Below are 60,948 nucleotides of genomic sequence, written 5' to 3'. Positions count from 1 at the left end.
GCAACTGCTAGTTATATAGTTAGATAATACTAATTAGCTGAATTTTGAGTTTTAGAATTATTTGTTTTTCTCACAAAAAAAAATATATTATTGGTATGATTGAGGACTTGGCTACTGAGGTATTGGCCGACATTCCCATTTCATCCCATCTAATGGCCTGCCCATTGGTCTACATCCAATGTATAGACCCTGTACTCCCTGATTCTGGCACACTGACAATCAAATCAAAATTCTTCTTACTGTCTACAATGTTGAGTATTAAAACCTTGTTAAATGAAGACTATTTAAATCAACACATTTATAGAAAAAAGTGAGTATAAGCTTTGTAGTTAACTATAAAAAAACACTTCAAATGTAGAGAGAATGCCATTAAGTGAAAAACTGGAGCAGTCCTTTGTCAACTTTTAATGTGAATGCAGGTTATTCCATGAATTATTACTATCAATACTGTCTGATTCCCAATGCTATATAATGCATTATAAAATTCCTTTAAATCCATTCCGTAAATGCAAAACTCATGAACAAACCAAAAATGTAACAACAATTTCAGAAACCCAAAAACATTAAGTCAAAATGGCAAGATCATTATTGATCAAGTTTTGATCATGATTGATCATCACAAGCTTGTTAGGTATTGGATAGTTACTGAAGAATGACTATCATGAACAAAAATGTTTTTAGTCAGCCTAGCAAGTGCTATTTAATGCAAAGTTATTTAATTTACTATAGTGATGAGTAATTCTTGCTTCTAAAAAAACCCTTTTCCTTTAAAGTTGTATTGATTGTTAGACTATTTGTAGTGTTATCGGATTTATTTTAATGCAAAGTTGACAACATATGTTGTAAATCGTCTTGTATTTCGTCTTGCTGTAAAAATCAGTTAAAAAATTTTTTTTTTCTCTTTTAGAATGATGTGCACTGTAGCCGACAAGCCAAACACTTGTGATGTTTAATAAGGAACATCCCTTTAAGTGCTGAGGATATTACAGTTACCTTATTTACTGTATTGTTTGCTGATTTGCTGCTTCGTTTTTGGTTTGTTCATGTGTTTCATACTTCCAGTCCACTGTCATTTAGAGATCCTGAATACTAAAATAGGGTAATATCAGATCCTAAACATCCCCTGTTGGCATGTATTTCACATTCAGATAAAACCTGACCCTGATCCGTCAGCTTAAGTGCCATTTTTACATCACTTGCCTTCAGGTGTTTCGGCTTGTATGCGCAATTGCAACCCATTGCAAGAGCACATCTCTGCACATCACATGCATCTATATAAATATAATAAGCATGTCATAATTTAGAAGCTTACTCTATCCAGATGATCCAATAAATAAAGAAACCTCTAGTCCTCTACTAAGTGAATAACTAAGATTAGTGTAAGCACTCGACATTGAAATGAACTTTCCAAACACGTCGAGCTGCCCTACATACTGCTAAACTTATTACAAATGTACCTAATAATCTGCTACAAGCTGGAAGACAACCTTGTTATCAATGCTAGAAGTTGAACAGAAGAAATCTGTGTGAAAATAAAACTGAAAAACAGCCCTTCTGAAAAGGGAATCTGAAAATTACAAATCTACACAAATGTAAAGAAAAACCCTGCACTACTATCTAAAACTTGTAATATTTGGCATGACCGACAGATGATGAGCATGGTGCAATGTACATTTCCACTCGCTGGTGGAAATATGGAACAACAATAACAACATAAAAACGCACATTGTTTCAAAGTCGCAATTGGTCAAAATCATTCTGGAGTTTCTGCAGGAGTTGGTTGTTAATAATTTCGATAAAAAAAAAGCAACAATATAGGTCAGGAATAGGTAGATTGAAACACAAAAGGAAGTTAAATTAGGATAAAAAACTAAAGGGATAAAATTAAATTAAAAAAGCAGCTTTTACAAAAAGACGTAAGAATGCATAAAGTGACCCTTTTTTTTTTTTCTTCTGTTCCGGCAGACGCGGCTGCTGATCACAGAGAGCCCGTGTAACACTTGAGGATTTTGCATACGACGTTTAACTCCAGATCTGTTTAGGACAAAGAAATATTCACATGAATTTCATATTATTTCATCCTTTTTTGTTTTATGGTCTTCATGCACTCTAACTATCCTGGACTTGTGAAAACTGATAATCCAGCTCAGATCAATTATCCTTCCCTGCCCAGAAAAAAAAGCCATTTCAAAAGGGTTGACTTATGTTAGTTTTATGATCTGAGGGTTGCTTCAGTTGGTCAGGTCTAGACTAGACCAATGTTATGTGGCAATAAAATGAAGTCAGCTGGTGACCTGAATGACATGGTCATTACATCAATGAGATTTTTCTTCCCTAAAGGCACAGACATATTCCAAGAATCAAATTGTGTAAGAGTGGTGCTGAGAACATGCAGAATCATTTTCACACATTAACGGGGCACCACATTGTGTGCTGTAAGCAATGCTGTAAGCTCAAAGTGAAAAAACTCTTGTGCAACTTTTTTAGCCAGGCAGTATACACTGGTATGATGTCTGAGCATATCAATATCACAAATTTACTTACACTTAAATAGCCACCTATTAAATGGTATATAGTCTTTAGTATTAAATATTCAAGATACTAAACATTATTTTCTTCGCATTTCATTTTCAATTCTAAACCCAGATATTCCCCCAATAATAATAATAATAATAATAATAATAATATATTAGACATTCTAAGTGGTGTCAGACCACTGTAGTCTACATTTACAGGCACTCAGTAGGTTTACAATAAATACATGCTGTCCCTCTGTTGCTTTGTTTCATTTCTCATTTGTTGTGGTGTTTGCTGATTTTCAGGGTTACTAAAAAGAAGAGATCAATAATTCTCAGCACATCAGTGCCACCAAAATGACTGCGTATGAAACTCTCCTTTGATAAATGGAGTAAAAGAGAGATTGCACATTGTGCAGAACAACAACTGTGCAAAACTACAATGTAACCAATCATATGTTCCCATTTTAAAACCACGCAGAGTTGGTCCCTCTTGGCCAACTAGTCACAACAGGCTCCAGTCTTCTGGGGAGGCTTTCCGTTCGATTTTGAAATGTGGCTGTGGAGACTTGTTCAGTCAGTCACAAAAATGTTAGTGACCTCATTTTACTGTTACAGTTCAGTTGATTTAAAGGGTATTTATTAGGATTGAGAGACAGGCTTGAAGTTATTCCATGTACTTAAACTTTAATAAATGTCTTCTTAGACATTACTTTTAGTAGAGACGTTCTCAAACTGTAACGGGTTTAGGCCCCTTAGTTTCAGAGATGGGATAGTGTTATGCTAAAATACATTTCAACTTTGTGGAACACCGACATATGATAAAGATTTCCATATTATTTTGGCGATATAATCAATGTCGTCAGCACTTAAACTCCAATCACACTGTGTGCATATAAAGCGCAAGTAACATTGGCATGTTTTTATTTAATTAAATTCCTTCACTAACTCAAACTGCAATGCTAGCCTGAAAATACTGGTAACAAGACCATCACAGAACTGCATGCACATTGTAAAACATTCTGATAAAAGTGGATAAAAGGGCTTACATGATTGACAGGTGGGCTCTACCAATGAGGTGGCACGTAGCTGTAGCCAGGTGTTCCTTGCGGACGATACGTTGGCACCGTGACGGGGTGTGCACCAATGGGAGTGTGCTGGGGTGTGGTCAGCAGTGTTCCTGATTGGAGAATCGGCATTATTGTTAGTGTCTTTATATCTTGGTAGCGCTATCTATCAAAGCATTAGCACACTACGGTTCAGAGAAAGAGGCACTGGACTCACTACAGATACAATTAAAGACAGAATTAAAGCTGAGAATTTCCTACTATGCTAAAATGTAGGCAATCGCTTTCATTTGTCATTAGTAAGAAATGACCTGAAATAACAGCCTTCAGACAACAAACAGGTTTTGGGTGATGGCATATAGTCAGAAAGGAATTATATAGAGTTTATTCATAAATGGTTTATTATGTCATTTGATTTGTTCTTTTAAAAAAATACAAACCTGTATCTGTCTAAAGTTAATATGAACACTTATTGATATAAACAGTAGATGTCTCTTTAATTCACTATCATCATTCATTATATTCAATATATTCATTTGTGCATTAGTACAAAAGTAGCAATTTTCACATCATATGACTGCAAGTATTTCGGTACTCATCAGCACGGACACTGACACCAAAATGAGTAACCTATTTACAGTAGCACTTAAGCAATCAGTGGTATCTTGAAATATTTTTTAAGCTCTTTTTATGTTGGCTGCTGCTGTGTGCAGCTAGACATGAGCTTAATTCTCTTCCTGTCCTGTTATGGCATCTTTACTGCTATATTTAAAAGGACCTTACAGACATCTTAAAGCATCATCATCCATACTAATACTGTTCTACAAGCTCAGAAAGGCCTTACTTGTGCTCATTACTACAGATCCTGTTTAAACACTATAAAGATGTTTTATTGTGTTTGCATTGCAGGGTGATGATGTACTAGTATTCTCGATATTTTCATCACTTTTATTTTATGTTGTTTGTTCGTTAACCTTGCAATGTACACTAGGCATTTTGGATATTTGTATCAAAGCAGTTATATTTTATATCATTTAATGCATCCTTTATTATTGTACAATTTTGTGGATAGGATATTTTTTTAAACATGCCTTCAGATTAAAGCAAAGCAGTGGCCAATATGCACCCAGTTTATCAATCTGTTATTATCACTGCATTTAAAGTAGTGTGTGCATGCTTGTGTGTATGTGCTTAGTTTATTGTTTCACCTGCAGACATGGCCATTGTGGTTCCTGCCACCATGCCCATGGTGAGTGCGCTGGGACGGGGGGTCACAGGGGGCACTGGGGCAGGGTACAGGGCAGAGGGAATGCTGTTAGGCTGCACCACTGTGGTGTGATGGATAACATGGGGCTGTGCAGCATACACAGGTTGGGTGTAGTAGGCTCCCTAAAGAAACAGCAGCAACAGAATTAAATGAATAGACAATCTTTCAATCACATTTCCACAAAAGTGTTAATATTAAAATTCAAGCCCTGATTTACTAAAATTCTAAATAGGAAGGATTACTTACCATGGGCAAGCTAAGCCTTTTGTTTTACATGTACTTTATATTAGAAAGCTCAGAGAGAGACTCCTGATAAACCAAAAATAAGGCATTTGCGCAATTGTGAGTCAAGTCAGTCTCAAACTATTTAAGATATTAAATTAATATTAAATTAAAAAAGAGATACAGTATGAATACATTGTAATCCCATGGTATGTATAAATCATGCTTTTAATGCAGTAGGCATCCGAGATGCAAATGTGCTGTGAATATCTTATAAACCAACAATACTGCACTTACATACCGTAACTCGTGACTTGAAAGGACATTCTCTTTATTTTTACACGCATAAATGCATGAAAAAAAGTTTTCATATTATCTGCAAATGGTGGAAACAAGATCCCGCAGGTTTAATACCAGCTCTTTGTATTCATTTATGCATGCAATTGTCGTTCCTGAAGTAAATACCAGATTTAATAAATCTGATACCTTAATGCATTTGCATATACACCGTCTTGTATTTTGCACTTTAAAGCAAAAATGCTTAAAAACTGCAATAATGAAAGAAAATGCCCCAAGACAATTTTTGTCTATTTCAAAATGCAATCCTCTGTAAACCCTTCTACTAAACCAATGTGAACATATTTTTCTGTTATAATTTTGTATGTGCTTTTGTAAAGGTTCCCAAAACTTTTTTTTTTCGTAAAGCACAATATTAATGAATCCAAAAAAAAAAAAAAAAAGAGACTGTCTTCAACAGCAAGTACATCAATGACATCACTGCATCACGATTGAATCAGAAGCAATGGATGTCTATGGAGCTGGGCGCACTGCTGATGAACTGAAACTCCGTGTATGACCCCACTCGCACCTCACGCAAGCTTTTCACCTTCCCACTGTTCGCAAATAGGCCCCTTTGATTTCGGGCATTCTCAGTCAGTCTGTGTAACAGTTTCTTCCTATCAGACGCCTCAATACCCAGTGACATGTACACACACACACAAACACACACATACATACAGCGTCAGATACTGAGGATTATAATAAATTGAGGAAAAAGATCTACATTTAGCTATGACAGTTTGGCACACTCATGGTATTCCCTCATCAGATTCACAAGGTAGTCACCTGAAACAGTTTTCACTTCACATGAGTGACTTTTCAAGAGATACTCTGTGACACTTCTTGCCCTTATGTGCTTTAGACCACCAGTTGTCTTGTGCAGAGGAAGGGAGGGTACAGAATCAATAGCCCTATTCTACTACAACTACTGTACGAATCCATATTATGGCAAGAAACGGTTAAATAAATAAAAAAAAGACAGTCCATCATTACTTTCAGAACGAAGGTCAGACAACCAGAAAAATCTCAAGAACTTTTTGCGCTATGATGAAACTGCCTCTCATGAGGACCGTCACAGGAAAGAAGGACCAAGTGCTGCAGAGGTAATTTTTTTTGGACAAACAGCCTCAGAAATTGCAGAGATTTCAAGCAGCAGACATATTTTAACATCCACTATTCAGAGGAGACTGTGTGAGTCAGGCCCTCATGGTTAAATTGAGGGAAAGAAACGATTACGTAGGAAGAAGAACAAGCAGAAGAGACTTGGTTGGGCCAAAAAAACACAAGGATTTGACATTAGATCAATGGACAAATGCCCTTAGGTCTGATAACTCCAAATTTTAGATGTTTGGGTCTAAGCGCAATGTCCTTTTTAGATGAAGAATGAAGAGGGTGAACAGACAGCGGGAATAACACTTTCAGGAACTGTGAAGCATGGAGGAGGTGTGATGGTGTGGGGATGCTTTGCTGGTGACACTGTTGGTGACTTAGTCAAAATCGAAGGCACATTTAACCAGCATGGCTACCATAAGCATTTTGCAGCAACATGCCATACCATCTGGTTTGCACTTAGTTGGAACGCCATTTCCAACAGGACAATGCCCCCGAACACATCTCTCTTATGTAAAAGCTTTTTGTCTGAAAATGACAGTGATGGAGTGCTGCATCAGATGACCTTGCTTTACAATCTCTCAATCTAAATCTATTTGAGATGGTTTGGTCTGAATTGCACCTGGGAGTGAAGAAAAAGCAGCCAATCAACACCTCTGTGAACTGCTTTAAGATTTTTTTTGGATAATTATTTCAGTTAACTAGCCCAGGCGGCTGACTGAGAGAATGCAGATTTTTGTTGATTACATAATTTCATACTTGTTCTATCATAATTTTACTGTCTATAGTATTAATATACCATGTTCAAAACATGGTAATTTTTTTAAATTATTTTTTTATAAAAGCCATTGAATAAGTAGGTATGTCCAAACCTTAAACTGGTAAAGAAGGTCTATGTTGGTCCTGTAGTAGCTGTCCTGTACCGGCTGTATATGCTTAAAAAGACAATAAAAGCCACTTAACCTGACACAGAAAATAAAGCAATCCACATCTTTCCCTCAACCATCAGTCAACAGTGCATAATAAACTTGACAGTACTTTCTTAAATGTTGCTGCGAGTCATCCATATTATTTCACCACTTCCTCCCACACCCTCAATTGTGTTTCTACCTCAAGGCTGAAAGTTTCCACCCACTGCCTTACAGTAATCTTGTTTGAACATGGTGAAATGTTGCTCAGTTGAACAGCCCCCCTTACCTGAGTGTAGAGGTTCTGTTGGGGGTAGGCACTGCGGATCGGGTACATGGCTGAGGGGTACGTGCTTGGAGAGGGTGAATAAGGAGGAGGAGCTCCATTTGACTGAGATGGGGGGACTTTATACGGGGTGCCTGTGGAGTATCCTGATATAGAAAAAAATAGATATTTTATTAATTCATGTGTAATGAATGGCAAAAAGATTGAACAATATCGCACTTATACAATACAGAAACAAGACATGTATAATGGTTTTGGCAATTTAGAGTAAATGATGGAGAACAAATATCATAGGATTTTATAAAAATAACAATTTAGTTGCATTTGTTTACAAATATTTTAGGTGCCTCATGGTTTCTTGGCTTGCATTCGATTAAAGAAATGGTATAAACCTGATTTATCAATATAACATAAATGTGACTAATTTTTTCCAACTGCTGAACTGCTTGGCTTTAATAACGGTCATTATTCTTGCTTACTAGTGGATCTAATGTCGGTTTAAGGCAAACATGTGTATGCCACATGGTCATTTGCCTATAAAGAAAAGAGATTTCAACATTTTAAAGCAGTCCAAACAAAAGGATTCATCAAATTAAAAGATGTTTAAACTGTCTAAAGCGAAGTTATTTCTTTTTAGTGATGGAACCGAAAAAACTATCCATAGAAAATGATGAAGATGTATGGTTTACATACAGAAAATAATATTTGAGTATTATTAAATCACAGCAAGCCATCCTCTAGTTTGTCTTCACAGAGGAATATCCGTAAACTAAAGGCGAACACATTAAATGTCATTTAAAACTATATATAAAATGTGTATGAAACATTTCTTCATCTTCTGCTTTTTTGCACTGGACTGATTTAACCCCAAGAGGTTGTATAATAAATAATACAACGCATCATAAAAATCATGCTAATAAATCATTCCAAATGAAAAATTAGTGATAAAGAGAGAAGACAGAGAGAAAACAAAGGAAAAAAAGAAAACATAAATCAGATGGTGGCCTACACTATTTATATGTCCAGTGCAAAAGTTTCCAAACTGTTAAGTGTCAGTGCAAACATATTCCCTCACAGACCAAGGATTTAATCTATACTAAGCCTCTTGGTATTAACTATATACCTGGCTCTCTCCTTCCCAGTATCAAAGTGATTTGTATCAGTCCTGCTTTGCTTCACTAACGCACTAAGTTTAGACAAGCGGTGACTTAGTTGCCTAAATTAGCGACAAAGCAAATCTTACTAAACATTTCAAACTGGATGCTAGAGTCAAATATCAGCTAAGACTTTAATAATGCTAGAGTCAAATATCAGCTAAGACAACACCGGAGTAGACACAAAATGACATTTTTCGCTATCATTGACGCCAGTAAAAGGGTGCTAAAATCCCATACACGTTATGCTTGCTTTGAATAGATGCATTGAGCAATCTTTACTATACAATATGAATCTTTGACAGGCAGAAGCGCCATGCCTTTTTATTGCAATCAACAGGCACAGAGAGCATGCCTCTTTTACTGGAACTGACTGGCAGAAAGGTCACACCTCTTTAACAGGCAAAAAGACAATGTAATCTAAAATACTGCATTAGGAAAATCATAACTGCAGGATTTGAGCGGCACATATTTAAGCTTTTCTCAGGACTAGCAGGTATAAAGTTATGCAATATAATCCTATAACACACCAGACGTTACACACACACACACTGTACCTTTCAAATATTCTTAAGGCAGAGACATGATTGATGTCTAATAAGGTTAAGGTTGAATAAATTTTAAACAAATTGAGAAACATGACTGGAGGGAATATTACTGCATCTCTAATGAATTTATGCCTTTGTGCACACTATGCTGTTTCTCTTGCATCTGTGTATATCGTTGCATATTTTGTAATGCATTTATGGCATTTTTTCATCCTTCAGGGATGTAACTTCATGTTCAGGGTTTGATGAGGCAATTTGTGAGCTAAAAAAACAAACAAACAAACAAACAAACAAACAAAAAAACAGCTCACTTTTGGTTTGGGCAACTCTCACTTCGGGTTTAAATCAGAATCCAAAAACAAATACAGATAACGTCATATATCTACACTATATCATTAGAAGTTTATGGACACCTTTCCATACCATTGTCACAAATTTAGGGGAACAATGCACAACTGTACAAAAGCTCTTTACACGCTGTAACATTATAATTTACCTTAGACCTAAGGGGCCTAAACCTTTTGTAGGATGACAATGCTCCTGAGCACAATGTAATGGCAAAGTTGTAAAAGAAGAACTGGAGTGTCTTGCACAGAGCCCTGACCTCAACCCAACTGCACCTGGAATGCTAACTGTGCCTCAGGCCTCGCCACCTGACTCATCATATTGTGCATGTGGAAGAGAAACAGTTCTTTTAATGTTAAACTATAGTTATAAACATGAAGGCCTTCATAAGAAAAATACATTCTCTGGATAAGCACAAGGGGGCAGTGTTGGGTCACGATACCCAACAACAAACGTTTAAATTTTCCATTCTGAGGGCAGTATGATGAATGTATTAAGCTAGTGCTAGTCCTATCTATGATATGATGCATGGTACATAATTTCAGACAAAGTCTTACACCTTTCACTACTATGGACAGTGCTGACGGTGAATATATTGTAACTTTTGTTCATAGAAATGAGCAATTATTTTAAAAAATCCCTAGTTGCACTTTATCCTTTTTGTAGGCCAAACATTAGGAAAAAATTATCTTTGTTAAAATAAAAAGCAAAAATGAGCCAGGCACATGATGGCACAGCAGCTCCAGAGTCCCTGATTCGATTTTGAACTTGAATTAGTGTCTTTCTAGTGTTTTGTGGGGTTTCCTCAGGTTCGCCCAAATTGTTCATACCTCCTAGATATAGTATATATTATATACACAGTAACACAAAAAAACAGTATGTACATACATATATCTATAAAATGTAACAAAGCAAGATTATTACCTGCTAGCTAAGCCTTAAGAAACTTTTTTCCCAACCACTTATTGAGCTGCTTCATACGTTTAAGTAAATTCCTGGTTATGGTTGCTAACAACATCTGGGATGTAATGTATTTGACATTGTGCTCATATTCACACAATGCCTAAGAAGTAAAAAAAAAAAAAAAAAAAACTTACCACAGATTACAACAAAAGTAACCCTAAGAGATGGATATGTGTGAAAATAGATAGACGTTGTACAGTACAGTGCCAGCTCTACTCTCCAAAGGTGTTAATATGCACCCAGCAGTTCAGATGGGGCAAAATGCCCAGAGTGTGTGTTTCTTCCCTGAACTCTGCCTATACTTTTTCGTACCAATCTGTTAACATAGCGAGAACAGGGCATCTTATCCACTGGAGGCTGTTGGAGACTAAAGTTAAATCATTTACGTCCAACAGCTCATTACAAACACACCTCTGTGTATCTGAGATTACCAGCATCACTAAGCACTGTTAATCCAAATCCCAGTGCAAGGCTTTTTTGTGCAGTTTTTCTTAGTTCATTTGATAAGTGAATACCTTTCATGTATTTTTTTTGTTTTGTTATCCAAGTCTTTTTGCAGTATAGTGTAAGCAGTAGGAAAAATAACAATAGAAATGGCAATGTATTTATATAATGCATTAGGCATTCTGTCATCTGGCTCTTGACCTCAGTCATGGTCTTACTGAATTTGTGAAATATGTATAGTGTCAAATAAACACTACACATGGGACAAGGTGAGAAGACGTCACAGCTGACTTATGCATTTATTAGTTGGCAAAAAAAAAAAGCAGACCAATCAATTAATTATTTTCCTTAACATTGTAAATAAGAGTTTTACAAGGCTGTAAGATTGTCAAGAGCAGAGTTTTTTTCTATAGTTGGAAATAAATGAAATGTGTATCGATAAGAAGCTCTTGTTAATGCAACAACCCACATACGTTAAAGTTCATCAGTTTAGTTTTCACCCTGTTTAACTGGATGTCTAATACACCATAGAGTATACAAAGGCTCTTTACAAACTAAAGTTATAAACATTTAATTATGCAATACCCTTATTGACTGGAACACAGTACTCATCAACATATTTTAACCCTAACCATACTTAAATCCCTGTCCATCACTCCATCAATACTTGTGTGTCTATGGAAAAATCTAAATAATTAAAATAATGTGTTTATTTGACTAAATGAGAGCTCAGATTTTCTAATGACGGGGAAGGTCTGTAAAAGCAAGGAGGGGAACGTCTGGTCTTGAGCTGTATTGTGAAACTGTTACACCCTAAATACAAAAACAAACGAACCATTGAATTACAAAAAAACATAGATTTTTTTTTAATCCTTGCTACCACCAGAACTGATTACGTTCTGTCATTGTTCCAAACACGCTCATGCTATATCTGAAGGGGATTTGAGGCATACAAATTACTAACACAGACTACAGTTATTGGCTGGGGAGGCATCTACATTGGCATCAAATTCTTCTCGTTGTGCAAGTAAGCCTGCGGCAAACCGTTTGAGCTTGTGTGTGTGTGTTTTCTCACCTGGAGGGTACCCTGGACTGCCTGTCTGATAGAGGCTTGGTGTGTAGGCAGGAGCTGCAGTGGGATAGCCTGCTGGGTAACCTAATAAACATACACAAGGGAATAAAGATATAAGCAACAAAATCTGGTCAAAGGAACGCAAAGCTTCAAAAAAAAAAGTCAGTTCATGTATCAGAATAATGAATATGATAAGAATAATTTAGTCATCAGCTGTGATATACTAATGTAAATCTTTCATGGCAGCATCAGAATGTTTGGAGAATTAGGGAGCTGGAGGGGAGAGAGAGAGAGAGAGAGAGAGAAAGGAAGATGGAGGGGGGCATGGTGACTGAACAGGATGGGCCCAGATGGTGTTCATTACCACTCGTCTGTCTTAATAAGATACAGTCGAGTGAGTGCGAAACACATAGCACCCACTGCCATACTGAACAGCAGAACTGTCAGACGCATACAACACACAAGGGGCAGAACTCTCCTGGAACAGTAAATTGAAACTGCCACGTCTGGTGAAGAGACTGCGCTGGTCCTGCTGCATCTGATGTAATAAGAGATGATTCCACTGGCAGAAACCACCTACACTGCTTAGACGGGGTAGCGTATTTCTACTAAACTTACTTACCTAACCTATATATAAATAAGCACTAAACACTGACCATGAAGGCTGTCCATAAATCTTGATCCAGGAGAAAAACCATGTTCATATATTACTGTAACTACAGACAGTGACTCAACCACAGCGGGCCAGATGGCTTTTTTTTTTACAACCTCTGATTCTCTCTACCTTCCTCTGTCTCAATCATTTTTTTCTCTTTCTTACACTTTCTATCACTCATTGCATCCCACTTTCTCTGGTATTCCTAAGTTGTTACTGACAGATTTTCCTTCCATCACCTCCGCAAAAGTCTGCTAGCTATCACATAACGTTAATCGCAGTGTAAAAGCTCTACATCTCTCTCTCTCTCTGTAATTGAGTCTTGGATATTCTCAGCAATGCGGTTGACACTACAGTGTTACACTTTGAATACTCACACATGCCTAGGTGTGGCATAGATAGGTGAAAAGTGTGAGGAAATATGATTAAAAAAAACATGCCCTCTCCAATTATCAGTGCAATAAGTACAGAATGCTCATGTACAGTATACTCACCATCTCGTTATTTATATTAGATGCCTATTACATGGCAGCAACCCATTGCATTTAGGCACGTAGACATGGTCAAGACAATCTGCTGTTCAATGCAAACATAAGATTGGGGAAGAAAGGAAGTCTCCCAATTTAAAAGTAGATTTAAGACACATCTCTTTAACCTGAAATACGAATAATTCACTCTCCAGTACATTTAAACGCACACTCCCATTTAGTGCTGCTAATATAATAAACGGCAGCCACGATAATTCTTTTCCACCAGTTCTTTCTTTTTCTACCCATCCCGAGGCATCTGGAGATTGTGCCAGCTCCAGTAGCCAGAGGCCAACCCTGTGAGGATCCTGATACATCCAGAGCTCCTCCAGCTGGGTTCTGCTTCGTGATGGTTTGGAGCTACACAGGCTGCTGAGGTCCCAGTGATTCAGACCCCTTCTGCCCTAGCACATTATGTCGGCATAAAATTCCTGCTATCTGTTATGACCCAAATGAGGATCGGTTTCGTATTGAGTCTGGTTCCTCTCAATGTTTCTTCATATTGACACCTCGGGGAGTTTTTTCCTGACACTGCCATCACCATTGGTTTGCTCAAAGGGGACAATCTGATCATTATGATCTATACACATTTTTCTCGCTTATAGACAGTTCCATGATTTTCTTTTAATTTAGTGAAACTGTTCTGAGACAATGACTACTGTTAAAAGTGCTATATAAATAAAATTTAATAGAATTGAATAATTGAAGTGACTTTGAACATGGTGCCAGAGAATCTGGGCTGGTTATTTCTGTAACATCTACTATGATTTTCACAGACACCCATTCTTAGGGTTTATAGATATTGAACTGACAAAAAAAAAAAAATAGCCAGTGAGTGGCATTTCTCTGGGCAAAAATGTCTTGTTAAAGAAGTCAGAGGTTATAGAATGGCTAGACAGATTCGAGCTGACAGAAAGCCAACACTAACTTAAATAGCATTTCATTATAACTAAGGTATGTCGGAGAGCATCTCTGAACACACAGCACATCAAATCAATGAAGCATATAGACTACAGCTGGCGAAGACCACAGAAGGTGTCACTCTTGTCAGCTAAAAACAGGAAACAATTTGAATTACAATAAGATAATAGACGATTAGGGGGAAAAAAATGTTGCCTCCTCTGATGAATCTCAGTTTCTGTATTGTTTAAAAGCCACAGTATACGCGTGTATCATTGCTGACCATGTCAATCCTTTTATGACCACACGATAACCTGCCATGTCACTAAGCTAAAATTATCTCGATCTGGTTGAACATGACCGTGAGTTCACTGTACTTAAATGGTTTCCATGGTTGCCAGGAAGATTTCCCTCATGGATATGCAGCCAATAAATCTGCAGAACGTGTATGATGATATCATGTTAATAAGGACCTAAGGAATGTTTCCAGCATCTTGTTGAATCAATTTTGCAAAGAATTAAGGCCTTTCTAAAGGCAAAAGGAGGTCCAACCAAGTATCAGCAAGGTGATAGTAATGAAATAGCCAGCGAGTGTATTTGGTTGGGTGCCAGACAACAGTAAAAGGACCATCAACCACACACACATTTTAATAACGTGGCAAAGAAAATAAAATACATTTATGACCATTTGAGCTAAAAAAAAATTTTTTTTAAATACCATGATAATAACTCGGTTAAAAAAAAATACAAATCTTCCTAAACCGGGTCTATTTTAAATAATAGTGGCTGATAGCCAATAAACTGTAATTAAACAAACTAAGAGATGTGTTTGTTTGATGTTGACCTTTTCTGAACATTATTATACACACAATTACTGCACAAAATGTTTTTACTCATATGTAATCAGCTGCTGAATGTGCCTTATGTTAACCACCCAAATTTAGAACGCTCATAAAATATTTTAGTGAGATAGTCAGTTAATTCCAAAAATCCATCTTCACTGCTACACTGCTGACACGTGCACTTAATCATGCTCTAATGCAAGACTGCACTACTAATAGTCTCTTACAGAAAAAAGAGGAGTGTGCTTTATCTTTTCTTCTCACTTGCCCTGCAGTGGTAAAATGTTCATTTACATTGGCTTTCATTCCAGCAGACAAGCAGAGTGTTGCCTTGGAGTCAGACAAACACTTGGGTTAATAGAGACATTTGCAAACAAATACACACACCCACAATCATTCACTCTCACCCACATCCTCACTGCACATATTTATTTCAATATGTTTGTAAGGACCTTGCAAAGATAAGTACATATAAAAAAAAAGGTTTATTATAGATCCAGCTATAATCACGATCTCAAAAGCCAAAATAAAACCGCAACAGGATATCATTAGTGAAAATAAAGTATAAATGGCATATATGGACAGTAAATACTGGATGCAACGTTAGATGGATGGAGAGCATGAACAAGAGCATGAACAAGCAAAAACAGAGAAAATTGACTATGGCTAAAATGTATTAACCGTGTGTATTAATAAATATGGATCATATGTATGGACAGTAAGTGGTGGGCAAGTATTGATGTACATAAGTGCTGCGCAGTGCCTACTGAAAATAAGCATAAATGGTAAGTATGGACATTGACTATGAGTAGGCACACTGATTGCCCCGATGGTAATGGTTGGTAAGTATAAAAATGCGAGTATTAACTATGAGTATGGACACTTAATATTACATATGAGTATCAGAGTTTATTATGACCAGAAAGAACTGAAGAACATAGACAATGAGAACTGGCAATGATTATGGATATAAACTTCACCAAGCACTGATGATGACTATGGATGTCAAGTACGGACAGGGATTATAAATGATGAGTAAGAATTTTGAGTACAAACAGGGGGTATTGAGTATAGACGTTAAGAATGGCCAGTAAATACTGACGATCAGTAAAGGCTGTGGGTATAGACAGAGCGTAACGATGAGCACTGAGATTGAGGATGAACAGTGAGTACTGACGATGAGCACTCATGTTAAGAATGGACAGTGAGTAATGATAAGCACTGATGTTAAGCATTGACAATGAGTATTGGTGATGAGTGTGGATGTTCAGGATGGACTGCGTATTGACGATGAGTATGGCTGTTTAGTATGGACAGTAAGTGTTGAGTATAGATGGCAGAAATGGGCAGTGAATGTTGATAAATAAGGATGTAGAGTATGGACAGGGGGTATCTATAATGAAAATGGATGACGAATGGTGAGCATGGACAGTGAGAACTAAAAGTATGGATGGTTACCAATAGACAAACTGTGACTATGGATGAGAACACATTAAAGGAATAAGGACAGCTATGGGTAATGTCAAGCATGAATGAAATATTGAGATCCAATATGGTTGACAAAAAACATCGCCGAAAACACCTAAAAAAAAAAGCACCTTAAATTCTGATACTTTAAAAATTTTAAATTATTGCAAGTCAGCACTTATTTCCTGCTGGCTAGCAGCAGCTTATCCAGGAATTTATAGTCTAATTACGTTGCATTTTTAAAACGGGTATTACATTTCAGCATGTCTGCCACATTCTGATTCAGCATTTCTTACCTGTGTAGGCCATGGTTTTGGGGTTTCCATATGGAGTCCCAGGCTGCACTGGACTGTACACAGGGTTCATACTGGATACTCTGCCCTTACTGAGAGAGAGAGAGAGAGAGAGAGAGAGAGAGAGAGACAGAGCAATAAAACAAGCAGGAAAATATTAATTCTGTACACTATAAAACAGACCCAAAACCAAAAAACGCTGAACTCTTTCAGGGACATAAATGTACAAAATATTTTGGAAAAACAGATGACCTGGAATTCAGATAAATATGAGCCAAGAAATATCAGGCACAGATGAAGACGCACACAGAGACAAAAACAACAGAAGGCAAAAATACATACACAGAGAGCGAGAGAGAAAGTCTATAAAAAACACATGAAAAAGACAAATGCATGAAAATCTCTTAGCTCCATGGCTACCAGGGAACATTACAGTTGCATGTACTCTACACAGCATTTCTATGTGTATAATCAATCAATGTTGGTCAAAACCATACACTACCAACAGTTCTCTTAGTTTTTTTCTATGCATCAAAACCAAACTATGCTTGGCAGTTTGTGGCTTGCCCTTCGTCATGACTGAGAAACAGTGGCTGCTAGCTAGCAACTGTGACAAATTTTCTGGGACATTCTGCTTGTGCTCTCGTTATAAAAGCTGTAAGATTGACACAAGCTCCAACATTTGTAACGCGGTTGTGGTATAAAATAGATTTTTGCGCCTTTGTTAATAAAATGCCATGTTTATTTATTTACTTATTTTTTGGACAGTGTGTTTCATGTGTGTAACCAAGTAAACTCCCAGTGGAGTCCTAAAATTAAGTTTCCTTTTCCATTTTTAAGCTTTTCATGGAATACATTCCATAAAGTAACCCTATCTAGTAATAATGGCTATGTTTACACATGAATGAAAACACTACAAGCACACATGGGATCGACAGGATCGTTAAACTTTTTTTGGACAATATATCAATAACTATGTGCTCAGTAATAGAACTAATAGTCAAATAGCACTCTTACTGTATAGAGGAATTAATTCGTCTACCAGGCTGCACTTGTTGGACCTGGGTTAATGCGAAAGTATAAGAGCCTGATCACAGGCATTCACATTTCAGTTTATAACTGCAATTATACTGTATCTTCCAGCCAAACTATAATATGATATGAGCCTTTCCAAATGTTACTTGGCCTATTTAAAAAAAATACTTACATTTAAAAATAATCTTTCTAGTGGTTAAAACCACTTTTTGTCATGGAGAGCTAAAACAGAAGACAAACTAAAATGTCAACATTTAATAATATATTTCTTTCCCATTTCCTTGCTGAAGTACTCTATCTGGACACCTTATTTGTAACCAACAACTTTTTCAGGTAAGAAGGTAAAAATCAATTGTCTAATTCAGATTTATTTGGTCAGATCAGATTTCTATCACCCAATACATCGCAGTCATAATGAACTTTTATGTGGTCTGAAAAAGTATACATTGATACGTCTTTGGTCGCTTCATGTGGGTTAAAAGACGTCATATTTGTTTGACTGCTCATTCATTTCAAACAATGGATGTGGTTTTCTAGTCGGCTGCATTTGTTCTAGGATGAGAAAAATACCAAACGTCTCGTTTAAGCTGTTTTAGCAGCTATGGCTAGTAAAATCGGATAAAATCACTGTTCGGCAAAAAGTCACATAAATTACAAACTGTCCATTCTCAATCCTGATCTGACCTAAAAAACATCAGCTGGTGCGTTCAGAGAGCAGTAAACATCTGATCTGTGGTAGGGTAAATAAAAAAAAGGATTTGAATAAAACAATAGTGAGAGTCAGCTAGGTGGGAAAAGACACATCTGGGGATAATGTAGCGTAATTTTTGTCTTTGTGTTACTGAGAGTCAGAAAATAAACAGAAGAGCAAAACAGGAAAACGAAAGAGAGAGAGAAAGAAAGCTAGAGAAAAGCTCAGAAACCAGAATTAATAAATTTCATCGAGAAACCCTGTGGTATTTTCAATGCAGGGAGTGTACAGTCGTGGCCAAAAGTATTAGAACAAAAGTGAAATTCAATGTTTTAAAGACTCTTTTTTTATGCAATGCATTTAATGTTTTAAAGTCTCTTTTTTTATGCAATGCAATTGCTATACAACAATCAATATTCAGTATGAAGTCCTGTATTCTTCAAAACCTGCTGGATCCGGCTGGGCATACAGTCGAAAAGATGTCTGCAGTACTCTGGTGTGACTTGCTCAATACTTGATTGCGTCCTGAAGATCATGTACAGCAGACGTTTTTTTGACTACTACTGTTTTTTTCACCATTATCCAACAATTTTCCATTGACTTTAGGTGTGGGGATTCCAGGTCATGGCTCCAGAAGCTGAATATTGTTGTTGCATCGCAGGTTTTTACATGTTTTCCAGTTAAATAGTACAATTCTTCAGTCATAATTGAAGAATTGTTCCTGGAGGTAAGAACCAATTAGTGAAATCAACTGTTTTATGCACAGGCAGAACTAATACATAAATGGCACATGTCGTCTTAATACTTTTGGCCACCACGAAACATAAATGAACATTTTGTGTAACAGTGTTGAGTCTTTCAAAAACAATAATGGATTAAAATTTTTATACATTTTTTAAACCATTTGTCCCACTAAAAGTGGTAAAAACAGCATTATGGAGAAATTTCCAAACAAAAGTAAATTCACATTCAGGTGCACACAAGCACACACACCCCTACATGGTGGATATGGGGCTGGTTTACACAGTCTCTACACTGACCTCTTTAAGCTGCTGTCTGTCGGGTAGAGAAAAGTGTATTTGTCAGAAGGAGGTCCGCCTGCCATTCTCACTGAAGCAAAGGCAAATGAAGAAGGGATGGATATGCAACTCTGAAACATCAAATAAAAACAAGAAAAAAAAAAGAAAGAAAGACAAAAGGAAAGCAAGGTCATGGTTAGAAAAAGCACAATTGAGCACAGCAAAGCACAGCAACAAAAAACAGGCAAAGCAAAACAACATAGCTCAGAGAGAGAGAGAAAGAGGGATTGTCTGAGACAGAGACAGAAAATCTGTCAGAGAGACAGTCACAGAGTCAGTATGTCAGAAAGAGGAGCAGAATATCAGAGAATCATATAGAAAGTGAGTCAGAGAGTGAGTGAGAAAGTATCCAAAAGTCAGAGAGAAAGTCAGAAAAAGAATGAGTCAGAATAGCAGTCAGTGAAATAAGTGAGTCAGAGAGATAGGATTGCAGAGGCGCAGTATACAAGCTGCGATGGCATGAAATGTTCAACTCATGAGAAGCACTGTGTGTGTGTGTGTGTGTGTGTGTGTGTGTGTGTGTACGCCCATACTATAGAATCATTAATCAGCAAGACTTTGGATGTTCCTCCATTTTTCTCGCCTTATCAGTTACTTGTCTGTCTGTCCCTTCTTTCTCTGTCCTTCAATCTCATTAACTGTACGTTCTGTTAATGCAAGATGGCCTTTTCAACACAATACATTCTGTCACAGAGAAAATGCATTTAAAGCAGCTTTCGAGGCCACACACACCCACATATCCATTCAATCAACATTCGCTTTGCTACTTTTTCCCGACAAACACCATGAATTGGCTTGGCTGTACTGCTAATATTGTGACTAGTGCATTGATTACAAATGTTCAGTCATCGCATAACTATTGTGCATATACTTACTAAAGTCATGTGATTTAATTGTTAAATAGAAGTTATAAATTATTGTTAAAAGGCTGTTACATTTGTTATTCACAATATGATAAATTATAAAATAGTAGATTTTCTAGAATACTAGTTACTAGATAATACCTACAGTAATATCAAAGCTAGAGATGCACAATTCTTCTCGGATGATACAGATCTTCATACATCATATACACAGATTCTCCGATATTGATCTTAGATGATGCTGATTATCTATAAAAACTATAATTAACCCCATACAAAAACATTTTATTTTAATAATAATAATAATAATAATAATAATAAAAAAACAATTAGATGTTTAGAACAAGCGACTAGAACTGGCTAGTAAGGTGCAAGTTAAGTTACACTTAACTGTCTAGGCATAGTAGCCAGCATGATGCATGCTTACCATGTTGATTTACTGCTCAGGTGTCAAAATTTGATAGTGAATCAAGAGCACTTTCCAATACTCAGGGGTATCGAAGCAATTTGGTGCCCAAAACTTGAAGCCTAATAATGGCACAGTGTTTGTCTAATCCACAGACTCTTATTAGAATAAAAACAGTTACAAAACCTATGCATTCGAATGCAACAGAAGTAAACACAGCTAATGTTTTGCCAGATTGCAGGATAATTCTACTTCAGCTACATCAGAAACTATTCCTAAACTTTCATGGACTAAAAAAGAGGCACATTTTTCTTCATTTTCTCAGTGCTTGTGTGGGAAACATTTCTGCTTTGCTGCTTTAAAGCAGCCCAGTGGACCGAAAAATATGAGGCAATAGTGTTTGGATGACATAAGGGGGAGTGTATGAAGCATGGGGCATTTTGTTTTTGAGTCCTGTGTTCTCTTTAACGTCACATGAACTCATTGAAAAGCTGCCTGAATAAACGTTGCTCTGTTTGTATGATCTGTGTGTATGTGTGTGTGTGTGTATGGGGATATTGGTGTTGTCATATGTTAGAGTGTTAGCTATTGGAAAACAGCATGCTAAGGAGAAGTGTGTCTAGCTTATCATTATTCAAAATGAAGGGAAAATTACATTTCGAGAATGAAGCAGTTGAGGATTGATTAAAGGTCCCATATTTCACTTTCTCTTTAACAAGTAAACACAGGTCTTAGGGCTTCCCTAAAGTGCCTGTTAATGTTCCAGCTGAAATACACCTAAGATAATAGGTTTTCATACCTCAAACTTCCTTTATTTCACTCCTTCTCCAAATGCACCATTTCAGTTACTATGAAAATGAGCTACTGCTAAACCACAACCCTTCAGAAAAGCCTGGGTGGGTGGTGGGGGGGTGGGGGACTATTTGGCTGATTTTGTGCTAAATTGACATGTTGTGTTGTGTTGACACATGTGACAAAGGGATTCAGCTTCTGAAGCCATGGCCTTGGACATCTCCAGACCTAAACCCAATAGGACAGTGGTGGACAGTGGTGAACAAGGCAGTGAACCCTATTGGACAGTGGTAAAAAAGGCAGTAGCATTGATTAAACCCTCTTCTCTACATGATCTTCAAGAAGCTATCAAGCAAATATGGATTGAAGTACTACATACACCACTTTGACTTTGAAGAATAAAGCACTTCATACCTATTATTGATTGTTGTATAACAATTTCACTGTACAAATAAATTATTTTTATTATTTTGTCATTATTTACAAAAATTCTTAATATAATTAAAACACAATTTAATTTTTTTCTCAATACTTTTAGTCACCTCTGTATAGCTGCTTTAATACTTATAGCCAGGGAAGGTTCTCACGATGAATAGAAACTGAGGAGAGAGAGAGAGACTCACACACACACCTCTCTAATCATTGCAAGACAGACATCACAACACACATAACAACCCTAAACATACCTTTTTACTTCACTTTTCAAGCACACTCAGTCCACTACAAAGCAGCCGGATAGGAGCTTCAATCACTCATGAGGCTGAGTATCCATAAAAAGCACCCTTGCTCCCTTTTTAGTTCTCTTGCCCAAATCCCTTTTGACTATAGGACACTAATGAGGTCATGCCTTCTCTTTCTCACTTCTTCTTCATTTCTTCTACAATTTCTATCTAGTTAAGAAGGCATTAAATTTTAAATGATCTGTCTTTTTTCATTATTTTTTCATCATTCCATCTCTTTTACTTTCCTTCCACTCTCTCTCCATACCTCAGTCATTCTCTACTATTTCCTTTCTTTTATTTTTTCTCGCTTCATCTATCTAAATATATTCTCCTTATTCTGCTTTACTCGTCACCCTAACTTGCTCCTTAGGGGTGTTTAAATAATAAAGTTCATTAGCTAGCCCATCAAACATGTCAATTCCCTAAGGCGTGCCCAAAAAAAGGGCCAGTTATTGTAATGTAGTAACCTCCAGCCAGCTATTTGCTCAAATCCATTAATAGAGACTGACTCTGTATTTGACGCAACAGTATATACAGTTAATTAGCAAAGTGATGGTTTCAAATGAGTGGGTCTGAGATTCCTCAGACTGATGATATGGTTTGTATGTGATACATTTCCAATCTCATGCGTTGTTCCCTACCTACAGATAGTCCTCATTTACTACTTAAGGAAAAAAGAAACATTTAATAAGGACATCATATTAAATGATAATATGGACAAAAAAAAAATGGTAAGAAAGTTTCAGGGATTTTTGGTGTCTCTGGAGAGGGTTTGCAGCTAGAACATGTGTATGGCTTGCACAAAAACTTTTCACACTGATTACTGTATTATTTACTTAATTAAGCCTTATTGTACAAGCAAGAGTTGGTATGGGCCACAAAGGCTAAGTGCTATAGGAAATCACACCCATGCCAGTGTTTAGTATAAGCGCTCATTTGCGACTGAGATACTGCTTTTATTCAACAGCTTTATAAAAAAGTAATTAATCAAGTAAATGACATTTTAGACGCAACATGGCCCAGTGGTTTGTTTATCGTAGGTGGTGGCGACCTTATTTTGTAGGGTCAGTGCATCCACCTAAGATCTCAAGAAGGAGTGTTTGAATGGTTGCAGGATTTATTTTCAATGAAACTACTGTACCCAGCAGATGAAATGATTAGGTTTTTGAATGGATCTAAATAGGGTCAGGCAAGATCAAATGTCTAAAATAGATTTTCTCCAAAAGTTTCCTACCTGAAATATAATTTAGGGGCATTTCAGGCCCACAAATTAGCATCCTGGAAAAAAACATACTTACAGGTGGAAGCATCTACTTTTGCCTTTGAAACATTTTCCTGCTTCTATGGATTCACAATTGTACTACTTCCATAACTTCTATAACTGATACTAAATTGGTTTGAAATTGTATGGATTATTATGATTATTATTATTGAATGGAAATTGATAGACTGACCCTGATTTTTTATTTTAATATAAGCTGACATTTATCCAATAAAAATGAACATTTTTACAAAATATGAATCTAATGAGTTTTAAGGCAGTCATCTGCCTTAGCTGAGCCTAGACCTGACCAATTGAAACAACTCCAGATTATACCATTGCATCCTGAGACTTGTACAGTCGGCACTGGCGCATACCTCTTCATGTCCCTCGTTTTCCTACCCTGGAAGAAACAGGGATCTCAATTTTTTTTTATGACCACATTTCTTCTATGCACTTGATGGTTCAGCACTATCCTTCCAGATTTTAATAATGCATTAGAGTTCTTAAGCCAATTTCCAGTATTCCAATAATAATAATTTGACTCTTCTGAAACACATTAACATCTTTTTCACGAGTATGAGATACGCCTTCTGATACGGTTGTTTAAGAAGTGAGAAGCTACTCACTGCATCAGTTAGTGTTAAATGTTAAAATATTAATCTCTGCAGTAATTATCGAATTTAAGGCTCCTGGTATTAGCTTATTTAAATCCAAATTGGGCCTTACTTGGCTGGGCAGTGTACAGTTTTTAACATGAGACAATTCTCTTTTTTAAGGGATGGATGGAAGGCAGGGATCTCATACCTAAGCTAAAACATGTGGGGTGTTGTGCACATCAAACAGCTTATTTTCACATTTATATGTCTTATTAAAAATATGAAATCATTTTAAAGGAATATAAATTGTGTGCTGGGGGATATGCATCTTGTTACTATCCTATCTCATCAGAAGTCATACTCCTACACGAGATAATGGTGGTGCTTGCTACACATCAATAAGAGACAAACTACAAGCTAGATGAATGCATTTTTGTTTACTAGTGTAAATGAAGGGTAAGCCAAATTAACTAAAAGGACATTACGAATAAAAGATAATAGCATGACACATTCTGTTTTACCTAGGTCTACAGAATTTTCCACCCTGTTCCCTTTTTTGATCTTCCCATCCTCCTTTCCTTTTGATTGCATATGTATATATATCACTCAATCTTTCTTGTCTTATTCTTCTCTCCCACAGGTACAGAATAATTGCTTTCCTTTCTTCCTTAACTTTACATTATAAATTTCCTCTTCCACTTCTCTACCTCCTACAGTACCTTATTCTTTTGTCTGTTTTATTGAAGTGAACCTAAGCAGTGCTGCAGTGCCCTTGACTCTCTCTCTCTGTCTCTCTCTCTCGCTTTCTCATATCCTGGAGGAACCTTGTACTCATACCGTATTTATATAGTGCATTTCTCTTTTTATAATATGCCACTGCTGCTCATTATCACTGCCTTGGAGCAACAAAATGAGAACACAGGCAAGCAAACCATAAACACCAACAGGGCAGAGAGTTACAACACTAATGTTACAAATGCTGACTTTTTTTTTTCTTAAAAAGAACAGATCTATTAAAAGCACATTGGGCTTTCCACAGGGAGTCTAATGTAGTGCACTTTATGGATAATCAACACAGAAATACACAAGTGTTGACATCTCAACATTGCTACAGCCATATATGTACGTGTACACGCACGCACACACACACACACACGCGCACACACACACGCACACACACACACACACACACACAGTGCACAGTGGCTGTGCACCACAATTACAACCATCTTCACCAACCAATCATAACCAGCCATTATAGAAAACAACTAAGGAGATTTCTAAAACTACTAAAATTGGGGCAAGAACTGAAAAAATGCATTAATAAAACCTGAAAGGGTAGTGGTACCAATAATCTATAAGGCAAAGAAATGTGGTTAGAAAAACATTCCTAAATGAATGTGATGAAAGGTCACTTGAAGAGCTCAAAAACAAACAAAGAAACAAAAAAAAAACATGTATAGATAAGGCTAATGGAAAAGAAAAGGTTTCAATTTGTTAGGCAGCATAAAAAATGCTGTGAAGAACTGGAAAGCTCATGTGGTCTGGTGAGTCCAGATTTAACCTTGTTCCAGAGTGATGAGCACATCAGGGTAAAATTTTCTTGTGCCCAAAAAATTAGGTCAGCTAACAACACGAATATGCTAAATGACTGGGTTTTTCCATCAATTAATTATTTTTTCCCCCTAATGGAATGGACATATTCCAAGGTGACAATGCAGGATTCACTGGGATCAAATTGTGAAATAGTGGTTCAGGATACATGAGACTTCATTTTCACACAATGATTGGCCACTACAGATTCCAGTCCTTAAATCCTCTGAGAATCACAGTGTTCTGGACCTCCCGTCATCAATACAAGATCCCTGAGACAAACTAATAAGACGAAAGTAAATGCTGTGATTATGCAATAGATTATCAAAACCACGCCATGGTGAATTTGTGCCGTATACAAATCAAAAGACAATTTAAAGGAGTATTAGAGTGTGTGACTTTTTTTGGCTGGGCAGTGTATGTGTGTGCATATTTCTTAAATATATTTTTGTTGTGTATTTCAATGCTAGTGAGAATGCTTAATGAGATTTATAGGGGGAAAAAACAGTGACACATAAATTGACGTATACTGAATAAACACTAATAACACTGAAATATGTTTTACATTTTAATATGATATTTTTATGATTACAAAAATACAACAGACGAATCCAAAAAGCTGAAAGTGATTAACCACCAGTGGCAATTTCTACCTTTAAGAGGTAGAAATTCCACTGATATATGTTGCCTTAAGAGGTCCACCACTCCCTGTGAATTATGCATGTGACCTAGCCTGTATTTATGCCTCGTTCTCACAGTTTGCATCTACATCTTTCTCCGTGCGATGTATTTAAGGATAGAAGTACCTCCTGTCCAGAATGAGAAATTTCACCTGCTGTGTTACTGATCTGAGACACATGCCTGTGTGCACGCTCTCTCTCACTCACTCACACACACATAAAGGAGAGGTTTTGAATTATTTATCATAAAGAGACGAGCTTAAAGAGGCGCTCTGTGAAAAAGACTGGCCACACACTAGCACTTTGTGTGTGTGTATGTGTGCGAACTGTGAGGTCCAACTGCGAGAACACCACAAACAGCAGGGGAGAAACAAGCTAGACAGTGAGAGTGAGAGATATTCTGCTAAAATATTAATACATGACACTAAAGCAAGAGACTACGGTTGTTAAGAAAATGAGATCCTGTATAAATAACAGAAACATAGTCACAATTATAACCTTTGACTTAAAATATGCAAGCTCATCAGATAAAGATGAAAAAGAGGAAGGAATTGAAATTAGTTGAGTTTGATAGCCAATAAAGTGAGCATGGCTTCTTCAGAATCTATTACCATCCCCATTATCCCTCTCTCTCTCCGATATATATATATATATATATATATACACATACATTATACAGTAAGAACAATAAGTATTTGATCACCCTCAGTCAGAGCATTAAAGATTGGTCGTGGCTGCGTCTTCCAACATGACAATGACCCAAAGCACACAGCCAGGAAAATCAAGGAGCGTCTCCATAAGATTCATATGGACTATTTAAAAGCAAAATAACAGATCTTTGAGAGTCAGAAATCTGGCTGATAAGCAAGTGATCAAATTCTTATTTGACACAGTAATTCACAAATAAATTGTTAAAAAATCATATAATGTGATTTCCGGATTTTTCGTTTTAGATTCTGTCTCTCACAGTGGAAATGCACTTATGCTGAAAATTGTAGACCCCTCCATGATTTCTAAGTAAGAGAACTTGCAAAGTCACAGGGTGATCAAATACTTATTGACCTTACTGTGTGTGCGCGTGTGTGTATATATATATATATATAGAGAGAGAGAGAGGGATGTGAATCAGCAGTCATCTACTAAATTGCAATTTTATAAATATCCCAATTCGATACTACATTTACCAGATTTTATCACAATTTTAAACTGTTAATGTTTAACGAGTAATTAAATTTAGCCCATTTTTTATAAGATTAGTTTTATCACTTAAGAGGCAAGGGTAGCATTTAAAGAATACAAACTAACTTCAAATACAAGAGTTTAAATGAGCAGCAGCATGTATCTCTGTCCTCCTCCATAATTATCAGCCATTCCTAAACAAACTTATCAAATGGCTTCTCCTACCACATGGGATGAAAATGTGTTAATAGTACATGAGTGTACCATCCGTACGATTATAAAGAAACAGCTATTTTACCTCCTTAAACACCTTTCTTGAAAACTCAACAGTAAGAACGCGGCTGCATGCAGCTTCTAAAGCGGGCATGCAGGGTTTTCTAACACTTTGAGAATTATGTAAGCGTGTGTAATGAGTGGGTTTGAAGAAAAAAGGCAGATCGGAGGCTTTTAACATGCTAAATTTTTGATAACATAACTCAATTTTTGGTAACGCCATAAAAAAATAAGGGTTTGTTGCGCCACTCAGAAGCCACTAAAATCAGCCAATTATGGCCACTGGCCAATCGACATGTTCATCTCTATTATAAAACATAAAAAAATATTTTAGAAAAAAAAAAATATATATATATATATATACACTATTAATACATTATATGAAGATTAGGAGAACATTCTGCCATATTTTAACTGTAATTAAACTCAATATTAATATTATTATTTCCTAAATACAGCGGTTGCATAAAAGCACTATCAAACTTGCTATTATACTGAATCTCAGCACATCTGTGATTCGGCTGCAATAGATAATTTAGTTTAAGTGCACTCTTGCTCATCTTAATTGTTCTTGCTTACAAACGACATATTTAAGTGCCTTTAAACTATAACTATTTTTTTTGCCTCATCACCCAGTCAGAATGGCATCCAGCTTTCACGCATGACTACAGCAAAGGACAAACCTGTTCAAATAGAAGTGCAGAGACAAACAAAACCTGAACACAAATGAACCTTCATCTAACAGCATTTACACACACAACACTCTGACTTAACAAAGCAGAACGTTGAGAGACTTAATTAAGCATCTCGAAATGACATAATACACCGTCTTTCTTTCTGAACACCTCTACAGGATCTAAAAATGAAAGAGATAAGAGAGAGTTATTGTTTTTTAGTATTTTGTTCTTTTGGTTTCCATAAAAGGCCATTCTGGCTGCCTTTCAGCGCTCCAGCACCTCTGCCCTCTGTGAGCCTTTATGCTCAGAACAATTGTATACAAACTCAGAGTTTTAACCTGGCTTAGTCATTTTCTTTAGGGTTTATTGCAGGGGAATTCAACAAAAATTTGGTTCACTTAAATTTAAGGTACAGATAAGCAACTAATGTGACTGACCAAAGACAACATTTACAATTAAATAATTATTCATTAACGATTACCAAAGTCTGTAAGTATAACCGTATAAAATGGGTATGTGTTGCTTCATAGTTGGAACTCTAGACACAAAAAAAAGATAATAGACCTTTGTTTTCAATTTCTTTAAGAGGAAATAAATGCATATTTCATGTTCATTTATCTTTAAACATTCTGTTTCATTCTTCACTTTTTAAAAACCATGTCATCAATTTGCTAAGCAGACAAGAGAGAGCGAGAGAGAGGGAGAGAGAGAGAGAGAGAGAGAAGAAAAAAATCTACAAAAGCCGAGCTTTAGCCCAGCAGGAAGCCTCTGGTCCAATGAGCTGCCTCCAGCTATCTACATAAATGACTCTCATCAAAATCATGACAATTACTTCATCATGGTCATTGCTTCATACTCATCACATTCAGTCCAGTACTGTCACTCCTATCGTGACAAGCTCTCCATCAGGACTAGCACCATCAAGACCACTCAATCAAATTCATTACGCTTACTAAACCCTCCCTACAATCTCTCCATCCTCAACACTAGAGATGGCCCTGATTCAATCCTATATTGGTATTGGGTCTGATATTGATGTCATTCATAACAGAGCTGATGCACTTACCCATAAATATACAGATCCATGAACCCACTGTAACCTAACATAACGTAATATAATTCCATTCCACATCTTACCATAAATCCACAGTGACTTCAATCTTTAACAGAGAGAGTAAATAATATTAGCTGTTTTTTTTTTTTTTACTAAAATGTCGTTTTTTTTTTTGGAGACTAAAGATGGTTAGTCTGTTTACGCCTGATCATGACTGCAGCCAAATGCTGTAAATGCAAATCTATCCTCCCTAATTACACAAGCTCCATCATGACTACCACATCATTCACTAGAACTAGACCCTCACCATTATTAGAATATGTATTTTATGTATTTAAAATCACAACAAATTTAACTGCAATAAACTATACATAAAACCAAAGTTTAATTAGTGTGAACAAGGTTACTCTACAAAGATGAACATGACTAATCAATGCATTCAAGAATTCAATCTTGGCTATAAGAGACGTGCAGTTAACATGTATGTAGTTACCCCAACAAGCTTAAGAATGGTGTGCAGCGATAATGATGTTACTTCAATCATTCACACAGCCTCCACATGATATACTGTGATCATGTTAAAAGTTCAAACCCAGAAGTTTCACCCATCTGACCTTTTATGTTAACACCAGAACCCTCGGCTTCTCATTAGCGCCCCTGGAAAACACTCACACGCTCACTCGCAGATGAACAGGCAGCTGGTGGACATGTTAATTCTGTCTCATGCGCAGCCCACGTACCAGCAGGAGCCATCAAGAACGTGTAGTAAGTGCATGTGTATGTGTACTGCCTCAGGGCCTGAGTAGTGCACTGAAATCACTCATACTCCAGAGAGTGAACGAACAATAGATACACAATCCTCCCCCCACAAGCCTTTTACACACTTCCAATAGAATTAAAGCTTAGAGATAGCTGATATTTTTTTAAACATGAAATTTGCTAAGCTTTTTTGATATTACATTTACTAGCTCAAAAGACCACAGAAAGTCATTATTCATAAATGTAAATATGACAGTCCTTCAGTCCATATGTGTGTCTGGAAGCCATATTTGGGCCGATGAACGTGTTTTGAATCTCAAGTAGGCAGAGTGAAGTCACTGAGTCATTTAAGAATATGCGTTCATTAGGAATCTCCCCATCTGACACAGAGGCCCTTTCCACACGTGAATGGTCATAAAAACATGATTTGTTTTTGGTGTTTTGTTTCCTCATTTCAGTTTTGCATGCGTTTTGAATTTGCCATCAAGGTGGCTGACCAGGTTCATTTTAGAATTTTTGGTCATGTGGGAATTTATTCACAATTCTCCTTCTCTACCGTTTAATATGATGCTCTTGAATGTTATTTTTGGAAAATCTTACACAACAGTTTATGACACACTACCGCTGGGCTCAGGTGCTTACATATTTTTAGTTGAACGTCAAATTCAACTGAATACACAAAAATAAAAATTATGTTCCTGTTTAAAAAGCTGTAAGTTTTTTAGTCCCAACAAGCTTAAGAATGGAGTGTAGCAATAATGATGTTACTTCAATCATTTACACAGCCTCCACATGATATACTGTTTTAGAGCAATATACACATAAAATATAACACTGTAAAAAGGTCATTATTTTATGTAATTTAAAAAATCTTTTTTTTAACATTTAAACAAACTAAGATATTTCAAACAAATATTGTTCCAATTTTGTGGAAACTAATGTGGCTTACAGCAAATGAAAAACAAAATCCAGTATCTCAAAATATTATATTATTTCAAGTTTTAGCAATTTATTATTCGCTATGAACACTATGAATAACATGCATCTTTCAGTCCAATTCAATACATGGACAAGGAAGTCTGCTGACTTGACAGTTGTGCAAAAGATGATCGACACCCTCCACAAAGAGGGGGAGGCACAGAAGGTGCAGTACTGAAGCATATTCATGGAAAGTTTATTGAAAGGAAAAAGGCTGGTAGGAAAAGGCGCAGAAGTAACAAGGATGACAACAGCGTGCAGAAGATAGTTAAGCAAAGCTGATTCAACAACTTGGAAGAGATTCACAAGAAGTGGAGTGAGGCTGGAGTCAGTGCATTAAGAGCAACCATGCACATTCGCCTCAAGGAAATGTGCTGTTGCATTCCTAGTATCAAGAGACTCATGAGACAGAGACAATTTCCGAAGCTTCTTACCTGTGCTAAGGAGAAAAAAAAAAAGAACTGGACTGTTACTCAGTGGTCTAAAGTTCTCTTTTCAAATGAAGATATTTGGAAATCAAGGTCCCATTTCAGGAGGAAGGGCTGAAATGCACAGAAGCCAAATTATTTAAGTGAGGTTTTCACAGTCTGTGATGATCTGGAGTACCAGAAGTCTGTGTTTTATCAAGTCAAACGTCAAAACAACCACTTACCAAGAGCACTTTATGTTTCTGTTTGCTGGCAACCTTTATGGAAATACCAATTTCCAACTTTGCACCTGCACACCAGACCAAAACTACCACCACCACCACTAAGTGGTGTGCTGATCATGATATTCCTGAACGTGATTGACTAGCCAACTCTCCTGACATGACCACATGGAGGATATATGAGATATTGTCAAGAGAAAGATAAACACCCAACCCGACAATGATGAGCTAAATAATCTTATCAAAGCAAGTGATCATTTCTGTATTGATCTAATATTTGGAGAAACTGGATTTTTGATTTTTATCATAACACACAAATGAGTTTGACTTTTTATCTAATTTGCAAAAAAAAAAGCAGACAGTGAGAAACTCAGACACACAGACAATAGTCTGAGCAAATGTTCATACTCAAGTGTCTTAACCTAAGCTCTGCTTTAAAATTCTGCCCAAAATCTAGTGTATTGTGTTAATTAATAGAATAGAAAATAATATAAAAAACAAGCTCATGTTGCCCAGGCAGAATCTGAGTTTCACACACACTTAGATTTTTTTGTTGTTGTTTTTTTTTAACTAGGTTGCACATCAAGTTTGTCTCGCTCTCCACTATTTTCTCCAGCCTGATTTCCTTGTAAATACTAATGATGCTTTTATTGATCCTTGTGTGAACCAAAAATCATTCTATTTGAGGCAAGGTCAGTATGCACATAGCCACATTTTCATTTTGCAGCAGAAAGAAAAGCAGCGATTCATAGTGTCTGCCCACACAAAATCCAAAAATACATGCATTTGCAGACTGGCATAGTCCTTGCCCTACTGGGGCCATGTTCAACCGAGCGACATTCTCTAAAATAACTTCTCACATCGACTCCCTAGAGTGTAGGAGTAAGAAAAAGAGAGGATATGAGAGAGTCATGGGATTGTATAAGGAAGACGTGAGGAAGGCTGTTGCTCGGTTTTGGCACGAACAACAGACCAGTGGCAAGGTGGTAATGCCACCATATATCTGACAATTAGTAATCCAAACATTAAATGTGACATGGTGAAAAGGCCTAACTTCGCAAACTGGCAATTCGCCTCGTAAGCACTTACATTTATTTCATACAGTATGTTCTTATCATAGCTGTGTCAGATGTACACTGCATATCTACATGAAGTAAAAGTATGGGTACAAAATGTCTAATAATGGCTAGACATACTGGCTATTGGCAAACTTGAAGTGTTCTTGGCTTTTCTATTGTCAGCTGAAAAACATTTATCACTGGTGATTGGGTATCCAAATTTTTCACATAGTAGACCATATTCTGTCTGCAGTTATTATATTTAAAGATGTAAGCACCAAAGACAATTCACTGTTTTACTGGTGGAATAAAATCTCCAGGTATAAGATACGGTGTGTTGTGTTTGAATATCAGTTACTTTAGTTTAAACCAACCTGCTAAACTTGTTTAGCTGTAACTAAACTAAACTAGTTATGCTGTAGTTGCTGTTCTAAAATCTTGATATAGGTGCTGGTTTCCATCACATGAAGCAAATGCCCAATAGAGTAGTTGTCCCTGAATGGGCCACCTCATTCTCGATTTGTTTACGACAATAATACCAGTTTTGCTGAATGAACTAGTCTTACTCAGAAAATGTTGGTTTTAATACTGATTCATTAAGAATTACTGTGTAACTTTACTTTTTAATATTAAAACATGCATTTTCAAATAGACAATTAATTGCAAAAAAGTAATATGGACCTGCGCAATTATCTAACTGCAAATCCTACATTTGTTACAGGTAATAATATTGGTAAATATTGACTTATTTTAATAGGTACATGTTGCAGTTTAACTACATTGCACTCACAATATATGTTAAAATAATTGCAGCATGTTTTTGATCAAATCGTGAAGCCCAATTAATTTTTTTTTTTTTTTTTTTTAAAGTACATTAGCATATACACCAAACAACCATAACATTGTGCATTATCCATAACAAAACATTATGCAAGTACTGTGTAGGTTCTCCTTGTGCCACATGGGCAGCTCTGGCCCCTTGAGGCCAAACTCTGCAGAATCTCTGGGGGCGTGCTTTGGTGTATGGCTCATGGATGTTAGATGAAAAGGGTGCTGTGGGATGTGGAACTTATTCGTTCGGTGTACTCCAATGGGGCTAAATCAAATTGGGATCTGTGGAGTTTGGAGGTCTGGCATGGCCTTGGGCTCTTTGCCTGCTGGTGCCTTTCTGTCGAGGCCAGCGTTGATTTTTTTTGGCAGTTTGTGCTGCATTGGCTTTTCCGTGGGATTGTACCAGATGGGCTCGCCTTTGATCCCAGCGGGTATGGGTGATTCTTGGGTAGCCTTGGGCAGATCTTGTCACCAGTTTAATAGTATATAACTGATAATCTGTGTTAATGCTTTGTGGCTTTCAATTTATGGCTAATCGGTGTACTTAGCCACAGGATGGTACTTTTCAACAGAAACAGTATTACAGGTTGAATAGTCTTGGCTACAGGTGAGAAACCATACAATCGGGCATTTAAGACTAGGCATCTTGGCTTTTCCCTTGTGATCGAATCAAATGAGATGGATGTTAATATCAAGTGTGATGTGGAAACAAGATTTACTATGGCAGCGTACTAACTTTACATCCTATACATACTATATATGGTTACTTGTTTTATGGCCATTTCTTAACATAACCTAAAACATATAGGCATATAATTACCAGTAACATATTTCAACTGTGGCGCACAAAGTCACAAATCTAATGTCTTTTCATTCATGGTGAGTGTGCTGGGATACCTTGTTTTTTCAGTATAAATTATACACTTTTACTTATTGTTGTGTAGTGACATTTATGAGAGATTGTATGGGTATTAATCATAAAAAAAACAAAACAACAACAAAAAAAAGACACCAAAAAAAAATATTTAAAAAATTAAAACATTTTCCAAAATTTGGAACTTTTTGATACATAGTTCACTGGGAGCTACAGACTTGATGCACATTTTCAAAAATATTTTTACCCTGCTTTATAAATATTGCATCAGATTTCAATAACCACTGTCGTCATCTTTTCCAGTGTAGCTAAATGCTATAAATGCCAAATTATTATGACATTTCATACAACTGATGAACAGTTACAGAGTTCTTCTAAAAACCTCAAAGCAGAAGTATCCAGCATCATCTGCTCCTGGTTATCTGGGGAAACCAACACATCCTGGGGCATGTGTGTACGTCTTTATATAATTAAAAAACAATAATTATTTTTACTCTACCACATAAACACACACCGATAGGTGGGCTGGCTCTGCTAAATTGCCCCTAGGTGTAAAGAAGTGTGTAAATGTGTGTGCATAGTGCTCTGTAATGGGCTGTCGCCCCATTCAAAGTGTATTCAAATTCAAATTTTATTTGTCACATACACAGTCATACACAGTACGATATGCAGTGAAATGCTAAACTCCTGACCCGAGTCCTGGGTTCCTAAAACAGACTCAATCATCTGCAACCCTGACAAGGATAAAAGTCATTACTGAAGGTGAACCAATCAATCTATCTATCTATCAACATTATTATTACTGACTTTGTATTGCCCCAATTATTAGACTATTTACTGAAACGGGAAGCTGTAAATTTTAGCCACTTAATGAACATAAAATCTATCCTAATTTATTATCTAAAAGCAGAAATTCCCCAACTTAGATTAGCATTAGCACAGAACGATCACCTATGGTGTTAAATTCACACCTACACAAGCATAAATTAATCCAGTTGGCACATGGCCAATCTTCCTTTTCATACTATAATTCAACTGATATAGAATGATTGCACCAGATTTTATTCCAACACAGTTCACCTAAAATGTGAACTGTGGATCAATGAACAGTGTTGGTTACCACGTAGTGGGGTACAATGAATATCACTACTGTAAAACTTGCACAATCGTAAGATTTAAATGACGTTTGCAGATAAATAAAACTGTAATTTTCTAATATCTAAATAGTTAATGTATCATTTAGACATACAAGGAAACAAATAATAAAAATAAGAAACCTGAAAAGTAGCTACAAAGTGACCAGTTTTAAATATAATATAAAGTGGGAAAAAAAACAAATATTAAAAACACAAATAACTATAGTTTTAAATTTGTTAAATTCATTCATTCAATTGCTATCCATTAAAGGCAACATATGCATTGTTATTTGGGGTTTGTCAATAATTTAAGAATTTGTTTATTGTTCTTTAATAATTGATATTATATTATAATATGATATTATATTATTAATTGACATTTTGCTAGATAAATATACTGTATGTGAATGGTAAATGGTACATTTAGTAGTTAAGCATTGGAGTTTAAATCACAATGTGTGTTGACTTTCTTTTTAATTAAATCATGCAACGCTAATAAACACCTACACAGGAGAACATTGGACCAGCTAATAAAACAAACTGTACAAGTTTCATAAATGCCTTTTATTTAAAGCAAGTTGGATTATAATGTACAGCATGACTACCTCAATTTACACCTGCACAAATTTTAGAAGTGGGTGATTTTTTTTAATATTAAGCTAGTATACATTATGCTGTTATAGGTATGCAAAGTGCAAGTTAAATGCAACAATCACTGACAATATTTAATTTTACTATTATAAAAAATATGTTTTGCCATAATACATTAAATTAAATTTAATTAAATAAGGTGCAATAACAATAATTACAACATAGTTACCCAATTGGTGTTGTGAGTCACAAATGAATTCATCAGCAAAAAACAAAGGAATTTTAAAATGTGTGTAAAGTAATTTACTGCCAATATCGACATAAATATTAAAATATCAACATCACATCACCTGTTAGGCCTAAAGGAGTCAACATGGGAACAAATAAACCTTTATGTAAGAATGGATCTGACATTCAAATAGGCCATCTTTAAAATTCACCATAATTTAGCATTTCACAAAAATGAACAAAAGATGCTGAGCTTTCCTTAAGGTTTAATACGATCTGCAGCAAAGAAAAAATGCTATCTGTTTCTTGCTTTCTTAACTAACCCTGAAAAATCTGCCCCATGTGCCATAATGGACATACAATGATTTTCACAATGAGCACACACACACACACAGGCTGAAAAAGTCCCAGCACCATTTTGAATCCCTCTGCCTCTTTCCTCTGTTCTGTGGAGAAATGCATGACAGGCAGATGGAGACAAGTGGCCAAGCTCTCTCTCTCTCTCTCTTTTTCTACATCCTTTAACAATACACCAATGCATCTTTCTCTGCTGATTGTATAAAAAAACAAACGCAACACACAAACACAAAATATTTAAAATCACTCGTGAAGTTGTTTATAAGATTTCGCCAAGTTCTCTTCCAAACACTGAACCTTTTCAACAACACACACAAACACACTGGAACATTTCTCATTTGAACAGTTAATACAGGCTGTTGACATAAAAGAATATGATAAAGACTAACATGGACGAGTTGACTTACCGATATAAAATTTACAGAGGCTGATAAGTGGGTAATACTCCGTTATGGACGTGTTCCTTGCCTTTCCTCTGGCCTTGCTCTGCCTTTTCTCCTCCGGCTCGGTTTTTTTTTTTTTTTTTTTTGCTTCAGCGATTCGGTGGCTGTTTTTGCAGGCGGTATGGAAACGCTGAAGCATTCACACACACATACACACACTCATGGTGAGAGTAGGAGATGGAGAGAAGGAGAGAGGTAGTGGGGGATGGGGGGATGCCGAAAGAGAGAAAGAACAAAGGGGAGGGGGGGAACAGAGGAACACGCTGCAGCACAGACAGAAAAGAGCTGTACTCGAATACAAAATGGCCCCCTTTCGGAATGTACAGCGCACTACACTGTAAACACTTGAGCCCACTACTGCATATCATATGTACACCTACATGGAGAATATGGGACACATTCGTGAATTCGACTGTGCTGTAGATGGACTACAAATCCCAGGAAGCTTTCAGCGCGGAAGAAAGACAAACCGGATGCGATTTGTAGTTCATTGAGTAAGCACACGCGTCATCAACCTGCGCCTACAGCCTTTCTGTTGGCTAAGTAAACTGATTGACGCGCACAGATTTTTTTGCGCACATTTTTACATCACACAACCATAATATTTTAAATAACATGTCGCAGACAAACTGGAGGTCGTACACAGAAATAATTGTCTTGTTAAACTCGTTAGCATATTGCTAGTGTCAAACGCAAAGCGACAGATCCTGTGACGCACCAACAGTCAAAAAACACGAACTCCATTTGTGTTACGTTTAAGCAAATGACATACAACGTAATGGCTCCATCTTGTGTTAATATTTTGTACTGCACAGTTACAATTTCTGGGCATGCACTCAGTGTAGCAACCTGACCGTCACAGCGTGTTTTTTTTTTTTTCATTATTATTTTTTAAAATCCAATTCCAATTCTAGTCCACCCACTGCTGTTATAATAACGTCCTGTTTAGAGAATGATTTCTTTGTACTCTGGAGTGTGGCTGTGGGATTTACCCTTTCACGGACAACTGAGGAAGAGATAGAGAGGTCAGAGTTCTGTGCAGGACATTGACTGTTCTTACACCAACCTTGTCAAACCATGTTTTTATGGACCACGTGTTGTGCACGGAGTCAAGATCAGACAGGTTTAGGAACCTTTTACAGTATTCACAAGCATCTACTTGGTTTGTGAGGCGGAATTAAACACAAAAGAAAAGAAAAAAGAAGTTAACTTTTGTTCTATGCCTATGTTGTTGGTCTTTCGGTAGTTCCTGTCGAGGGGTCACCAGAGCATTCTATTTGACCCGCACTTGAAGGCGCAGGTTTTACGCCGGATGCCCTTCCTGGAGGCAACCCTCCCATTTTATCCGGACTTGGGTCCTGCACTGCATCCAATGAACCAGACATCGGGCTCAAGTGTAGAAAAGATCCCGGTGTCCTAATGTAAAAATGCCCAAAGACAATCTATACAATTGTGTGCTTCATGATATGCGGAAACACATGTGAGTGTGACTGTCAGCTGTCCAGAACCAAAAGGCCATATGGTGTATGTAAGTTAAGTAATGGTACAATAAGTCATCTTTGATCATGTTCCATGGTATATGCAAACTTGTTGTAAAATAAAAACCGTGCTCTACAGCTTGGATGTGCACTGACAAGTCAGTAATTTTTTCATCTTCATTAAAGCAGATTTGAGCTACAAGATCCTCACCAATACTTGTCTCCTATTATTGGCAAAACCATGCAAATACCAGCATATGTTCTGTCAAAACTCACCTCTTATCTACATCTGTTCATAGTTCTGTCCATAACATTGTCATCCTCATTGGAATCTAAGGTAGCAGTGATTTTTTCTTTTTTTGAGGAATACCAAAAATGTCCTCGATACCATGGCATCATGTCCTTGCTACTATGGGAAGTAAGTTCTCAAATTAGGTTTAGATATATTCACTGCACTAAATAATTATTAAACTTTTCTTTGGTAAAGTTTTATATAAAAATACAAAAAACACAACTGTTTGTTGAATTGTTGCCCTTTAAAACTTAAGTGCTTGTATAAGGCTGTATACAGTAGGTATACAGCTGGAGACAAACATTTAAATAGACTTATTAGCATGGATGTCATGGCAATAATAAACTATTAATAATTTGAATAATGAATCCACCACATATACAGTGGGGGAAATAAATATTTGATCCCCTACATATTTTCTAAGTTTGCCCACTTACAAAGAAATAAAAGGTCTATAATCTTTTATTATAGGTTTATGGTAAAGGATTGAGACAGAATATCAACTAAAAATCCACACACATGATACAAATGTTTTGAATTTAGTTGCATTTCAATGAGGAAAATAAGTATTTGATCCCCGAGCAAAACATGACTTAGTACATGGTAGAGAAACACTTGCTGGAAAGCACAGTGGGAAGGCGTTTCTTGTAGTTGTTTCACAGATTTACACACATCTTGGGATGCATTTTGAATTACTTCTTTACAGATTTTCTCTAAATGTTTAAGGTTTCTTGCCTGTTGCTTGGCAACTCGAAGTTACAGCTCTCTCCGTGAATTTTCTATTGGATTAAGGTCTGAAGACTGGCTTAGACCACTCCATGACCACAAACCATCTTCAGGAGGTTTTCATCCAAAATTTTTACAACACATGGCCTCATCCATTGGCCCCTTAGTGCAGCAAAGTCAATCTGTACCTTTAGCGGAGAAACAGCCGCGAAGCATAATGTTTCCACCTCCGTGCTTGACTGTAGGGACTGTGGTGTTCTTAGTGTTATAATCAACAGTTTTTCTCCTCCGAAACCAGCAAGTCTAGTTGATGACAAAGAGCTCAATTTTGGTCTCATCGGACCACAGCAGTTTATCCCAATCTTTCTCTGTTCATAGGCAAACCTCAGACGGGTCTGAACATGTGTCTTCTTAAAGAGGGGAAGCCTTGCTGCGCTGTAGGATTTCAATCCATGCAAGCTCCTCCCGTGTAGTCCTGGGCTGGTCCCTCATTTTTCTCATGATTATTCTTACTCCATAAGGTGAAATCTTGCATGTAGGGCCAGTGATGGTTACTTTGTATTTCTTCCATTTGTAAATAATCGCTCAAGCAGTTGTCTTCTTCTCACCAAGCTTCTAGCTGATGGTCTTGTAGCCCATTCCAGCCTTGTGCAGGTCTAAAATCTTGTTCCTGACTCGCTTTGACAGCTCTTTGGTCTTGCCGATGGTGGTGAGATTTGAATGGAAGATACTGTAGAGATTTTGTGGACAGGTGGCTTTTATACACATACCACATTGTTGTTAGGAGCACCTTCTAAAATTAATATGTGTACCACAAGAGCACATAACCAGTCTGTGGGAGGCAGAATTATTTTTGGTTGGTAGGGGATCAAATACTTATTTCTCTCATTGAAATGCAACTTAATTCATAACATTTGTATCATGTGCTTTTTCTGGATTTTTGGGCAATATTCTGTCTCAATCCTGTACAATAAACCTGTGATAAAAATTATAGACCCTTTATTTCTTTGTAAGTGGGCAAACTTAGAAATTCTGTAGGGGATCAAATTAAGCAGAGCTCAAGTTTTATTATTGTTTATGGTAGCAACACAAGGTTAAAATTATACATACAGGATAAAAAAATGCATAAATAATACATATACTTTTATTATTACACTGGTGCTGAAAGTCCTAAAATGTCCTTTAATTTGCTAAGCTGCAAAGTTTCCTTTTAATGATCATGACTGACTACAGCTGAGAGTTTTTCTTTACCGACACAAGAAGGGTTAGTTTAACAGCATTAATTGAATTGACCAATATACAAAAGCTTATAGTAGATTTGGTAGACAGATATCAGAAATGTGTCTCGGAGTCATAAAAAAACAAAAAAACGAAAACAGCATAGTCCAAGATCAGTTTAAACGATTGTACTGTATGTAATTACATGTTATTTTGGTATTGTTGCTACTTTACCAAAGAAGTTCCGAACTGTCACTCTCAGCTGAGAGGAAATTGGTTTGGATAGTCAGGAGCAAAGAAATGAACCATCATGACATAGGCCTGCCATGAACTGGAAGCTCCTGAAACAGTCTTGGAGTGCTACTGTCTACAGTCAAGTCAGTGTTGCACTGCTGTGTACTGAAAGCCTGTCGTCCAAAAATGAAAGCCTGGCTCCAAAATTGACACCGTCATGACTAAATAATGTTTGCAGCTCACCACATAGACAAAAAAGGCCATCTGCAGGAAAGTTTTGACCAGATATACAGTACGGTGGAAAAGTTTTAGACAGGTGTAAAAAAATCCTGTAAAATAAGGTATAAAAAAAATAATAAAAGTGCTAAAAATGCAAAAAAGAGAAATTCTAATAAAAACAGTATTTGGTGTGCCACCATTTGCCTGCAAAATAGCACAAATTCTTTTAGGTATACTTACACACAGATCTGCCTCAAATCCCTCTGTCTCTTCATGTATTTCCAAACAGACTCAATGATATTGAGATCATGGTTATGTGGGGACCAAACCATCACTTCCAGGATTCCTTGTTCTTCTCTATTCTGAACTTATTCGTAATGGCATTGGCTGTATATTTGGGGTCAATGTCCTGCTGCAGAATAAATTTGGGGTCAATCCAATGCCTCCATGATGGTATTGCCTGATGGATAATTATCTGTCTATATTTCTGAGTATTGAGGACATCATTACTCCTGACCAAATGGCACAATCCATTTGCAGAAATGAAGCCTCAAATTTGCAAGGATCTCCATCATGCTTTTCTGTTGTCTGCAAACACTCATTATTGTATCACTCTACATCCCTACTGCAAACAACCTGCCTTCTGCTACAGCTAAATTATTCAAAATTTGACTCATCAGTTCAGATTGCCTGAAAATTCTTTGCACCACAGTTTCTATGTTTTCATGCATAGTTAAGCCGCTTAGCCTTGTTTCCAAGGTGATGGAGGTATGGCCTTTTGGCTGCAATTCTTCCAAAAAGTGCACTTCTGGCCAGACTTCACTAGACAGTAGATGAGTGTACCTGAGTTGCACTGGTTTCTGCCAGTTCTTTGCTGATGGCAGTGCAGGATATCCTTTGGTGTTAAAGGGAAGTAAGCATGTGTCTTTCATATGCAGCATTGAGCTTCCTTGGCCGACCACTGTATCTACAGTCCTCAACATTGGCTGTTTCTTTGTGCTTCTTCAAAATAGCTTGAACAACGCATCCTGGAACCCTAGTCTGCTTTGAAATTGTTGAGTTGGAGCAATCTTGCTAATGCAGTATATCTGCTATTTTATTACTGTGCTCAGTCTTGCCATAGTGTATGACTTGTGACATGAACCTTCTTTACCCAGTTTTACACCTCCTGTTTACATCTGTTTCTCTTAATGATTATATTTCAACCTACATTTTAAATCTTTGGGTTGGTTTTACTGCCAGTATAGCTGGTAGTTTGCACAGAGTGGATGATTTCAATCATTATCAACATTATCAATTCTTCCAAGACCAGTGATCAAATATTCAACCAGAATTCTAACAAAAGTTTGCTAATGGCTACCAAAAGCTGCTGCCAATGTTGAAACTTGCTAAGGGTTATTTAACTAAGTGTTTGGTTTGGTGTATACATAATTTTGACCCTGTGTTGATGTCAGAAAGCCCAAAATAACGCAAACCTTATGCATCAATTTTATAATCAGTTTTGTTCTTTTAAAGAGTTTATACAATTATTCTGCTCCAGGGGCAAAATGAAAATCAGAACCAGAATCAGAGTACTTTAGTGATACCATCAGGAAAGTTAACTTGCAGTTGCTCATAGTCCAATCTAAAATAAAATATGAGTCAGAGATCTACATAAAATCACTGCACTTAAAACATTGCTCATAACATGACCCAAATATTAACATCATGTAAATGTGGCATGAAAATCTTTACCATGAATCCAGTCTGATACTCCAAGTGTACAAGAGAGAGGAGTTACTGTATGTAGTTTGATTGGCACAAGCAGAAATCTACAAGCAGAAATCCTATCTCCTGTGGCACTCTGTTGTGCATTGTAGTCTGCCACTGAAGGTAATCCCCAGACGAACCAGTGTTGCCATATTGTTTTGGACTGGGTGGGAGGAGTTGTCGAAGATGAAGTGAATGTACTTTGGACAGAAGTATCCTCTCTGACACTGTCTTTTAAAGGCTCCTTCCAAGAACATCACTGGCTTTGCAGATCAGTGTGTTGAGGCTGGAGGTTTCTGCCATTCTCAAACTGATTCCCTGGCATGGCACAGCATACAGAAAAGCACTGGCCACCAAAGACTTATAAAACATCCTTAGCATTATTCAGCAGATTTAGAAAGACCTATGCCTCCTCAGAAAATAGATACGTATCTATTTTAAGTGCATTGTTGGGCTTGCCAGTGGAAGTTTGGGGGTTGTTGTTATTCTACTAAAGAGAAAAAAGATCAGTTAAAAAATAATTGCAGGCCCAATATTATCATGACCAGTGTTTGAAAACTCCTGACTAAAACTGTATGTAACATGTAAATACAGTATAGTTAATGGCAGTTACAGATTCACAGTGCAAATGTGAGCCAAATTGCATTATAACTTTGTTTTTGTTGTTTTGTTTTTGCCAAAAAAAAGATTAATAATATAATTGCCTTAATACACAAAATCATAAAATAATGCACAAGCAATGACATACAGGTATGCACATGTAATAGATATCCATACACACCAAATTGGTAATTTACAAGAAGCAGATGTGGCCCAGGTCCATTGGTACACAGTGGTATATGTTAATAATAATGTCCCCATAAAGCTGTTTTATTCATTGGCCAGAAATAAAGAAAAAGTAAAAGATTCACATTTGCCAAGTGTGCATAGAGATAACAAAAAAACCTGAGCATGGATAACACTTAGTATGCACAAAATGTTTTATTAAATCATTGCATCAATAACTACTTGAGCAGTTACTGTACATTTTATGTATCCCATTCAATTTTTTAAATTTTTTATCTTTGTTTCACATATACAGAATATATTACGTTTTGTCTGTGCTACAGCTTTATCCTTCAGCACAGTTAGCAGCGCAGAAGCTATAAAAATGTGCTGCCTGCCAAGCAAAATCTATGGCATGTTCAGCTCACTTCCTGTAGTTGGGTCAATTCAGGGTATATTAAAATTCTCACTGCAGTTGAACCTTAAAAGAGTTTTCTTGGAAGTGATCAGACCTACCTGCCAAAGTAAATGCACAGAAGGGAAAAAAACACACCAGGGTTCAATTCTGAAGTGTACTATAAGTCCATCTGCAGGCATTTATATGTTCTCACCACCCCGGCATTCCTCCATCAACAGAAATAGTAAACAGGGAGGGCTTGTTACTGTAAAAACTACTGCCATATTATTATTCAAAATATTTCCATATCTCCTTTTGATTTCATTAAATCATGTATTGATTGACCTGTTGTAAAAGTGCAGCTATCTCAATTACGTATTCTTTTATATACAGTAAGTTTTTCTAGTCTTCACTTCAGTTGTTTAGTGTCGTTGATCATGCATATGGCTTATTTTAATTGCCACAGGTTTTTTGCAAATCTTGCCGTTTTACCTGGGCTTGGGGAAATTAAACCCCAGTGTTCTGCAAGATAGGTGGAGATACTCCCACTTTACAAGCTGGGCAATGTTTTCAGCTTGATTTAATAAAATTACAAAGTGATGAAATATCAGATAAATATGTATTTTCTATACTGTATGTATATATAACTACTGTAAATCTGACAACGCAGTAGCATAAATCTGATCTTACAATGAAATAAAGTTGTATTTCTTTGCCAGAGGCTTCATAAAAATGTTGTTTCTGTGTGTTGTTTCCGTCTCTGAAGCAACAATGAGATCATATGGGATGAGCAAGAATCCTTTATTTTTTTCATTAGTGATGGTTAAGGAGAAGAAAACATCCCCATACCGAATGTTAAAATTCTGGCTTTTTGTACATAATCAGAACACAAGATTATTTCATATTTATTAGAAACTACCCTTATTTGTATACTTTTGAAAACAATGGCCTTTATTTGGGCCACAACATCTTTTACAGCATTTTTTAGCTTTGCACATTTACATGCGCTACCGATGTAATACTGTTTATGGCAGTAAAACTGCTGCTATATCACAAAAACACCACTAGAGAGAAATGTGGTACCGCTTTTGCAATGATGCACCAACTGCGTAATAAAGGGGGAGGGTTGAACACTAGCGCTTAATCCCTGATGGTGTCCACTTTAATATACACTGCTCTTCATAGGGTGTTTAAGCCATTATTTCATGCCCTATGTAGTACAGTAATATAGCAGGTAAGAAGCCAAGTCAGAAATAACTCTTGTTAGGGTGTACCTAATAAAAGGAGCAATAAACATACTCCCTATGGGAAATAATGTGAGGTATATTGTGTATAGAAGCTATTATATCCCAGCCTGTGTAACATGCTTATTGTTTGCAGGAGACAGGGAGCTTACTTTCAAATGATGCCCTGTTGATACCTAGATTTATGTGCAGACTGTAAATAGGATGTATTGATCCAAATCTTTAACCTTTCCCTCAGGTGCACACAGTCTTGTTACATATTTTATGTGGTCCACATAAAAAAGGGAGTAGGCACTTCCATAATAATTAAGGAATGATCTTTACTGATCATATAGTGCACTACAATTTATATCATGCAACCTTATTAAACATACTGTAAATACTGTATCATGAATACCCACTTACTTCTTGGATATACAGTGCACATTTTATGAAATAGGGTTTTAATTTCATCTTGCATTGGAAGTGTGTGCATATACATAGGGTGCATAAGCAGGGGGTTAAATGAAAGGAAGAAAGAAATCTGATGAAAAGAAATTTCTGGATACCTCACTACAGTTACAATAGTATTTTATACACTGTGCCTGCAAGTGTTACTGAAGATGAATGTCACTGATGTTCATCAGATATGTATGAACACTTGCAAAGTCCCTTCTAGCAAAATGAAGAAAGGCTTCAAACCGTATCGAAAGTCACAGCTGAATTCAAACCCTGTGCATAAATATTTCTCACCTTAGGTAGTACACTTCTATTGGGGAATATAGAGCTAAATTATAACAGGCTTCCTTTTTAACATATTGGGGAGATTTTGGAAGTTCCTTAGATCCCTGAAGCTGAATCCCCATATAATGCACTACAAAGGGTGTTTGATTTCCAAAAGGTGCCATATAAAGTGCACTGCCTAGGTTATATAAGTCAGTATTTCTGATGTTATGTAGTGCAATCATATATGGAGTTTGAAGCTAAATCCTTGTTGGTTCTCAGTTGATTATCTAGTGCACTAGCTGGGGAGTTAAAAACTATAAGAATTTATAGTTGATTTTCCCATAAACGCTGACAATGTAAGATATTTTATGTAAGTGTCTTTGTCGAAATAATTTCTGTCCAAAGTCCTATTTAGATTGGACTGGTTTTATGTGGGGCGATGGAGTAATTAAATTGTTATTGGAGTATCTCTGATATTTTAGTCCTGTCAGACTCACTATTTTTTATGGACTGCAAAGGCACAGATCTGGAAAGATTGCATTGTATCATCCATCTATAAAATGAGCAGTGGAACTAAATATATGCCATTCAATTTAGAATGTTGGGGAAAAATATACCAATTGCTTATTGTGTGACAGTGTTTTTGGTTTTTTCCCCCCTCAGTATAAAGACATTTCTGGACTGGTGCAGACAAGGGCTGGGTCGGCACGATTCTGAATCCTATAAACTGCATGACTTTAGACAGGATTTTGTATCGGATTCAAAATTCTGCTAACTCCATCCTAGTCTGTACCAGTCAAAACAAGTTGGCGTGTCATTTGGCATGTATAAGGGTACAGATTCAAATGGTGTGTGGGGAGAACATACTGAGAACAGACTCCTTTCAACATGAGGTGTGATATACAGTATCAAACGTTTGATTTTTTCAGAGCTGACTCTGGATGTTGACACATAGTGGTCAGTGGTGACCATGCTGATACTGTCAATAGCCAATTAACACAGAGGAGGAAGGATCATGGGCAGGATACAGGAAATAGAGGGAAATATTAAAACTAAAATAGTTTAGTTAAATGTAATGTAAAATATTAAATGTTAATGAAATCAATATTAATAATAATTAAATATAAAGCGGCAATATAAGGTGGTGGTGTAACAGTTAGCACATTCACCTTGCACTTCCAGGTTCCGGGTTCGATTTCTGGTCGGGTTCGACTCCTGTCTCTGTGTGCATAGAGTTTACGTGTTCTCCCCGCGCTTAGTGGGTTTCCGGTTACTCCGGTTTCTTCCCACAGTCCAAAGACCTGCAGATTAGGCTAATTGGTATTCCCAAATTGCCTGTAGTGTGTGTGTGTGTGTGTGCGTGTGTGTGTGTGTGTGTGTGTGTATGTGTATGCCCTGCGATAGATTGCCACCTTGTCCAGGGTGTACCTTGCCTCGTGTCCTGAGTCTCCAGGGATAGGCTACAGGCCCTCCACAACCCTGCATACAGGATAAAGCGGTGATGAGGATGAGTGAGTGTAAATATAAATATTCAATACAGAATGTTAATGAAATATTAACGTTAAAACTGGCACATATTCAAAATGTTTCGCACCCATGTTTTTTTTGTTTCTTCTTCTCCTTTTTCTTCTTGTCTTAAAAGTTTACTTTTGCTCCAGTGAGAGTTGTCAAGAGAGTTTTATGCTTCTGCTTGGCCGTTTTTTAGTGTATGAGCCACTGTTTTTAAATCATCATAAAAAATCTGCAGAAGCCAGTTACTTAGTCTATAGTATATTCACAGTCTTTTCAGAATTTTTTTGGATTGTGGAGGTCATGTAGTGTATTTCCAGTTTAAGAGTTTAAAGTTTATGTAAACTTGTGATGAAGTCATGTGGTTGTCCTATATCCAGAAAGAATGAAAGAATAAAAGCTCATAATAAAAACTAAATATAATGTATCATAAGGGTGTCACATAGCCAACGTAAGATACCTGTACAAGAATTTCATAGCTAAAAAAGCAAATTACTCTTTGAACCAAAACTTAACGGGGTAATAAACACATCAAATTCAGTATAAGAAACCTTCCAGGAACACAGATTACTCATACTCAATGTGAATAATGTAACCAACCCATTCAAGTACAGAGAGCTGAATAGATGCTCTAAATGAGACCATTAATTTTGAAGGGCAGCATTGTTCACAATCTCCCTTAACATGTGTAACAATGTCCTGGCTCCTTACATCATTCGGTGACACTGCTTAATTAAAAATATATTTCAGCAGTCTCCTTTGCACCTGCATCACTTATTCTAATTGCTTTGGCATTGTAACATAAAAAAGCAACTCTAACACTAGCTTACACCTCATCTTGCCTTCATTAATAATACACTTTAAATTCCCACTCACAGTCTAAAGTGGGCACTCTTAGAGACAGAGCAAGTGTGTAATCATCTGTGAAGAAATCCAACTCGACAAGGTGCCAGAATCTGCAGATTCAAGTCTGATCTAGACAACAAACAGAGATGGTTGCTTTCTGAGTTGAAAGAAACTGATGAGGCTTTGCAGAGCTGAAGACAGATAAGTACGGTCATGTCTCATTTCAGAGAAAGTTAGCAGGGGTGGTTGCTCATGTCAGACTCAATGTCTTACACATGAAAGGAACAGAATGGAAGCTTCTATAAACTGTCCGTTTATGCTTGATTCATTTCACGCAATGAGCATCTGTTCCTGTTCTTGTCATTAAATGTAAGAAGCTGTTGGACACAAGAGTGCACCAAGTAGGGGAGTAGAAAGCCGAGTTCCACTTTTTATTGTACTGCCTAGGGTGTTGGACCAATTATTTCAAGCCCTATGTGGAGCTTTTAGATATGGTAAATAAACTGAATCCTAAATGACTACCTATTATTTAGATACCAAAAGTGTATAAGCCAGTATTTATTACACTATGCAGTGCTCTTACTGATTGCAAAGTGAGCTGAATTTCAATGCCTATTGAACATATTGTATAGTGCAAGATGATGGGTGACGAAGCCTGAAACTAATTATACTTGGAACATATTTTAATAGGTATATATTCTGTTGTAGGGATCCAGAATAGAAAAAAAAAAACCCAGAAGTAACAGATTTAGAAAAGGCAGCACTTTAAGGGAAGTAATTCCCAAATAATTAGGAGCATTTTGTTTTACCCCACATACACACTCAGTACACTTGATGTGTATGAATGGTGCTTATTCCAAATAGCATCCTAATGAACATATCAAGATAACACATAATGCTTTGACCACAACTGATTAATTTCCTAATTATTCCCACAAAATATTTTATTGCTTATATACTGCAAAATGTGCCAATACATTACAAAATTCTGACAGTCCTTCCATAAATTTTAAACAATGTCTGCTTACAGAAGGTTTCACCATATCAATGATTCTATATTTTTCTTTGCTAAATAACAACATATCTTTTTAATCTGTTATTAAATGTCTGCCATAGAAATCCCTGTGAATCATCTGTTACTATAGAAACAATAACTATTTGAACAAGCACATCAGTATAAAGCTGTAATTTGACTGCTGTTACTGTCTGAACCATGCTGGTCAGCCTATTCACAATCATGAATTTAACAGCACTAGGGTAAAAATAGGGTATTTTTTGTCTATACCTTAAAGGTTCATGTGGATGTCTGTTTGGATACCTATAAAGTATAATTTGTTCTCATGGATCTAAAAAGGAAGCTCGTCCATCATCTTATCAGTCCTGCTCTGCACGTCCGTATGGTCCTTCACTTTTGACAATCCAGACACTTTGATCACTTTTTTTGTTTGTACTTGTATAGAGACGACAAAGAAAAAAGAAAAACACACAGCAAGTTTTGTTTTTCTCTCTCCCTTAGGTCCCATGGCTAGTGTGATTGGACTTTGAAGAAAAATCTGTGTGGTTCTTGATGATTCAGGCCTCAGGTGAAATCACTGTCTCACACTGACTTTTAAAAGTCCTACAAGAAGTGCAAAAAATCAAACACAGAAACAAAATTTCTGTTAAGTTCAAATTTGAAAAAGGGAGTAAAAAAGTGTGGAACAAAATGTTTTTTTTTTTTAATTAAGCTGGATGATACAAGACAGCCATCAGGAAGATGTGAAAAAGTGCTAGTAAGTGACTTGTCATATGATTTGTTGACAGAATTGATTTCATGGCAGTTATGCATATAGTTGAACTTTTCTGCTATGTTTTATAATCTTCAGCAAACATATGTATTGAAACCCAGAGCAGTGCATTTCATGGAATTCCATATTCTACAGTAGTAGGAGTGTAATTTGTATTTGTATTCAGAATCAAACCAGGTATTGGTGTGATCGAGACTGGACAGTTTTTCTTCTTCTTCTAGTAGCACTATGCCCCTGAAAACACAGGAGAAAAACAAAGAAAATTTTCATTTATAACAAATAATAATTTGCAAGATGTTATTGTCCTCAAAACAATTGAACTTTTACAGCTCCAGAGTTGACTTTAGTTTAGAAATGGTCTCAATCAGATCCCAAGAGGAACGTTCTGGCAAGTTCTCTATCTAATGTGATTGAATAAGCTAGCTATAACTACTCTTTAAAATGCTACATTTTCAATCTCAAAGAACTCCTGTTTATAGCTGATAACAATAGACACCTAAAATATTTTTATTCAGATGTAATTCAGTTACCTTGAGTTTGTTACCTTCTAGAAAGATTACAAAAGCTTCCTGGACACATATTTTAAGCAGCATTTCATTATAATGCCCATATATTCATTCAGGAACATTTAACAATGGTGGAAAATAATAAGTTAAGAAAATTGAAAAACATGTTAACAAACACAGTATATACTGTATATATTATTTTGTATTTCTTTCTTTAAAAAAAAAAAGATTTTTTTGGAGAGCCCAGCAGCAATATGCTGCTCTGTGCACTGTGTGTGCCCTGTGTGGGCTATATGAAGCAGTAGCTCTATAAATAAAAGTATTTTTTGTGTGAAATTCAGGCGATTTTGTTGCAGAAATATAGTAAAAAAAAACCCTTTTATTTTAGAGCTCAGTAAAGCAGTGTTTAGGTCAGGATAGGTCAAAATAGAGCATAGCCTATTTTTATCTTTGTTTAGAACACATATTCTGTTCATTTTGACTAATGTATTCATATCCAGTTATATTCCTATTTAAGGGTTTTTTTTGCGCAAAGATGTGCAAATGCAACAGATCTCATTGTCACATGAATTTAAATGGTGCATATGTTTATCTGAAGCATATGGTTAAAAGAAATAATGTGCTAAATATGATGGAAACTGATTTTTAGAAAAAGCACTGATGTTGTAACTGTGCCACCTCGTCGTCTTCCTTGATGAACACAAATGGGATAGAACAGAGTGTAATAGCGAAGCAAGACCAGCATTGATGATCAAATTGTGGTACAAATTTGTAAGTGTATTTCTTTAAAAATACAAATAGATGGTTCATAATCAGTGTAACCTTTATTTGAAAAGCAACCTACCTTGGTCTACTATACCACATTATATCAGATATTGCATAAATATCTAGAGTATTGATGCTGTGTGAATAGAAAATTACTTGGAGAGATAAACTTTTATAAGTAAAAGGGCCAAATCTTCTAAGATATTTGTATCTTTTCTTGGAAGTCATTATTGTGCCTTGATTACCCAGCACATTCACAATGTTCTAAAAATTTCATCCTATCATGTTTCTTTTCAGAAGTGCATTTAATGTATTCAATTTTATAGCATAAAATTAAATCCTCCAGAAATGAAAGTCTGCACTTTTTGCATTTTTATTTGTATTAATTACAAAATCTATATGTCCATCATATAAATACTTTTACTGTCCTTAGATTTAAATTGTTTCAAACTTGCATCTGATTAGTGTGTTGTTTTTAAAAAAAATCTTTTTCTTTTGGTATATAAGAATAAATTAGTTACAATAATATATATATAATAATATATATATATATATTTTTTTTTACAATAATATATTTTTTACTTTCCCTCTTCTTATATAAAAAAAGGCCCGTTGTGGCACAGATGCATGCTTTAATCCCAGTTTGTTGAAAGAGGGTGAAGTACTGGAGAAGGGGTGGATCATTTCATGAATACATGTTATTTAGAATGCTATTTTATGCGCTGTGTCTGTACAGGGAAGCACAGGTACTGGTTTCAGTGTCCTGCCAAGCTTTTATGTGTTCATGTGAGTTTTGGAAGACTTTCTTATGTTAGGTTTAATTTTAAGCAAAAAATGCATAGCTTACTCCAAAGTCTTCATTCTCCTCTCTTTTGACCAGGGTGTCACAGTGGTGCCAAAACCTAGGGGGAACTAAGTTGCTATTATAGAGACCCCACTCAAAATGATATCAAAATGATATTGTCACAGCGTGTACCAGAACACGCTACTGTGTACCTGAATTAACCATCTGCAAAGAGATGGACTGCTTGTTTGCTGATGCTAAATGCTTGTTGCCAATGTTGACTGGTCTGTCTCATTTTTTGTGGATTTTAGAAAGGTCAATGCGGTGTCTAAATTCAACACTTATCCAATACCATGCATTAACAAACTACTTAATTGGTTTGGTGCCAATTACTTTTATTTAAGACTGAATTCAACTAAGGGATATTGGCAGATCCCCTTAATTCCAATGTCCCAAGAGAAAATTACCTTTGCCTTTCCTTTTAGCTTACACTAATTAGTTCCAATTCCTGATCTAATGAACCGAATTTTTCACTCAGATGCTGACTCTGCCTATTAGACAGGTGGTAGTACGATACTGGAAGTTTCACTTACGTCATAGGTAGGTGAACCCACTTACTGATAAGATGGCAGAAAACCAATAAGGAGGGAAGGCATTTGTTTTTTTGGGGGTGGCTAAAGCTAAACTGTTTTGGATGATTTTAGAATTGACCCTATAATGGTAGTATATCATACCTCCCATCTTTGCACAGTGAATAGAATGAGATGAGAAAGCATCCTAATTAGAGACATTGCTTATCTTGAGAACAGGATTTTAATGGATAAAATGATGAACTAATTAACTAACACATTATTTTCCTAATTTAACCATGGAAATGTGATAACAGCCTACTTTCCTGTTCCACATTATGATTTCATGACCCCATTTTGGTATTTCATGACCAACATTCAATGTGTTCACTCTATAAATATAATAAAAATAATAAATAACAGTAGATACAGTGTTTTTTCTTTTTACCCATACCTAAGCTTCGCATTTCCATTGTTAAGACAGTAATAAATGTGATTTTCATGCAGTTGTATTATTCCCCCCCCCCCCCCCTTTCCTTCTCTGCAGCATAGATAAATTTTGCCCTTATTTTTGGGATGGTCATATGAGAGCTAGTTTCATTATGGTGCTTCATGGGTTTTGCAAATGCAAGTTTTTTGCAAACACTTTTTCAGGACAATTGACCTTCATGTCTTAAAATAACTTAACAACTTACTGTTGTCGCTGTTATTGTTAATTATTCAATATCAGTGTTATTACATAGTTTTTGAAATCTCCAGTATTGGTTTAAAATGCAGAAAAATAAATGGCAACTTTTTTTCTCCCTGTAATTCAGAATAGTCTTTATTCCTCAAATGTATTTGGATGGTCGAGTGAAAGAGTTCGGTTTTGTAATCTACTGCTCACAATATTGTTTATAGTAGTGATCTAGATAAAGAAATACCTATTTATTCCTGGAAAACACTAACATATTAAATTAGTATTCACCAAATTTTTTCACATTGCGCCTAAAAATTAAATATACATCGAAATGCTCATCAGTTCATTACAGCATTAACAAACTCAAATCTATTCTATAAACTGGTCTCTGGACAGGATCTCAAAATAGGATTTGAAGTCATAAAAATATGTAATTTGTATCACACCACTTTTTTTTTATTTTATTTTATTTTATTTTTTACTCTTTTAGAGGTTAAAAAGGCATGTAGCAATCCATTGCTTGTCATGTATAGCAGGCAATAACAGCAATTTGTAGTCCATCCTTCTCACTACTAGCATCTCAGTAATTGCTAATACACACATGACCCAGAGCAGGTGACAAAGCCACTAAAAGCCTTATTCGGTTTCCATAAATGGTATAACAAAAATGGGATTATAATAATTTTAAGTGATTATAATATTTGTAATTTGCAGTACTTTGTTGTATTTTGACTAAAATTTCCCTGTTGATTTTACTGTCAGGCTTTACCATCGTGCTATATTTAAAAAGCATGTAGTGATCTATATTAACAGTATATCAGGCAGTAACAGCTGAATCTGTAATCTCCCCTCTTGCTACAAGCTTCTCAGTAATTGCTGATACATGTTTGGGTCATTTGAGATGACCCAGAGCAAGAGATGAAACCACCGAAGGAGTCGCATCTCACATCATTAGAGCGAAAGCAGCAAGCATGAAAATACACTTAGACTTGCTCTGACTGCTGGTGTGTATGTGTGGGCGCTGTGTGAAACGGGCTCTGATTAGGACTTCTGAAGGTGTGACTCTCTGACCATTAGGGATTTATCTCTAGCCATAAACTTTCTGCTAGTACTGGGAAATGAAAATGCGCGCTCTCTCTCTCTCTCTCTCTCTGTCAGTGTTCCATGCTGGGAGTTATAAGAGTGGTGTGGTTTGAGACTTTACTCGTGAGAGCTTGTTACATGCTTGGGCATTCTTTTTTTAGTTGTTTAGAGGTAAAAACAAAAAAAAAATTTAGCCATAGTTTCAAGTGTGCTATACAATTATGTTAATCACGAATCAGACAAAAAATTAATGAAAGATTGTTTAGCTAAACAGATGACTCCATCGAATGAGAAGTGACATGGGCTACTGCAAATGAATTCGCTTCCGGTAACAATTAATTTTACTTTACAGAAGACAAAATTACATGAATTCTGCAAATTTGCAAACTCAAGTAAAAGAAAAACAAAATGAAGGTGGCTTTGGGATAACTATAGGTCATAAAATATTTATAATTTGCAGTACCTTGCTGACCCAGAGCAAGACTCAAGTCAAGAGTTCATGTGAGTGACAAGAGACAGTAGAAGGTACAAACTGCGCAGAGACTGTTGTATCTCAGGTCTCCCACTTAAACTGACATCGGACTGTACTTCAAAAACCCCTGGTGGAATGGGATGCAATAAACCACTACACTATCCTTTGCTAGCCGCAGGGTATACAAGGTTGGAAGCTTCAGGTCAAAGACCTAAGATCATGTTGTTGTTAATCACACCATGCTGAAGTCATGGATTCAGTGCAAATAAATAATTGACATTTTTACGTACACTGTTGCTGTGGAGGTGTAACGCGGATTCTCTGTAAGGTATGTCCTGTAACTTATCAACTTCTGTAACTTATCAAGGGTGCAAGAGAAAAGTGTAACTGTATGTAATTATGTGTTATGTAATTCCAAGGGAATTCTTGAAGGAAAGACCTTAATGTTACAGTATGTGCCTATATAATTTTGTAAGTCTATATGTATCCTTTTAGATTTGTAAAGATGACCCAGTTAGCTACTAGTTTCAAGTTAGTAGTTGGAAGTTTAATTGGTATCAAGTCTCAAGTTTTAACGATCCCTAGGAACATTGGGTTTAAAAGGTATGTCATCACAGAGTGCAGACATTCATTAAGACTTACAGGGTCAATTTAGCTTAGCCAAACTGGCATGTTCATGCTAAGCTTATTCATCAAACCAAATACAAACAGCTTTAAATAACACCACTGGCTATTTAAGTTTATTTAATATACTGTATGCATACTCCCATTAATAGGGAACCCTTTACATCTGCTAATTAATTTATCAGACTGCAGTTATGGCATGTTGTAGTTTGATCCAAATTCTCAGTTAGTTAAAGGGATAACAATGTGGTGTTTCTTTCTGCAGAAAATTAAGAAATACAACAGTGTCACAGTGTGTTTTTAGCGTCTTATTTAAGACAAACATGTTAAGTTAAATATATATAGCAATGCTTTTTTCTGCATATCATAAGGAACATCACACACATGCATAAATGGTGACCAGAAAATCTGGTTCTATATGTAAACTTATACTGTGGAGTTAATAGCAATACTAACATTCATTTAGTTTTTTTTTCTAAATTAATTGTTTAATTTGACATTAAAAGAACAACTCATAACTCATACATTTTTGTTGTTTGCTTTATTTCAATTGCACACGATTGGACAGTGAAGCAGTGACAAAATACAAAATTTTCACCTTGAAAAACTATAAAATGCACCATGACTTACAGTACATGTGAAATAAAAATGACATAATTGACAGTTTGACGAGGTTATGGTTTTTATTTCCTTGAGGTTGAGGATAGATATTTTACTCTCATACTCAACCCGACCAGACCTTAACTCCCTGCTGTGCCCTGTCACTTCTTTCTGATTTTCCTGAATGAGTTAAGTGGAGCTTAACATGCTATTCATCCTAGGACAGATAATGTGTGCATATTGCATACAAAATAGGATACTATACATGACTTGGTTAAATATGAAATACACAATTAATAGACCATCACTGCAAAGACAGTTTGCCTCTTTTTCATTGCTCTGATTCACATATGACCCTTAACAATGCTGATGGACCCGTCTGTGGAACTCACTTGTCTTTTATTCTTTTTAATAAAGAAATGGCTTTAGCCTCCTTTCTTTTCCCTGGTGCCCCACTCATAGTTGCTGAGATTTTTCAGAATGCAAGGCAAGCAAAAATGGAGGAAAATATGGTTAAGGGTCACATACTGAGAAAAATAAGCAGTGAACATGCATTGATGTCATAAAGCTGTTGTTTTTCTAATACATAAAGCTGAACTTGATCTAGCTGAAACTATTTTTTCTAATTAAACATTATTAGTATACATATGTGTGTCTTCAAATATAGTGTATCCATCTTTTGTAGTGTCAAAAAGGGACTTGCTGGCAAAATCCAAGTCCAAGAGTCCATTGTTTAATGACTTCAGCACTGTGTATCTGACTGTGCATTAATGGAAATACAGTAACCACTTATACTGGTGTGCTGTGAGTTGAATTTTTTATTTTACCCTAACAAGGTAATGTTTTTTCACTGACCCACTGCTTGTTCTAGTCTTTTTCATTTGATGAGGAAAATCAAATTCCAGCATCAATATGCAGTCTTGGTTTGTCACTCTTGTACATAAATAGAAAAAACAGTGAAGCAATATGTTAGCGCTTATTCTCTGTGAATTCTGCAACATAAATAGCAAGACAACAGCTTCTTAAATTAAACAAGTTCTCAAAACTTTTTTCAGACCTCTAGTTATATTCAAAGGCTGTAATGAATGAATTTCATGCAACACGCAATAACGAACTAATATTTTTATGTTAGTGTTGTTTATGTAATTCATTGTCTCATAAAGCTCCCATTTAACTGGCTGTAATGATTTTTCTGCAATTGCATGTTATAAGAAGTAGTAAACACTAGTTTTATTCATGGAGTTACACACACACATTTGTATGCGTGTCGACAAAAATAGTGTCTTCTTCTTTTGTATTGCCAAAAGGTGTCTGGCTGTCAAAATCTGACTAGAGTCCAAAAGTCCCATTGTTTAATGACTTCAGCACTGTGTATCTGACTGTGCATTAATGAAAACACAAAGGAACAACTTTATACTGTTGTGTTGTAAGTTGATGTTTTATTTTATCCTGACAAGTTAATGTTCTTTCATTGACCCATTGCTTGCTCTGTTCTTTTTATTTGATGATGAAAACCTCCAGCATTTATATGCAACCATGGTTTTTCGCTCTCGTGCATGAATAAGCAAAGAACATGTGTGAAGCAATGTGATAGCCATTTACTGTAAATGCTGCAACGTAAAAAGCAAGACAACAGCTTCTTAAATTAAAAAAAAGTTTTTTAAACTTTTTTTTTCCAGACCTCTAGTTATATTCAAAGGCTGTAATGAATGAATTTCACTGCAACACACAATAGCCAGCTAATATTTTTATGTTAGTGTTGTTTGTGTAATGCATTGTCTCATAAAGCTCACATTTAACTGGCTAAAAGTATTTTCTCTGCAACTGCATGTTATTAGTAGTAAACACTAATTTTATTTATGAAGTTACACACACATATGCATGTGTTCCTGCAAAATACATTTACATTTAGGCATTTGGCAGACGCTCTTATCCAGAGCAACTTACATTTTTTTTTTTTTAATCTCATTACACATCTGAGCAGTTGAGGGTTAAGGGCCTTGCTCAAGGGCCCAACAGTGGCAACTTGGTGGTTGTGGGGTTTGAACCTGGGATCTCCCTAACCGTAGTCCAATGCCTTAACCACTGAGCTACTCCTGGTAAAAATAGTGCCCCCTTCTTTTGTAGTGCCAAAAAGGGACTGGCTGCCAAAAATCTGACTAGAGTCCAAGAGTCCCATTGTTTAATGACTTCAGCACTGTGTATCTGACTGTGCATAAATGGAAACACAAAGTAACCACCTTATACTAGCGTGTTGTGGATTTAAAATTTTTAAGTTAATGTTAATGTTTTTTCACTGACCCATTGCTTGTTCTAATCTTTTTCATTTGATGATAAAAACTTCCAACATTAATATGCAATCTTGGTTTGTCACTCTGGTGCATGAATAAGCAAAGAACATTTGTAAAGCAATATGTTACTGATTATTCCACTGTAAATACGGCAACATATATAGCAAAACAACAGCTTCGTAAATTAAACAAGTTCTCCAAACCTTTTTTTCAGACCTTTAGTTATATTCAAACTGCAGTGAATTATTTTTTTGCAACCCATAATGTTGTATCTCTGACCCATTGCTTGTTCTGCCTTTTTTATTTGATGATGACAACTTACAGCAATAATATGCAGTCTCCATTTGTAACTCATGTGCATAAATAAACAAAAACATTTGTGAAACATGATATTCATTACTCTACTCTTAAAAAAGTGCTTGCTTTATGGGTCTGTTTTTAGATATAGGTAGGTTTGAGTGCTTTTTTTCATGAAAGTGAAAGGCCATGTGTTGATTTTTTCCTGGTTCACTTCAATTAAGGTTAACATGCAGACAGGAGAATTTTAGTGAATCTGTCAGAAAATGCTTTTATTTTTTCCCTTGCTAAAATTTGATTAGCACCCATAAATATACAATATCTATAAATATTTTATATATAAAATTAACTTTAATGTCTTACACCCTGCTGTCCTCATATGTGGACATGACATTTTCCTTGTAACCGCATCGTGTGCATATCCTTGTAAGATCCTCATATGAATATTGTTGGGTATTAACCTTTTTCCAGACTTCATCCTGTTTAAATACATTGATTATGTAGAAATTACAAGGTACACAACAGTAACATCCAGGTCTCAGGAGGCTACTTCATATACTTTGACTACAGTGTGTGGAAAAAGAAAGAAATGGAGCCAAGTTACTGAGAGAAAACCTTGTAGCAAAATTGAATGTGTTCCTGCTGCCAAAAAATGATATATGCTCACATAAAGACAACAAATGCTTTTTCTCACTCATACCAGTTTTTATTAGTATTTGGGAATTTCAACATGTGAATAATAAACCATTTGAGTCCATTTGTTATCAACAACTATAAAAAGACCAGAACAAGCAAAGGGTCTCTACAAAACATCAAGTTGACAGAGTACAATAAAAAGCCAAACCTATAACTCACCAATATAAAGTTGTTGCTTTGTGTTGTCGCCTACGCACGGTCAAGCTGAGATACACACTGCTTCAGGCATTAAAGCCTGGGACTCTGTAGTCAATATGTGACATGCACTCCAGTGGAATCCAATCAGACTTTGTCAGCCAGTCACTTTTTTGCACAACACGTGTTCTCCAGTGTGACACCTACTTTGAAAACTGCCTCTTCCTGGCAAAGTTTAATAATACACAGAATAGTTCATGTCAAAGGGCTGTTCTATGATCCTGAACCTGACGTATACATGGGGGACATATTCCCTAGTTCCATCCACAATTATGCCCCTGGTCTGGTCATTGTCCTCTAATTTCCCTTGTGATAAGGTGTTTCACCCTGCAGACCCTGCATTCACAGAGTGTTTTTAGAACCATTATGTATAAACTCTAAAGACTGGTGTGTGTGGGAAAATCCCAGGAGATCAGCAGTTACTAAAATACAGGTACTCAAACCATGGCACTGGGATTAGTTTGGCATGAGTAGAGTCACATAAA

The 60,948-nt window shown here is 36.3% G+C and overlaps 1 protein-coding gene across 5 annotated transcripts; it reads right to left on the bottom strand.

The window, feature by feature from the left end:
• Nucleotides 1-392: 392 nt before the first annotated feature.
• Nucleotides 393-38,088, bottom strand: fam168a (family with sequence similarity 168 member A). Of its 5 annotated transcripts, none has more exons than XM_053500405.1 (9): nt 37,698-38,088; nt 19,692-19,761; nt 16,929-17,017; nt 12,245-12,325; nt 7,719-7,861; nt 7,394-7,456; nt 4,792-4,972; nt 3,566-3,696; nt 393-2,034 (listed from the first exon to the last, which is right to left on the bottom strand). In XM_053500405.1, exons 1-8 carry the CDS (start codon nt 37,870-37,872, stop codon nt 3,584-3,586), a joined length of 915 nt encoding a protein of 304 aa, XP_053356380.1. In that variant the 5' UTR covers nt 37,873-38,088; the 3' UTR covers nt 393-2,034; nt 3,566-3,583. The 5 variants fall into 5 exon arrangements, with proteins under 5 accessions (XP_053356380.1, XP_053356382.1, XP_053356383.1 ...); XM_053500407.1 differs by having other exon boundaries at nt 19,692-19,801; nt 37,698-38,087; XM_053500408.1 differs by lacking the exon at nt 19,692-19,761 and having other exon boundaries at nt 37,698-38,084.
• Nucleotides 38,089-60,948: the final 22,860 nt, after the last annotated feature.

This window comes from Clarias gariepinus, chromosome 7, assembly GCF_024256425.1.
Source record: "Clarias gariepinus isolate MV-2021 ecotype Netherlands chromosome 7, CGAR_prim_01v2, whole genome shotgun sequence".
Lineage (NCBI taxonomy): Eukaryota > Metazoa > Chordata > Actinopteri > Siluriformes > Clariidae > Clarias > Clarias gariepinus.
This window is presented reverse-complemented; position numbering and strand designations above follow the sequence as displayed.

Bases quoted from the DNA above. Each gene is read 5' to 3' on its own strand.
- fam168a (XM_053500405.1), bottom strand. From the start codon at position 37,872: ATGCTTCAGCGTTTCCATACCGCCTGCAAAAACAGCCACCGAATCGCT. The intron at 17,018-19,691 runs GTCAGTGTAGAG...TCTCTCTCTCAG, and splicing joins ACAGACAGCAGCTTAAAGAG to TAAGGGCAGAGTATCCAGTA. The intron at 7,862-12,244 runs GTGAGAAAACAC...TTTCTATATCAG, and splicing joins CAGTCCAGGGTACCCTCCAG to GATACTCCACAGGCACCCCG.